Here is a 67897-nt window from a genome sequence, read left to right as displayed (position 1 = left end):
GAAAATTAGTATTCATAGTAAGCAAAAAATACCAGACGGCTCTTGAAAACGCAGCTGTTATACAAACCATGACAGGGGTCTGTCCAGGATTTTTCCCAGAGTCCGTTTTTTTTTGTGAAAAATCAATTATTTTTGAAAAAAATCAAATTTTGCAAAAAAAAAAAAAAAAAAAAAAAACGAAATTTTTGAATTCTGAGATGGCGCAAACTGCATCGACACTTAAAGTTGAGTGTTTTCCCTCTTTTCTGTTGAGGATATCATTCTTGCGTGTTTTTCGAGTATTGGGTTACGGGAGTGCAGCATCGCTCTCTGGGAGATGGGCACCCCTCAAGTATCAATATTTATTTACCATTCTGCATTATGTTACATTTTTCTAGAAATGTTATATGTATAGTATTTAAAATAATTGTAACAAAGAAATTCATGCAGAGGTTTAGCATTTAACTTTTTGAACCAAGACATTGTTAAAGAGCACAGAATTTAGTTTGAAACTTATAAACTCTGTGATTTTTACAAAAATAAAAAAATATTTTATTTGTTTACCGCTTAACAAAGTGTACTAAACATTGAAAATTCGAAAAATCAGATTCCCATAGCGGATGCAAAGAGATTGCAATCCTCAAGTGAAAACATCAAAAGTATGAAAACAGCTCGTAAAATAAATATTTTTGACAAAATTGTTTTAGAATTGCATTTTAGAGTCCTATGATAAACATATCATTAATGTCTGGATTAGTGATGTAAAATACCTGGGTATTTATTTTTAGGGGTAAATACCCAGGGTATATACCCGGGTAAATACCCAAATTGGGTATATACCCGGGTATTTATTTCAAAAATTTATGTTCAACGAAAATACTTTTCTGTACGTATTCCACTATGTATATATATAACCAACCATATACAAAACAGTAAATCTTTGCTCAAAAATTGTATTTCGATCACATATTCAAAGAATGTGAAACAACTTAGCAATCTAATATGATATTCGCATTAAATGTGTTGGCTATGCCTAATCAATGTTGATATCCAAATTTCAGATATAAAAAGCCATTCTACAAAAAGTAAGAAGCTTAACTGGTTACAAAAAAGCAAACATCAATTTTTGGGCAATTCCACGGTTACTCTTGTTACATTTATAATGGTATATTTTTAGTTTTACATTCATTTTTAAGATCCTTTACGTAAAATCATCAACTTTTTTGCAAAATAATAAAGAAAAGGGCCTGCTTTTCCTTTCTATACAAGAAAAACATGATTAAATATTTTCGATTTTTTGAATGATTCATCCGAAGTATGGTTACTCTTGTTACCTAAAAAGGACATGAAGTTTGTAATGTCGTACGAAAATATTTTTTTTATCTAAACTATATAACAAAATTATGAAATTTTATGCTTTTTCAAGAGAGGAAGGATTATTTATTAAATGACAGTAATTTCAAACATTTAAATTTTTATTTAAAATTTACTAGTAGAAAAATTCTCGGTTACTCTTGTTACAAATTATTTGTTACTCTTGTTACCCATACATTATATAATGTGATTAGTAGTTTTAAAGCATATAAAGTACAAATAATATGCTTTTACTGCCGTATTTATTTAATTGCTTGGAAACAAAAATGATTTCTTGAATTAACAACAGTTGGATAACTTAGTTTTTTTACAATTTTCTCCCTTTTGTAAAGAATTTGATCAGGGACTTTAGGCCATTTCCAGTTGTTCCCTGCTGGAATCATCACATTTACAGAGTATGAGTCTTGGACTTATCTGGTTATTTCACCTGGGAAAAATTTGTTTTCATAATCAGCCAGTACCCATTCTCCGATCTTGTAATCATCATCTTCTTTTGCCTTTAGATCATAATGAGGAGTCACTATTCGGTCCTCAGGTTTTCCATTCACTACTAAAAAATAGTGTTTTTTTTATCCCCATTATTGGAAAACTATCAGCAAAAATTGATTTTAAGTCTAAAAGGTTATTCCTTTCAATAATTTGTTTGGGCTCCAGGTTTATTATGCCAATTTTTGTTGACAGACTTGCTTTGATAAAATCTGAAGCATTGCGTATCATATAACGTCGATTTTTAGTGTTAAGGTTAACACCTCATTTTGCAGCAGCTCCTATTCCACCTACTGGGCCCTTGCCATGTGATGTGGGGAAAAAGTTCCATGCAATAATAATATTTATGTTTTTCTTGGATGTTTGTAAGAAAAAATGTTTTAAGAGGACATCACATACTGGTTTTTGAATTGAGATGCAGGCTCATCAGACCACACATATGGCTTGGAAGTTTTTCCAAGATAAAGTCCACATAGGCAATCACAGTTTCTTTACTATGTGTCAAGTCATCTGACACTAGGACTAGTGGATGTATATTGCCATCATAATAAAGAGCTGATGTAAAAAGGCTAATTTGTGACTGGTCCCAGTGCGCAGCTTGGATTTTGTCCTGAAACATACACTTTGTAGTTTTCGGAAAAATCAATTTTGTATGAGTGACATACCAAATATCTTGTTTAGCTTGCTGTCTTGTGGACTTAATGACTTATAGAAACTTAATGTAGAATGCATATAGAACATATGAGGAGAATTACTATGATCTGCAAGAACATGTGTTATAGTTTGCTAGAGAGATTCTGATCTTAACTAATACTGAGTATAGTTGTTAGCATACAGAATAAGAGTTAAGATGTTTTATTGAGACTTTCTAGCATCTTGCTGTCATTGTAGTTAATAAAAGTTAGAAAAAAGTAACAAATGTAATCAATTAATTTAAATGCTTGTGGTTACTCTTGTTACAAATTTAAGTTTTAAATAAGTATTAATATTTTGTACAAAATCAAATTTTTTTATGGGCTATTAGTTGCATGCAAGTAAGCAGCATATCTATATCAGTAGTTTTGATTTTGGAGAAATATTTATTGCTCAGTATAAACTTTTATATATTTTGGTTACTCTTGTTACATTTCAAACAGAAAATTAAAAAATATATATATTTTTTAAATATACATTTTAAATAAATATTTTTTTAATGGTAACCAATAGAGAAATACCTAATTATACTGTAAAAAATAAAATCCTAACAAAACAAATAAAATTGTGTTATAAATTTTAATTTTGAAATTTGCTTTGAAATGTCTTCATTTTCGATACAAAGAAAGGATATTTTGTTCACCATTTTTTAAAAAATATAGCATCCGAATATTTAAAATGTTTCCAGTTTATTTTTCTTTGGACTTTTTACTAAAAAACGATGTATAACACATCCATGTAGTACAAAGAAAAAAAATCACCTATCATGTCCTACTTTCCATGGAATTGCCCTTTTTAAAGTCCTAGTCTTTTATAACCCAGTTTTATGTCCATGCATGACATCAAAATGTAATGAGATGCCGCTCAATTTTTTTATTTTTCTTTATTTACCTACTAGTGGTACCCGCACGGCTTTGCCCGTAATAAAAAAATTAAAAGGTCTTTTGGTTCGCCTGTATATTTATAAATAATGCATGGTGAATTTTCTCGCCAATTGGCTTGTGCCCATGTTACGGTTCCACGCTATGATAATTTCGTAATTTACTCGTCCATCTTATGATATTTTTGTTGTTAAAATTTTAATAGAAAAAGAACCACATCGAATTTTCGAAAAATCGCTTCGAGGTGCACACCCCCTCGCTACAAACTAACTTTGTGCCAAATTTCATGAAAATCGGCCGAACGGTCTAGGCGCTATGCGCGTCACAGAGATCCAGACATCCTCCGGGCAGAGAGACTTTCAGCTTTATTATTAACACCCGCACGGCTTCGCCCGTAATAGAAAAATTAAAGGTCTTTTGGTTCACTTGTATATTTACAAATAATGTATGGTGAATTTTCTCGCCAATTGGCTTGTACCGACGTTACAGTTCCACGTTATGATAATTTCGTATCTCACCCATTGGCTTGCGCCCATGGTACGATTCCACGTTATGATAATTTCGTAATTTATGATAGTTTGTTTTTTCTTAAAATTGGAATAGAAAAAGAACAAAATCGAATTTTCGAAAAATCGCTTCGAGGTGCACACCCCCATGCTATATACTAACTTTGTGCCAAATTTCATGAAAATCGGCCGAACGGTTTAGGCGCTATGCGCGTTACAGACATCCTACAGACATCCTACAGACATCCTCCGGACAGAGAGACTTTCTGCTTTATTATTAGTAACTAGTGGCACCCGCACGGCTTCGCCCGTAATAGAAAAATTAAAGGTCTTTTGGTTCGCTTGTATATTTACAAATGATGTATGGTGAATTTTCTCGCCAATTGGCTTGTACCAACGTTACAGTTCCACGTTATGATAATTTCGTATCTCGCCAATTGGCTTGTGCCCATGTTACGATTCCACGTTATGATAATTTCGTAATTTATGATAGTTTTTTTTTCTTAAAATTTGAATAAAAAAAGAACCACATCGAATTTTCGAAAAATCGCTTCGAGGTGCACACCCCCATGCTACATACTAACTTTGTGCCAAATTTCATGAAAATCGGCCGAACGGTTTAAGCGCTATGCGCGTCACAGACATCCTACGGACATCCTACAGACATCCTACAGACATCCTACAGACATCCTCCGGACAGAGAGACTTACTGCTTTATTATTAGTAAAGATATCCAATATGCAGAAATTTCCTCCAAACCTAGTTCAAGTGTTTGGGTGTATTCTGCAGATAACGTATCAGTCCTTAGTTCGCTTAATTCATTTTGATATTTTGACTTTCACTTCATATTGTATTTCAAGCATATGCATTGAGTGTGAGAAAAAATAGAGACGTTACAGCTAATATGCTTTAATTTAAAGAGCAAAATAATTTTAAAAATAAATGCAATACAACATAAATGTTAGCATAAAAATACTTGATTGTTCCTTTTTCAGTAAAATGTGTTTAAAGATGTTTTACGGTTTATGTTTTTTAAAAAGAAAATCATCACCTTTTGATATCACCTATTTTTTTTTTTTTTTGCAAAATGCCCAGTTACTAGGGAATTTACCCTGCCTTTGGATAAATACCCAAAAAAATATTAACCTTCCCACCCTACATTACTATTTGGGTGTATTAAAAATAATTTGAATAAATTTTCATCATGAAGTACCGAGGAGAAAATGCAAATGAGCAAGGCAACAGAAAACAATATTTTGATTTTTTTTTTGAGCAATCACGATTGCTTATTGTTCTCATTTGACCGTCTTTGGTGTCTGTGCCTTTTTCAGCTCCCACCGTCACCTGCAGGTGCGACTCCGTCCCCCGGTAGCTGCTCCTAGTCGGTGCCGTCCTACACACATGCACGCTCATACACTACGCACTCACATACGCCAACGTGCATACACACAGGTCTACGCACACACAAAAACCTACACATACACAACTAATACACACGTCTCCGTTCAAGAGGAGAGGTAGACTTGGAGGGATAGGAGCCGTGACTAGAAACAAGTGCGTAGGGTAGTAACCAATGGGCAGACTTAGATAAAATGAAAAGCTTTCTGCAAACACAAATCCTAACTGGAAAATTTTCTGCAAATAATTATTTTGCCTAATTCACCCTTGTGAATAAAGAATTAAATTTATATTCAAATATGAAAGAGACAAAAAAAAAAGTGCTTTAAATCATTTAATTTTTTTACAATAACATACAGTTCTTATTTTTCACCAACTGAAGAAAACTGCCAAAATCATTAATTTTTTGACACATGTGCTTTAAAAGGCTTTTGGAGAAAGGTTTTACCAGAAATAAACTAGGATTTTTTTCTTTAAAATTCTCTTTAAAAAAATTATTATTTTTTCATTAACAGTTTGAAAAAAATTCTGCAGACCCAAAAATTTTCTGCAAACGCCGTTCGCGCGTTCGTCTGTATTATGCAAGACTGCCAATGGGTAGGGTCTTGTCGCAACTTGTGATTGCGAAAAACATAATTTGAATTCAAAATTCCAGAATTCAAATTAATTTTTATGTATTATTATTTATTTTTTTTTTTGCTTATTAATGTGAAAACTGTTTCTATATTTGCCTGGTTATCACTTATAAAATAAATAAATAACATCATAGTCTTAATAGATTCTCAGTTTATTCTTTCAAACATCCCTCATGCTTCCTTTTTTTTCCCTTTTGGATATGACTAACCTAGATTGTGATTTTGAAATCCTGAAGTTCATCATTGAATTATTTATACTTCTTCAATTATGACATTGAAAAGAAGATTTCAAATTATGTTTTTCGCAATCACAAGTTGCGACAAGACCCTACCCATTGGTTACTACCCTACTCACTTGTTTCTAGTCACGGCTCCTGTCCCTCCAAGTCGACCTCTCCTCTTGAATGGAGACGTGTGTATTAGTTGTGTATGTGTAGGTTTTTGTGTGTGCGTAGACCTGTGTGTATGTACATTGGCGTGTGTGTATGTGTGTGAGTGCGTAGTGTATGAGCGTGCATGTGTGTTAATGTGAAAACTGTTTCTATATTTGCCTGGTTATCACTTAAACAGCAATAAAATAAATAAATAACATCATAGTCTTAATAATTTCTCAGTTTATTCTTTCAAACATCCCTCATGCTTCCTTTTTTTTCCCTTTTGGATATGACTAACCTAGATTGTGATTTTGAAATCCTGAAGTTCATCATTGAATTATTTATACTTCTTCAATTATAACATTGAAAAGAAAGGTTCTTTGGTTTACGATAGGTTTCTTTCATAATTTCATCAAATCTTTCAATAAAAATTATTATAAACTGTGTTTTACATATATATGTATCCAGTAGCGGATCCATCCGATTGTTTTGGGAGGGGCCATCTGAAATTTTTGAACTCCCCAAGGTCGAATTTAGCTCCATGCAGCCCCTAGGCAAAATTGAAATCTGCCGCCCCCCCCCCCTAAAAGAAGCAAAATATCCTTGACTCAAAAAACGTAAAAAAGTGTTCCTCAGATTCAAACTGTCAAACTTATGAAGGAATGTTGGCGTTTTACATTCTGAGGCGTCACGATGAAATGATCACAGTGATCTCCCACAAAAATTTTTATTCAGCAAGTTTTACTGACGATTCGGCAAATACCATGATTGAAAAGCATTTGACTTTCATAAGATGTGTGAAAGTAATCATTATTAAATTACAAGAAAAAATTGTCTCCGTGGAAAATGAAAGAATGCTAATATTTTACTTTCAAGAATAACAATTTAATTCAAAAAATGTGTATTATAATAGCAAATTTGCCGCCCCTGAAAAGTTTGCCGCCCTAAGCAGCTGCCTACTCTGCCTATTGGGAAATTGGGCCCTGATAACTCAACAGAAATTTTATTAAAATGAAGTTTTAAAAACTCAATTTTCAGGGTATCGAGGCATTAGGTGAGGGGGGTGGATTTAGGAATCTCCCTCGAAAATGTTTCAAAATTTAAATTTCCGAGTAATTTTTGAACATTAGGAAACTAAAAATGCATTTTGTCTATTTTTGATGATGTACGGAGAAAGGTCAGGTTTCGGGCGCTGCCCCCAAAATACTTCTTGAAAATAAAGCTTAGAAACCAAAATATTTCGTCATTATACATTGAGGAGTTAGAAGAGGAGGGGTGCTGTTTTAGCTCTTCAGCTGTCCAGCCTAAAAATGCACCTTTAGGTAATGTTTGCTTCCATTAAAGGAAGTGTGTAGGTGCTTAGAATCCTTCCTTCCTGGAAATATTTTGCCATTGAGGCTCTAAAAATTCGATTTTTAACTATATTTATACATATTTTAGAAAGGGATGGAAGATTCGTCAGCTCCTCCAAAAAAAAAACCTTTTAAAGCTATCATCACGATATAAACTAGGGAGGGAGGGGGGTCCTATCAAAACTTGTTTGTAATTGAAGTCCCCAAAAAATTCATTTAAGTTGCTTTTAAGCAAGTTAAGTGATGAGGGCTGCATAAGCTAGTTTCCATTGACATTTTTTCCAAATAAAAGACTTAAAATGCAATGTTTTGCTACAGATCAAGGCATTTGTGAAAGGGCATGGGAAAAGGGGGGTTCTCCTCCTAGTTTCGAAATTAAAGCCATAAAAACGAAAATTTAGGCCTTCTTTGGTCTTGTGAACAATAGGTATACTCGGAGAAACGCAGCATTTAGAGATCGTCCAAGTGTCTGTATTTGGAATCAAGAAATGATGTAAAAGATGGAGAAACATTTTGGAAAAAAAAGTTTTGTTTTGAGGATAGGGATATAATTTATCCCCCAATTAAGGCCTATACTTCTTTTTCAGTAAAATACATGTGTTAAATTTCGTTATCTTTTCATAATATGTTTTTCTTTTTTTTTCCTTAAAAAGATTCCTACAATCACAAGGCTTTGGGAGGGGCCATGGCCCCCCTCTAGATCCGCCCCTGTATGTATCAGTTTTACCAATTATTTCATATATAGATTTAAAAAAAAAAGAAACCATTCACTTTTTGCATTTTTTGTAAAATACCCAGTTTTTGGGTATTTACCCAGGCCTTGGGTAAATACCTTGGGTAAATACCCAAAAAATATTTACCTACCCACTGGGTATTTACCCGATTCACATCACTAGTCTGGATACAGTTGAATCAAAAAATAAATAAATAAATAAAAATAAATAAATAAAATAAAAAATGAACCTTTGATTCAGCATTTAAATTTTTGACTTATAAAAGGAAATGGAATTCCGCTTTAAAAACTTAAAATAAGCGTTGTTGTAAAAATAAAGAGACTTCATTTATTTGCATCCTAATAAAGCGAAGTTAGCTTGAAAAAAGAATAAAATATGATTCTCATATCCAGTGTAAAAATATTGCGCTTTTCAAAATGTAGACATATAAAGATAAAAACGAGAAATAAAAGAGTTTATTTCAAATTAAATATCCTTTTTAGCATCGAAAAACCAAACCCATATAACTTTCTCTCCAAAATAACAATTAAACATCGCCCCGCCAGACGCTAAGTGGCGATAAACAGTTAAACATTGCTCCCACCAGACGCTAAGTGGCGTTAAGTTTAATAATGGTAACCCTATATGAAGCGATCACATTTACCTCCTATCCCTACTATCCTTTGTTCTAAGTTAATTTTGCTGTATATTATTGTTTATTAAATCATGAGCGGGGAGAAAAGTGCTTACTGAAAGTTAACGTTTTTTTAGAGAAGTTTACAACACCGCTGCATAAAACAAACAAGCAAAATTATAAACCAAACTCACTTTCAGCTGTTAATTTCTTTCAAAGAAACCAACAACAAGCATTTTATTTATTTGGTCTTAGTTGTTATTTATCGCTTGCAGGAGCATCACAAGAGTGCCATTTTTTTTTCTTTTGAAAAATTAGCAGATTTTGTATAAGTTGATCCCTCTAATTTAACTTTAAAAAAGATTCCAAACATTATCTCGTTATTTTGATTTGAGATTTGCTCTTCCAAAAAACAATTTGTGAAAGATCCGTTTTTGTTTATCAGAATTTTGTGAAGGGTCCGTTTTGGTTGGTCGGGATTTTGTGAAAGTTCCGTTTTGGTTGATCGGATTTTTGTGAAGGTCCGTTAACGGACCCAAATTTCCTCTGGCCAAACCCCTGCATGAAGCTAGCAGAAGTGCAGGATAATTCATTTTCTTTTGATTGTGAAACATATTTATTTGTGAATGACTGTTTGTTATATGAGTGCTTTAATATTCATTGCTGATAAAACTCACTCTGAAGTGCTATTTTATAGATATATCCTTAATATTAGTTTCAAAATTTGTGAAATGATCTATATAACGCAAAAACCTGTATAGCACAAAAGGTGTGGTCCCAAGTTGTGCGTTATAACGGTCTTCTACTGTATTACTATTTCATGTGATCCTACTCAAGAAGTAGTTTTTCCTAATTTCCAGGTTAGCCTGAGATTTGAATAGCTTAAAACAATATCCCCTTGTCTTGCATTCCATGAGAAAATTCAACCTGTTAACATCTTTCATTTTGATTAATTTAAACAACTGAATCATGTCCCTCTGGCTCTCCTTTCCTCCAGGCTATACATATTAAGTCTAAATCATCATAGTCTAAATCTGAAAGTTCTTACCCTTCTTCGAACCCTTTCCAATGCAGAAATATCTTTCCTTAGATAAGGAGACCAAAACCGAATAGCAAACTCCAGAGATGAGGTCTTACTAAACTACTATATAACAGCAGAAGAACCTTCTTAGATTTGTTTGAAATAGATCTATTGATAAACCCAAGCATTCTGTTGGCTTTGTTACTTGCAATGCTGCACTGTTGACTGAACTTGAAATCCTGATTTATTAGGATACCCAGATTAATAACGTTTTCTGCATGACTAATGACCGAACCCTGTAAATAATAACTTGTATGCTTGCTACTGATTGTTTGTAAAAATTTTGATAAAAACTAATATATTTGTTATGGACGTAATAAAGAAGTGTTACTGACGTAATGTCTCTGATACACGAATTGCACAAAGAAAATAAAAGCATAATAAGAATTTTTGTAATGACTAACATTGGTAAAGTATTTTTCCCCTAAATCTGTGACAGGCCCTTTAAGTACTTTTATAATTTGAGAATTTTCGATGGTTAGCACATTCTATATCACTGACCAAACTTGCACGCAAAATTTAATGATGATCGGTGGAACAGTTAAAGCGTGAAAGAATTAGAAACAAAGAAAGTCGTTTTCGCATTTATAATATAAGTAAGGATTATTGCTTTTTTCCAATCTTAGGATATTTCACAGCTTGTCTGGTACATGTTAAATAGATAAAGTAGTCTTTCTTGTAGTAAGGTTTCTCCATACTTAAGAAACTTAGCATTTATGCTATCTGAACTTACGACCTTTCTGTTTTTAGCACTTCCTATAGCTCGCTCAATTCGATGTTGTCTATAGAGTTAACAACACTTTGCTAATATCAAATTCCTCAGGTGTGGCAGGATTAAATCAGAAAGCTTTGAAGTGTTCAATCCATTCCTTCCTTTTTATAACATTGATGTTTGCATCATCTTTATTTAATTTTCTAATAAGTTTATTGGCCAATATCTGTCTACTATGTATGTCATTCTCTGTTACTAATGAATCTACTCCAAGATTCTTAATTAGCCTGACGAATTATACTTTTCCTTGAGTTTCTTTTCTCTTTATATACTTCTCTTGTTTCATCTGTATTTTTCTGTAGGTAGTTGTTGAAGGCAATTTGTTTTTTTTAAACAGTTTTTTTAATATTGCTGTTCCAAATACTTGGTCCTTTTTTCCTAAAGCTCAGTTTTTTCTTTCCTGAGGCTTCATATGCAGCCTTTCCTATCATGGATTTTATGCAGTTACATTCATCATTGATCATTTCTTTAACACCTTCGTCTGTTAATAGTTGGTGTAAACGTTCTTGTATAGTTTCCTAATGCTCTCCTGACATTAAATTTTATACCTAACGTAGAAAAACATTTGCTAAAAATGTTAAAGACCACATTGTAAAACTTTAAATAAGATGATAAATCTTGGAAATAAGGATCTGTGCAAAACTTTTTGAGAAGAAAATAGATGTTTTTTGCTCTTTTATGTTGTGTTGGTGTACCTGTGTGTTTAAAAAAAAATTGTTAGTAGTGTCTTGAAGTTCATTTTTCGGTATCTCCTAGGTTCCTAGTTCTTCCTGATATCGTGAGTCAACTGTATAATCAAGTTTCCCTCATGAATACTGTTAACAGATTGCTGTAAGTAGTTTTAAAAAAAAAAATATGCTACTTACTTGTGGTATATAGTTTGTAGTAACTAAAGCACTTTGACTTTTAGCTATTTCATGCATCCTTTTAATGCAGAATTTTCAAAATTTTTAAACTCCTCCCCCCCTCCTTAGTTCATTAAGATATATTAATCTGCCCCCACAATTTATCTTTATCCATTTTATTTCGTACATGCTCTCCTGATGTTACAATTTGGGTTAGAGAAACAATAAGGGAGACTGGGGATACTTGATCCCCACTTTAGTTTTCAATTTTTTTCTCTGCTACAAACTATCATTTTTTTTTTTTTAAAGTACTTGAACAAAGGTAATTTTTTCCTCTATGTGACAATATTTTTTTTTTTTTTGGTTGGAAAAAAACAGATGGTTTTGGTAGAAAAATGTTTTTAATAATTTCATAAAGGGATCATGTATCCCCACATCAAGGGATACATGATCCCTTCATGGGAGATTCTTGATCCCACTGAGAAAATACATAGAATTTCATTAGATCAGTAATTTATTTATGTATTTTAGTTTTTAACATAGTGTTTCTAAAAACTAACACTATTTCTAATTTTCTTTATTAGATTATAATAATGTGAACACAAAATAACATTGTTTTAAATTCCACTAGGACATTTGTAAAAAAAAAAAGTACACAGCTTTAATGAACGTATGATGCTTTTGATCAGTTCCTTATCCTCCAATACAGTTGTGAAAAAAATATATTTTATAAATAAAACTAATAATTTTTTTAAAGTAGTGTAATGAAGCTAAAATTAAACAAATAAAAAATAGAATGACAAGCTCAAAATTCAACTTATTTGCTTCTTGTCTTGCAGTAATAAAATTAAGAGTTTTATCAATTGAATTAAATTTTAAAAAGATGGAAGAAAAATGTAAGTATCATTGTATTTATAAAAAAGAAAGAAAGCCTAGCATATGTTTTCAAAACCGGAAAAGTCAAATGCAAACAATTTGTTGTTGTTCTTAAAGTTCCACTCACCCCAACTGGATGTGTGCAGCTTAACACATTTTGTCAATTTTTCACGAAAATTAGATTGATTAAGCATATTACCTTTTTGCTTTAGAAAACTTATTTCAAACTCTAGAAATCCAACTTTGCATTCTATCTGCTAATGGGTCTACATAATGGGCAACTCACTTTTTTGTTGTAAATCTAACAATAGCAAAATCTTTTTTTTATTCAAACAAGGATTTTACATCTACAGTCGTGTACCGACTTACGCGAGGGATGCGTTCCAAGACTCCTCGCATTAAGTCAAAATTTCGCGTTGTGGAAAAATATATGCATACAAATTTTTTAAAACATACCAAATACTTATTAACACCACTCAAGCCGCTTTAAAGCATTCCTTAACCATACACTACAGTTTCTTGCATAAAGAACTGAACTTTTACTGTATTTAAAAAATAAAAAAACTGTTATCAACATGAAATACTTTAATATAAACAAAATAAATGACCAATGGGAATGAAAGACGTAAAATTAAAATGAAAAACTATAATAGTACAGTAGATACAGTAACAATTTTTAAGAGTTAATGAAGATAGTGATGATTTATGCTCCATGATCAGATCGTTATTATTCTCTCTTATCTAATTCTACATTTTTAAATACGTTTGCTTCACCTTTACAATATTTCAATTTGTTGCAACATCTCCTCTTCCTTGTCCCATTATTAATCCACAATACAAGAGCAGCTTCCATTTTCATAATATTTACTTTGCTAGACTGCTCTGCAAGCTTCAATATTGAAACTAAGTTCTGAACTTTTAGGGATATCTTTTAGTTTTGACTTTTGATTGTACGTATGGAAGATTCACTAATACTTATTGTAGCTCTACTGTCGAAAATTTGTAGTTGTTCAAGCATATGAAGAATTTTAGCGTTTTTTAGAGAAACTCTTTTTCTTCCAATCTTCAAACTTTAAATGAAGGTGACACTAAGGTGCCATTTTATTTCAACAACTTTTATATTTAGAATGAAAAAATAAATAAATGAAAGATGCTAAGAGATTATTTGATACACTAGACTAGGTTGGTTTGGGAACTTTTGCAGTCAGTGATGCTGAAAGAGAGGCAATAACATTCACAAAATCAATTTTTAGTCGTCAATAACGAAGCTGATACTTCCTTCCAAAAAAATTCGTGTTGTGTGGCAAAAAATTCGCGTTAACTCTAAAATTCCTTACTTGTGAAAAATTCGCGTTATAGCCATTTTGCATAAGTTGAATCGCGTTGTAGTGGGAGTGGACTGTATGTCGACTTGTTCAAGCTCATTTGGCTGATCAGAACATAATTCATAAGTGGAATTAGTTTATGTTTAGATGTTTGAGGTGTTATGTGGGTTACAAGTGCGAACTGATATTTTAATTTTTTAGCATATTTACTGCAGTGATTGTTTGAATATATCACTCATACTATCATAAGTTTTATTATGTTAACATGGTTTGAATATTTAATGTTAATGTCAACTAAGTAAACAACAGTTATATTGTTTTCATTGTGTTTATATTGTCATATGGATACTATCCCTAAGATCAAGTATCCCTCTAAACAAAGGGATCATGTATCCTTAATATGTGATTTTTAGAAACATACTTGTTCTATTATTAACAATCGGTGGCAATTCACTAAAAATATGTATCAATTATTAAAGACTGTCTATACTTTAACATTACACTTCGGTATTTTTTTTAAGTTGTATATAACGAATAATGTAAACATCAGAATGCATGCCTAAAAAAAGTTTCCCTTGAAGCATTCAGCCAATCATTTCTTGAGCTAAAACAAGATAGCTGAAAAAAAAACAAAGTGTTACCAGTTTTTATGTACAAGTATAACTTTAACATAATTGTCAGTTTCAAATCTCTATTTAATGAGTTTGGTACATTTTTTGCTATGGGATCATGTATTCCCAGGGATCAAGTATCCCCAGTCTCTCTACTGTATTTTGTATGAGATAGTTTTTATTTACTAAAACATATTTATTTACAACCACAGGCAGCTCATACAAGAGGTAAGGGGGGTAATGCCCTTTCTAAAATAAAAGGGCATTCCCCCCTCCCCACCTTTTCTAAGCTCAAAGTTAAATAATCAATTAGAAATTGAGTCTTTGGATCCTTTGATATGTTTAAAGAACAACAGTTGTTTTAATCTGTGTGTGTTTAATATTGCTCTCCTGTTACTTCATAAAAATTATGATTTTACTTGGAATTAAAGGGGAGGTGCACGGGTGTTTGTGATCTGAAAATTTTGGGTTGCTGTTTCCAAAAATTTTGGACTAACTACACATTCTAAAACTGAAAAATATTTTTTTTTTAAATTGAAGAAAGCATTCAAAATGGTTTTTTCAATGATTTTTGTATGCATATTTAAAGAGTTTTATGGGGAAGGGGGGGGGGGAGTCGAGCTTTGCCATAGTTTCTGAAACATTTTACTTCAATCCACTTGCACCCCTGGGGTGCTGTCTACTGTGGCCGCTCTCTCCCGAATTTTGAAAAAGGTTATTTAATCAATAATCCCGATTAAATCCAAAAGTTCACCCTAATTTTTTGAGAAAAAATAAAAGAGTATGTTAAAGGAATCACCCACCTACCTTCCCCACACGTATTTTGACACTCCCCTCCCATACACACTTTTTTGGTGCACCTGTTGCCTATGTTTACAACTATATTGTATAATGAAAAATAAGTAATTGATAATTTTACTACTTCCAATACATTGTTCAAAATTGTAGAAAGAAGCTGTTAAAAGAAGCTGTTAAACAACTTTAATGCAATGAGTGGGCTTGTTTTAGGGGGAATGCAAATTTTGTCAATCTGTAAAGACATTGAAAAGGTATCAGTTTTTAGTGCAGATTTTCAAGCCTGAATGAAGTTGCGATGACGTTTTGCAGATTCTTCTTTTCCCTCAGCAATTTGTTTTTGTTATATTCAAAAATAATATTTTGGGAACAGCTGTGCCCCCTTGCAATTATTTCATGTTGAATGAACAGCATCTAAAGCTGCATTGCAGGAGGCTTTAGAGAAGGTTGGGAAAAATAGCTTCCATGAGTGCTTCCAAAAGTTATATGAAAGTTGGCAGAAGTGCATAGTTGCTCAAAGTGACTATTTTGAAGGTGGATGTGCTTCGGTAATGTGAGCTATTCAGGGTAAAAGGTTTTATACACATTGTCCCCGAACTTTTGGACCGTACTACTTATATTCAGCTAACTTTTTTATAGCAGAAGAAAAACAACTTGTTTAAAATCTCACATTTTTCCAAAAATAACAATAAAATAAAAAACTGGTTTAGCAATTTATAAAAATGCAGCTAACTTTTTCATAACAAGTGAAAAACAATTTCCTGTTTACTCTTTAAAAAAATTATTTAGCAGTTGATAAAAACTGCACCCTACTCAAAATCAACTGCTTAATAATGATTGGGCTAATCTAGATTCATTATTTACGTTTTGAACTGCAAAATCTACTGACAGTAAAAAATAAACACTTATTTAATATTCTTTTACGCATATTTCTAAGAAAAAAAAACTGCATATTTTTCTAAGTATTTAGCATTTTTTAAATTTTGTAAAAAAATAAAACAATTAAACTTGATTTAATTGATAAAAAATCGATTTTTCCGGAAAGGACCCAGATTTTTTTTTTTTCCCATGGTGTCCAAATTTTTTGAAATTTTACATCTTTACTCTCAACTTAAAATGTTATCTGTTCAAATTTTGCCTGTTAATTTATGTAGAGTGCATGGAACAATTTTCTTTCATAGTAAAACATAAATGAAAAACAGATACAAGTTGAGATTTTTAATTTTCCTATTTACATTTGTATTTTTTCCTCTACAGATGCATTCTACTGCTAGTTGTTCCTGCTGGAATCCTTGAAGGAGGTTGCTGAATTTAGCCCTTCATTAGTTACAATGGACACCATGTTGATACTTAACGATACTTTGAGTAAAAGTGATGTTGATTTCTGTGAAACCAGAACGCACAAATTCATCCTTAGGTTTCCCTTTGCAACTGTGCTGAAAATGATTGGCATTAATCTTTTATCATTTGGTGTAGAGCTTTGCTCAAGTGCAGGCTTTATTTTTATCCCACCAATGCTTTTAAAGAATGGCTTTTCTGATTCAATGCTAACTATATTATTGGGCATTGGACCATTTCTTTCCTTAATGACAGTTCCTCTGATAGGGCATTATAGTGATAAGTGCCAAAGCCGTTTTGGTCGAAGACGTCCATTCATGTTTGCCCTAAGCTCCTTGATGATTATGTCGTTGGTTATGATTGCTTTAAATAGTAAAATCTTCAATAGTTTTTGCTTCTTTGTAACCCCTAACACTACTTTGGCTCTGGGAGTTGTACTTTTAGATTTTTCTAGTCAGGCCCTTTTAAATCCATGTAAGGCTTTAATTCCTGACATATTTCATTCATCAGAAGAACAGAATGCAGCTTTCACAGTGTATTCTGTTATGCTTTCAACAGGTGGCATTGTTGGTTATTTAATTACATCTATTAATTGGGTTACTGAAAAAGGATTTTATTCCAATGATCAAGAGAAGATTATTTTTGGCATATTGTCTTTGTTTCAATTTGTTTTGATGGTGATAAATTTGCATTTTGCGAAAGAGGAAAAGTATGATGTCCAGATATTGTCATGTGCAAGCAACGAAACTGTAGATAAACACTGTAACGGCTCTATGAATGAAGCAGAGAAGCGTATGGGCATTAAAACAAATATCAAATGCTTGGAACCAGTGACAAATGCATTGGAATCTTGCAAGTGCAGTGTGAAAATACCTTGTTGCAGTGCAAATAACATGAATTGGTTTAAGTTTTTGGTTTTATCATGTAAAAGAATTAAGTTTTTGATCAAAAGAATGTTTTATATCTTCCTTGTACTTCCCCTCCATATCATGGTGCAATGTTCTAAAAATTTCTTCAACATGCCACCTATTCTTGTTCGCTTGTTTCTTACTTGTCTGTTAGGCTGGATGGGAATTATGTGCCATGATATGTACTATTCTGATTATGTTGGTCAGGTGAGTAATTTTTTTCCAACTACTCAAATATATTATAGTGAAAATAATGACAAACTACCACACATCCAGCATTTGTATTCTTACTTAACTTACTGATATTGCGATTATGTTTATGATTCTTGTGATATTATACAGTGTGTCTGAGAAGCCCCCAAGCCCCTGTATGTATGTTAATACAGTCAAACCCCGCTATAACGAACCCTCAACGGACCGACTTGAGAGATCGCTATAACCGGGGGTTCGCTACATCCGATTTTCCAAAAAATAGTCGAAATTCGGTAATATTTTACAATAATAATCATCATAATTGCACAATGACTTAATTAGTATAGTTAGGGTAATAAAATGAAGTTTTAGAAATAACTAGTAACTATATTTTACTCAATAATAAGCAAATTAAAATTTTACCTTTTTTTTTATTTATCAGTAGCATAGAAGAAAGACGTTATTTTCGGTTGAAAATTTTTGGATTTTATATACATATCATCAATTTTTTTCTCAACTACTGCAAAAGAATCCGCAATATGTTTGTCAATGTTTTCAGTCGCAAAAAAATTGTTCAAAATATTTGCAGCTGCTTTTGCAGCAGAAATGGACCCCAGATTTTTTGTTTGATTTATAAACTAGAGAGAGTTTTTTCACGTTCTTAAAGCACCTGGATTTATTCGATTTTCCAATAACCATTAACTTTCGTTTTTCAGAGCCAGTCATGTTAGCACAAATAAGGGGTTATCCGTGTGTTGGAGTGTTTTCCGCCGACACATTTTTCACCTTTTAACTTCAATGTTTGATTTGGAGTCAGCTTATAAAATAAGCCCGCTTCGTCGGTTAAAAATATCCTTTTCGTCGTAATCTCGAATGATGTCTGGCCACACATTTTGCATCCAATCCTTCACATCAGAAGAGCACACACTTGCAGCTTCACCCACAACTTTTCCACTCGTTATGTTGTGCCGTTTCTTAAATCTATTCAACCACCCATTAGAACAGACAAACCTTTTTTCATTAAAATGTTCGGCAAATTCATTTGCCTTTGCCTGCAGAATGGCTCCCGTTATCGGTACATTTCTGTTCCTCTGCAGAGTGAACCACTTAAATAACGCTTCGTCTACATTTTCCCTTTCTGCTTTTCGCATTTTTTTACAGCCGTTTATGTTTCTTTCATAGGCAGAAACAATTGCATCGCGGTTCTTCCAAATAGTGGCTACAGTAGATTTTGAGAGCGAAAATTTTTTGCAAAGTGAGGATTGGGTTTCGCCACTTTCTAATTTGCGAATTAATTGCACATTTTCTTCAACAGAAAATGCTTTGCCTTTATTTCCGCTGGCCATGATGATTTCTACCTAGTTCACACGATTATCCGCAGTGGAAATTAAACTAAAAATCAGAGCAAACGCTCGAGTAACCAATAATCTCGTCCTCTGACTAAAACCAGTTGAGAAAATTGAGGGAGCTTGAAAATCGGCTCGCCCCCCCCCCCCCCCCTCCCCGAAGCAGCAGCTGCTCTTGCAAGGAACAATAAAGGAGGAATGTGGTTTGGACTAGAGATTTCCTACAAAAAGGGTTGAGCATTGTAGAAGATGGAGTTTGCTGAGAGCACAATTGCTAATGAATTTCATTGGGGCATGTGCGAAGAAGAACTTGGAAAAATCAGACATTTTAGGATCGTTATAGCCGATTTTTTCGTGTTTCTGGATCGTTATAAGCATATGGAATTGTATTAATGACATAGGGCTTCAGTTCGGACCAACTAAAAGGTTCGCTACAACCGGGAGATCGCTATATCCCGGGTTTGCTATAGAGGGGTTCGACTGTATATTATTATTCAGTACATTCCTGCAGTATTAATTGAAAAGTGGAGTGCTTACAAGAATAAAAAAAATATATTATTGATTTAGTAGATTGGTATGTGCTCCATTCTGTTTTGCACACAGAGCTCTATGCATTTCCATGTCTTCCTTCATATGTTATGGAGCATCACAAAAGTTACGTTTTGAAAAGCACACGAAGCTCTATGCATTTCCATGTCTTCCTTGATATGTTATGGAGCATCACAAAAGTTACGTTTTGAAAGACTTCCCCCACAGTTTTGTTCAATCCTTTATTTGTCCTGTATAGAGATGAAAATAGTTGGAAAAAACGGAAAATTTCCGAAAAAAACGTTTTTTTTCCAAAGGGGATTATTTCCACTCTGGAAAAATTGAAAAAATGATTTTTTTCAACTTTTCATGTAGTTTTAATTGAAATTTTCAGCAAAAAGTAATTAGAAATTTTTCATCCTTGAATTCTGATGCAATTTCCTCCCCCACCCTCTCCTTGTATGTTGAAATACTGTCGAACTTTGATAATGCGAGTTGTTGTATGATAATATAATTTGCATATACAGTAGAAGACCATTATAACGCACACTTTGTGGCCAGAGTTTTTGTGTTATACAGGTTTTGGCGCTATAAGGGTCATTTCACAAATTTTTAAACTAATATTCAAAATATATCTATATATTAGCACTTCAGAATGAGTTTTATCTGTAGTGAGTGTTAAAGCACTAATTATACAATGAGTCATTCACAAACAAATATGTTTCTTCATTACAAGAAAGTGAAATATCCTGCACTTCTGCTAGCTTCATGGTTTGCATAACAGCTGCATTTTCAAGAACCATCTGGTATTTTCATATTACTGTGAATGCTAATTTTCATTTAAAAGCTTTGAATTAAAGATGAAAAACCGATTCAAAATTTAATTTTTCTAACAATTTTTATGTTTGCAAGGCAAAACAGAGGGATTTTTTAAACTTCAAAACTTATTGTTTACTTCTGAAAAGTTGTGCGGTTTATAGAGAATTGCATTATACAGGTCGGCGTTATAAAGGTATTCTACTGTAGATCAAAAAACATTTGATACTTTTTTCAAAAAAAAAAAAAAAATCAAATGAAGAATTTATTTTCTTTTTCTTTTACATAAAATAAACAAGCATAACTTTAATCACAGATCTATGTTTCTGCTGACTGTGCCAACCAAACGTACAGGGTGCGGCTAGCAATTTGCTGTGTAACTTTATTAAAAATAAATAAATTAACAAATCACAAAAAATAATAATATAAGATCATTAGCAATCAATAAATTAAGTGGTTTCAAGCTGGCCGCCTTTTTAACCAACTTCAAAAAAGGAGGTTATGATTTCGTCTTGCGGCTTTTTATGTGTGTTTTCATATTACTTGAAGAATACCGGACCGATTTGAAAAATTCTTTTTTTTGTTTGAAGGGTATGCTTCCCAGATGGTCCCATGTTAATTTTGTCTGGATCTGATGAGGGGTCTCGGAGAAATCTAAGAAACTTTAAATTTCATACGTTGTGACTACGTAGAACTGCTTTCATCACCGCACTATACGTCACTCACAGGTCATGTGGTTTGGCGTGAACGGTGAATTTTTGACGGAGGAATCTTGTCATGAACAATATTTAATTCTCACGCATGTTTGATTTTCACGGAGCCGTCTGTTAATTTTAAGTATAGTCTTACTAATATATTTATTACTTATGTAGCAAATGAGTAAATTAAATGTATTTGCTACGAAAATAGTTGAATTAATTAATTTAATATAAAAAAATTTTGCTAATAAATAACTTCATTTAGTCATTAAAGTTTTTTTTTTTTTTAAATATTTAGTTTGGAAATATATTTAGTGTTCAATTCAAAGGGAATTGAAGACAAAAATTCCCTCCCCCCCCCCCGCTGATTAAACTTATATTCCCTATTTATTACAGTGAAACCTGTGTAAGTTGACCACTTGCGGTGTACTACTTTAGTGGTCAACTTACATAGGTTGATTTACATGATAAGGGCTAATTCCGTGCCTGAAAAAAGCGGTCAACTTTACAGGTTTTCTGTATATCGTAACTGATGTCCAATTTCTGAAGTTTGACAAGTCTAGATTAAATATTTCATGACGCCGTCAGTTTAATTTACTGTTATGGCAGTACTAATTAACAGAATTTTTTTATGTACTATGCTTCCCGATTACTAGAAGACACCTCGACCGATTAGAAAAATTCTTTTTCTGTTCGAAACGGTATACTTCTCCCAGTCGTCTAATAGTCTTCAAGTCCGGGTATAAGGAATACTGGAGAAATCGTGGAAACTCTTCAAATTTCAAACTCGCGCTTTGTTGTGTGTAAATTCAAAGCATCTCACTTAGTTAACCGATTTTTATGGGGTTTTTTTTGTTTGTTTGTTTAATGGATTGGAGTGATCTAACTTATGTCCCAAACCTTTGCTTCACCATATTTGTTCTTTAGAGAAAAGTTATGGGAAAAAACAATAAACTTCATTTATTTTCAATATTAAACGATTAAATATAAAATCCATTGTTAAAGAAAGTGCCATAAAACAAAGGTACTTTCTTTACTCAATGTAAAAGAAAGTACCAAATAAAATATTAATCAGGGTAGCCCGTTAAAGGGGGGGGTGTTAGAGGGATATTTTTCCTTTTTAGAAGGGTTCTTGCTTTGGGGGAATACCCCACCCCTAAATATTACCCTGTATTAGACAGTAGTAGTCATATCGCAAATTTTGCATAAAGACTTCTGAAACAAACAAGAAATTCATTTAGTATCATTGCTTTAGTAGTATTTTGATCTTTATATATACAACATCGCAGTAGATACTCTGTTTCTAGTGTGATGTTGAACGTGGCCAAGCAAGAAGAAATGCTACTTTTTTCACGAGTTACGTGACACGTATTATTGTGAAATATAAAATAGTTAGGAAAACCATTGACATTTAAATGGTTCTAATTAAACTAGCGCACAAATAAATCTTGGAAAGGAACAAAGATCAGTTTTTAGTGCCAATCGCATAAAATGTTATGCGCATTAAGATTTTTTCTTTTTTTAATCGACTTCAAAAACGGCGGTCTCAATTCGTCGGAATCTTTTTATGTATGTCCCCCGTAAACTCAAACACGCATAGACCAATATGGAAAATTCTTTTTTTTTTTCTCGTTTAAAAAGTTATATACTTCCTAGGTGATCACATGGTCATCAGGTCAGTATCTGAAGATGGGATTCTTGAAAAATCAAGAAAACTCTTCAAATTATATGGGCAAAGTTAAGCGATTTCTGTTGTTTTATAGTGACACGTGATTTTTTTTCGGAAAGCATACTTTGATAAAGTCAAACTGATGATGAAGACAATTTTCTTTGTAAATAATTGCGCATTTGAAAAAGCCTTTCTTCAGTCTTCGGAAATCTCGGAGACGTTGTGCTCTATTTCTCTATTTTGCTCATCTTAGCTGTTTTCAGACTCCTGTGTTAAACACTTTCCGACTCGAGATATACGTAAGGAGTGTACCATATACTGTACCCTACATACTTATATTTACAGCACTAAAAAGCAAAAAATAAATTATTTTCAAATAAAAAAAGAACCGCCTTCAAAAAACAAAGAGGAACTAAAAAGTAAAAAAATAATTGTTCATACTTGCATACGATTTCCTACCCAAACGTATAAATCAAATTTATTTTACAATTCCTGTACAAAAATCAACTAAACTAAACACCCAACTATAAAATCAACACTGATTCTAATTACTATACGATGAATTATTTTAATACCTAACTAATTATATATGATCTTTTAATTTTTAATAACCATTTGAAGTGGGGGCCTCCTATAAACTACTACCTAACGTAACTGACAACCCACCAAATGCTGAGTTAAATACTAATTTAACAAAACGCGAAAGTCTTTAAAATGGAACCTACAAAAGTTCTAGGAAGATCTGAAATGGTTACAAGTATCCCATAATATGCCAGTTTGAATCGTCAAAATAAAAGTACTCTTATTATAGTTAATACAGTCAGCTCTTGATAACTCAAATTACCCACTAAAACCTTTGAGTAATCTGTATTTCTAGTTATCATAAGATCCTTTCCTAGCCTTCTCAAGAATTTTTCTTTCAGGAATAGTGCATAATGAATTAGATAAACTTATATTTTATACCAAATTAGTTCTTTTTACTACGAAAAATATCTTTAAAATTTTTTATGACACTTTATTTTATGATACTTTGAAAATGAAAGTTACTTTTGACTGCTTACATTTTTTATCTCATCTAAAATCGTCATTAATTTTGTACCCAATTTCTTTTTGCTTAATTTCAGTTCATATTGCTTTTAAACGTTTTTTTTTTTTTTTTCTTAAAGCAGATCATTTGATTCATCCAGAAATAAAGGCTACTTTTTTCAATTTTTGCCAAAACTTTAAGCCTCTCAAAGATTAGCCAGCTATAAAATTTAGGTCTTCTGCCATGGCAAACATAGCCCAATCGGGTAATTCTTATGTAATCTTGCTACACTGTGTGCATTAAACAGCATTATTGCCAATAAATTATCCACCTCGCACAAGCTGATAAATAGCAATGTATTTGAAAAAAAAAAACTTATTCGGCTATATTTTTATGCATAAAACGAAAACAAATCTCTTGTAAAAAGTTTGATTTAAAAGGAGTACATTCGAGATATAGAGAACTTTGTATTGAAAACGCTAAATTATTTCTGAACCGAATGAAAACTTCGAGGTGAAATAATAATAGTTATTTGGCTTTGAGTTATCGAGAGTCGACTGTATCTGGTTTGTTTCAAAACAGTGTCTACTCTTGAATTACTAAATTGGGTTTTCTCATAGGACAATGCTTAAGCAGATTTTGTTATCTAGTAATTGAACAAATAAACTAGATGCTGAAAAGGTGTACTTTTTAGGATAAAACAGTTTGATGGCGACTTTGTTGGAAAAATTCTTTTTGCAATCAGGTCAACAAAGAGTTATATATTTTATTTTTAAATTCTTGTCCATGTGCTTATTTTGCAAGTATTTGCTTGACTGTTAAATTTTAAAAGATTGTTTTGTTTCAGGTAATTTATCATGGAAATCCATACACTTTAAATGAAACACTATCATTGAAACTTTATGATAAAGGTGTTCGTATGGGTTCATATGGATTACTGCTTCATTGTATTACATGTATGTATTCATTCTTGCATTGTGTTTGTTAATACAGGGTGTCCCAAAAGGTCGTTTACAAACTTAACATGCTGGTCTGTCATATCATGATGAACAAGATTTACATAGGAACATGTGTTCAATGCTGGCGCACTACATGCACACAAAGTCAGACACTAACAGATGCACAACATGTCGCATATCTATTACAAAAAGACAGTTTTGCGCAACATTTTAATTTTTAAGGAAAGCTTAAAGTAGTTGATAAAATTTCCGTCCTGTCAGCTCTCATAATCACGTTACAACGACAACGCAGCGATCGGTGAAATCTTGTCCGAATGGATCGTTATTACAACGGTCGGTACTTTGTCGTTGCGACGCGTGTATGACGCTAAAGGCAGCTAATTTCTAATGAGCAAGAGAATGCTCAAGACTAATAACCTCTAAATGCAATAACCTAATTGAATGTATGACTAGAAATGCATGATTAAAAATAGTTGAAGACAACTTAAAAATAAAAACCAAATTTATTTGGTAAATTTAGTAAAGTTAGTTAAATAAAATTAAAAACATTTGAAACAACGCGAACTAGAGCTGAGCTATATCAATCTATTATATATCTATTAAAGAAATAACCCCGCATCGTTGCTTAAAAGCAAACAAACGCTCAAGTCAACTTGCCAGAGAGAAAACACCGAAGAAGTCTCCTTTCTACTCGAAACATTTCCTTTTATCGTAAGTGAACTCATTTGCATGCGGACGCCAAATCACTTGATACACGCCAGCATAGCACCTGGCCAATGAGCATCAGGCACGTGCCGATCTGTTACGATGCATCACCGATTACGTGAAGGTCGTGATGTCATAGATCGGCGACTGCACGTGCGAGATACGTCATCAGGCGTCCGCATTAGAAGAAAGAAAAACATCGTTGAAAATTTCTCAATGATTAGGCAAGTGACTGATATTATGGTGGGGTAAGTGGTGAGATGAATTCGTTAATTATTATATAAGGGGCGCTAGGCCAACAATGCCCCCCCTCTCACCATCTTATGAACATTATTTTCTTATACATTTAAAGATAATTCATTTCCTAACAAATCTCAATACCAGCTCTAGTTTTACAAAAAGATTTTGAATAAATATAAACATGATTAGTAGATTAGTTAAATACAACAACAAGCAAATTCTTTTATAACAAAATATCACTCAATCCGATTCCAGTCCGTTCAAACTGTTCCATTTTCCAAGTCAGTAAAAAGTCAATCAGTCCAATGTCATATAAACACATTCAATCTGCAAAAATTGAAAAACCTTGGCGAGTATACAAATACTTGGTATAAACACATTTGAACAGTACAAATATAAACTGTAAAACGCAAAAAATATACATATAACTTTAACCCGTTCCCAATAGTTAAAAATAGTTTACTTTTCCCACATTACTACATTTTCAAAAAAATTAAATTACTAAAAATATCACAAAAGCAATTACATTACAAAAACATTTTCATTGAACTTTATTAGTTCAGATCGAGACAAAGGCTTAGTAAATACATCAGACATGTTATTTTTACTTCTAACAAATTCAACATCAAATATATCTTTATAAATTAAATCGCGTATATAAAAAAGCTTTACATCAATATGTTTTGTCCTATAATTTTCGATCGGTGATCTCACAAAATCTATTGTAGCTTGATTATCAACTTTTAATACAGATTTAATTTTGTGTTCCTTGTTAATTACCCCCTTATTAACACATTCATCAATGATTCTATCAAACCAAAGAAGTTCTTTGCCGGCCTCTGTCATTGCAATAAACTCTGATTCCATCGTTGATAAACTAATGCACTTTTGTTTAAATGTTCGCCATGAAATCGGCGATTTGTTAATGAAAACAATCTGACCTCCGAGTGAAGTTCTATCGTCTCTGTTAGATGCGAAATCTGCATCAGAATATGTTACAACTTGAATATGATTGCATTATAATTTAAGTTTGTAATTTCTAGTTTTAGAAACATAGCCTAATAATTTTAATAAACCATCCCAATGCTTTATACCGGGGTTATTTTGGAATTGGCTGAAAATGTTTGTAGCGTAACTAATGTCTGGTCTTGTTCTGTTTGCTAGAAACGAAAGACAACCTAACAAATTCCTGTACGGTATTTTTGACATATCTTGTACATCTTGCTCGTTATTTGGACAATCTAGTTTAGTGTAAATAATACCTTTACTTATCGGCAATGAGGAGATAGGGATATTGAATTTCTCAAAACGTTCATAAATTTCTTCAATATAGCCAATTTGACTTAATGAAAAACAATTCAAATCCTCCTCAAATTCCACGCCTAGTAATTTTTTAGTTTTACCTAAAATTTTTAAATCAAAGTATTTTTGTAACATTTCTAAAACAGTTTGTATATCATTCTGACTCTTTCCAAATAAAACAATGTCATCTACATACAAAAGTAAAATTACAGAAGATTTATAAATATAGACACAGTTACACCATTCAAATTTACAAAAACCTATTGAAATCAATTTTTCTTCTATTTCGTAAAACCACAATCGTCCACTTTGGTGGAGTCCGTAAATTGCTTTATTTAGTTTACAATATAAATTTTCCATCCCCTTTTCTACAAAACCAGGTGGTTGTTTCATATATATAGGTTCTGAAATAGGTGCATAAAAGGTAAGCATTTTTCACATCACATTGGATGTTTACCCAGTTTAATTTTACCACCAAAAGAGAAAAGAAAAATCTTATAATGCTGAAATTTACAACTGGCGAGTACGTAAGATCATAACTCTCATATTTCAATTGAGAACTCCCTAAAGCTACTAGGCGACTTTTGTATCTCAAAATTTCCCCATTTTCATTTCTTTTGACTGTAAAAACCCAGCGAGAACCAATTGGAGTAGAATCATGCGGTAATTCGACAAGATTCCACACTTTGCGATCTTGCTTCACTTTTAATTCTTCCCGCATTGAACTTATCCAATTGTCTTTTTCCCGCGATTTAAGGGCTTGTTTGTAAGTGTTAGGAATAATGATTTGATGTCCTAGTCATGCTTGAGAAAATTCATTAATTACGTTGCTGTTTACAGAGTTATCAATCTCTCCTTCAGTAGTATTTTTACCTTTAAAGCAAAATATATCTGGCTGATAAACAATATTATTTTTTCTGCAATATTTCTTTATATCATAAATTGATCTCAATCGTTTGTTGCTTCCTTTTTCAAAATAATAGATATCGTTACGAGACCCATCGGGTCTTGGTACGACTTTTCTTTCCCATTTTGCTAATTTTAAACATTTATCACTTTCATCATCTGATGATTCAGTTTCCCCCCGATCTGATTCTTCTGTTTCTGAATGAACTGGTGGTAGTTCGGGAATTTTTAAGATTTCCTCATCAGGAATTTCATCTTCATCTGATTTTGGTACATTTAACCATTCTATGGTGCCCATCACGACTCCACTGCGTTTAGACTCAAATTCGTCTTTGAAAAATTTTCCCTCATTAAATCTGACATTTATGGTCTCTATAATTTTATCATTTTCTGGAATCCAGATTCGATACCCTTTTGTCCGAAATGCATACCCAATTAAAATCCCTTTTTGGGCTTTAAGATCAAGCTTTTGCCGACGTTGCTTCGGCACACCAACGTAGGCTACGCATCCAAATGGTTTCAAATGTCTGATTGAGGGTGATTTTCCCCCATATAGCTCAAAAGGAGTTAGTTTTTGATCTCTATGACATACGCGGTTCCAGGTGTACGTGAAATACAACATGGCTTCAGGCCAAAAGTTTTTACCTATACCACTCTCTTCTAAAATTACCCTAGTACCATCTGCCACAGTTCTGTTAAATACTTCAGCCGCCCCGTTTTGCTCAGGGGTATAACTATTAGTGAATTCATGTTTTATTCCTTCATTTTGACAAAATTTACTTAAAATTGTATTTGAAAATTCCCCTCCATTGTCAGTTCTTATTGCTTTCAGCTTTGTTCCCAGAAATCTCTCTGCCCTTTTAATATGATTAATGAGAATTTCTGCTGCCTGATTTTTATTTTTCAATGGGTACAATGACGTTCTACGGGAATAATCGTCAACAACTGAAAGAAAGTATCGTTCACCTCTTCTACCTTCAATACTCGATGGCCCCCAAATGTCACTATAAATTAATTCTAAAGGTTTCTTTGATCGAATTTCGTCCATTGGTTTGAAAGATACGCGTCTGAACTTTCCTAATTTACAATCTTCACAATTTACTTTATCATTTTTAAAAACTGGTAGACCCCTAGTACATTTATATTCAGCAGTTTTCTTTATATTATCGACATTTACATGAGCAAATCTTTTGTGCCATAATTCTAAGCTTTCAGTACTACTAGCTTCATAATTAACATTTTTATGTACATTTTCTGAAATTACCTTTGGGTTAACAAAATAAATGCCATTAGATAGTTTAGCTTTAAAAATTGTTTCACCATTATCTGATACAGTTACCAAACCTTTTCCCCCTTTAAAACATGCTCCCGCTTGGTCAAATCTGGGACCAGACAGTAAATTTCTTCGCAAATGCGGCGAATACATCACATTTACTAAATTAATGGTCTTAGGACCGAACTTTAACTTTATCTCTCCAACCCCCTCAATTGGAAAAACATGATTTTGGACTGCTACGGCCATCTTTCGATCATTTACAGGTTCATATTTATGGAAAAAGTTCTTATTATTTGCAAAGTGATGGCTGGCCGCCGAATCAAATGCCCATGATGAAGGATTACAGGCTATCTCGTTAAAGTTCGCTTCCGAAATAAAAAATGTTTTGGAAGGGTACTCACACTTTTTCGGCGATGAGGAGCTGCCTCTTCTGGTATACTGGTTCCTGTTTCTTCCTCTTGACCTCCTCTGGCCATAACTTGACTTCTTGGAGCTTGTGGATGGACTTCCTCCGCGGTTCCTCTCTGGAAAACTACAATCTTTGCGGATGTGGCCTGTACGTCCGCAATTATAACACGATCTTTTTTCTTTTGGAGCAACGTAGTTGGCGCTAATATTATCCTCGTCCTTCAGCTTTAATCTGCTCTCTTCAGAAATTAAGTCCTGTACTATCGCATCAAAAGAAAAATCCTCGGGTTTCTTTCTCAAAATTGATTGGCAAATGCTGTCATATTCCGATGGAAGATATCTCAGAACTTGAAAATTTAAGTATGACTCAGAAAAATTCTTGTCGATTCCCTTTATTCTGTCATAAATTCGACGAATTCTTGATGCGAAGAGATTTATGGATTCGCCTTGCTCAATTCGACAGTTTGTTAACTCAGTAAAAGTTCTCATATGCACACACCTGTTATCAGGATAAAAGTGTGCTTTTAGACATTCCCATGATTTTTCTGGCGACTCACAATGCTCTATTATTCTTTTGAATTCGTTGTCTACAAACAAATATATTAAAGATAATGTCGCTCGTTCTCTGGCCAAAAACTCACGAACGTCTCTCTCAGTAAATCCTGAATCTTTAGAGACTACTGGCACTGTTTCCTTACCAGTTACAATGTCCCAGGCGTTTTTCTCCATCAGGACAAATTTCATATCTGCTGCCCATGACACATAATTTGTGCCATTTAATTTCTCAATAGTTATCTGGGGATTCGCCATTATTTCGACAGAAAGTCGGAAGACAATATCAATGAGCACTAATAATCTAATATTTATCATCAGTATGCTCTTGTCGAAAAAAATCTTCTATACGGCCCCCCCATCGAAAATTATCACAGACGTCAAAAACATCATTTCCATCTCCAGTCCTACTGAAAATATAGGCTATCGAAAACAGAGTCCAGGTTGCCCATAACCTTTTAATGAGCAAGAGAATGCTCAAGACTAATAACCTCTAAATGCAATAACCTAATTGAATGTATGACTAGAAATGCATGATTAAAAATAGTTGAAGACAACTTAAAAATAAAAACCAAATTTATTTGGTAAATTTAGTAAAGTTAGTTAAATAAAATTAAAAACATTTGAAACAACGCGAACTAGAGCTGAGCTATATCAATCTATTATATATCTATTAAAGAAATAACCCCGCATCGTTGCTTAAAAGCAAACAAACGCTCAAGTCAACTTGCCAGAGAGAAAACACCGAAGAAGTCTCCTTTCTACTCGAAACATTTCCTTTTATCATAAGTGAACTCATTTGCATGCGGACGCCAAATCACTTGATACACGCCAGCATAGCACCTGGCCAATGAGCATCAGGCACGTGCCGATCTGTTACGATGCATCACCGATTACGTGAAGGTCGTGATGTCATAGATCGGCGACTGACGTGCGAGATACGTCATCAGGCGTCCGCATTAGAAGAAAGAAAAACATCGTTGAAAATTTCTCAATGATTAGGCAAGTGACTGATATTATGGTGGGGTAAGTGGTGAGATGAATTCGTTAATTATTATATAAGGGGCGCTAGGCCAACAATTTCAACAACAGCTATAAGCCTTCCTTGAAAACTAAAATGTTGCGTAACATCGTCTTTGTGTAATAAATATGCGACATGTTGTGCATCCTTTAGTGTCTGACTTTGTGTGTATGTAGTGTGCCAGCATTGTATTTTCGAACTTATGTTACTACGTAAATCTTGTTCATCATGATATGACAGACCAGCATGTTAAGTTTGTAAACGACCTTTTGGGACACCCTGTAGAATTAAAAATTTTTAGATATGCTCTTTTTCATAACAGCCAATATATGTCCAAAAGCGCTTAATCCCAGTTTTAAGGAGCGGTCGCTCCTGAGATCAATAAATTTTTCTTATGAAGAAAGCTCCTTGCTGATGCGTCAATGGATCACGAACCCAGTCTTATTGTTCCATGCCTGTCAAGTAGAAGTAGTGTTTAAACTTTGTTCTGAATCATACTCTACCACCATTTTAAGCTTTTCTTTCAATGTTTATATCTAGTTGTGGCAATCCTAACCTGGCAGCATCGTAATGCTGTAATTTGAATCTGCTTTGCCTACATAATGCTACCAGACTAGGTTTGCCCCTACTATGGTTGGTCCGTTTAAACATGTCCAGTGGACCACGATCGAATTCCTCTCTCCACTGCTGAATTTTTGGTTTGAATCCATTTATTTGTGCAAACACATGAATACAATACTCGCCATGTCCATGAATTCTTCAATTCAGTTCGTTAAGATTCTAAAAAAATATCAGTCGCCTACGCTTGTTTTCTCAGAAAATATTAGTATTGTAATAAACTGGTTTGTTTCGTTTCATCGTGAAACATCAGAAATTTGTGTCTCATCCCCGAACTCAAAAAATCTTGACTGGACCTTGCTTTTCAAAAACAGCAAACTACCAAGTGAAGAAGCAGGGAGTGATGATCTGCTTTCATGTCTTCCGAAAGTACAATGAAAATATGAGAATTAATTGGTCTTAATTGTATGATGTTGGCTGTTCTTACTGCCTCAACCATGGCTAACTTCAGCTCTTATGTCATATTTTTTGCCAGGAGAGTTACACGATGCAGGAAACCGATTTGAACATCTGGATTTTGATTTTTCGCATTCGACATGAACCCTTCGATATTTCGCATCTTTGCATCTGATCCATCACTGCATGCGCATGTGAATCCCGTTGCTTTTTATTAATTTAGCTGTATCGCTGAATATTTCATCACCCATGATGAGAAAGTTCTTTTCAGAAAATAAAATGATCTTGAATGCCATTAACATCATCAAGAATAGTGCACCTTTTATATCAGTTGATTCATCCACTTGAAATTAAAAAAAAAATTGACTAGGAGAAGTTTATCAACCATTGTTTTTAATTTCCTCCGTCATGTCATTAATTAGTCGCCTGATAACATCATTTGGAATTGGCACTTTTCATTCACTGCATCGGAACCTATTGTTCCCCGTACGATTTCTTGACATGTTGGTAAAAAAATGTTCACACATTGGTATTAATTTAATAAAACTAGCAACAATGTGGTTGTTTCCAAAATTTTAAAATTATTTTTTTCTGTAAAGAGCATGCTTAAAAACATAGGGTTTGACCATTTTTTAAATAATTTGACAAAGCTTAATATTTTTTTAAAATTATTTTAACCAGTCCGCAGATTCAATTTCATTTTTTATGATTCTCTGCTTGACATCAAGTGAGGAAATGCCATTCACTGTCGCCATTAGCGCAGAGCACAATATTTAATTCACTTCTTTATGCACATATACTGGCAATGATATAGTTGATAGCAAGCGTAAGCATTCAGCATGCTAGTGGAGTCAAGGGCCAAAGTTCATCACTTGTGACATCATAAAGGTCACGCCTTTTTTGAAAAATCGGAAATGTAAAAAACTTAATAAAGAATTTAAACATTTTGAAAATAAAAGATTTTCCTCGCTCCATGTATTTTTTTTTTGCTCATTCTATCAACTTCAGTGACTAAAAGTAGTACTTCTGACCAATGGAAACAACCCCATTGATGAAACTAGAAACATTATATGTGGTTTCTTGTGCAGGTAAAATGGGTATTCTTCCTTGTTTTACAACTCTGAAAATAACATGGCACACTAAGGACCTTGTCGCGGCACACCGGTGGAGAAGCACTGCCTTAGATGACCATACCTCCCGTTTTCAGGTAGCCTGTTTCATTGTCCCCACACATTGGATCAGGACTCAGAAATGTCCCGTTTTCTGAAAGTTTGCTAACGACTCTAGAAAGTTGAAGGAAGAAAGTAAGAAAAGTGTAAGAAACTGAGCACTGATGATAAAATGTAGAGCTGCGATTGGGTTAGTCACATAATTGAAAAAATAGCAATAACTAATCGAGCTAAGTAAGTACAATTGCGCAATTAGTAGATCAGTATGTAGAAAATGGTGACCGTATTTGGCAAATATTAGCCAATTTGCTATTTTTTACACATGGCAAATTGAAAGAGTATCAAAGTTGCAATTATTGTGTCACTTTAAACATTTTGTGGGTAAAAATAGGGGGAATGTGGTATACATATTGAAAAGTAGTTACACAATTGAAGCTTTTAAAATTACCGAGGACGGAAAATGAAAGCAAAAAGTGCTTTAAAATTTTAAAATGAAAGTTATCAGATTAGATTTAATCATTGATGGTGATTGAAGAAGTATATTATGTGCATGTCAATGGAAATCAGATGTACCATTCTTCTTTTTAATCTGCTCATTTCGGTTCTTTGTAATGAGCACAAACCAGTATTATTATTTTTTTTAATTTTAGGCATATCATTGCCTAGAATTCTATCTTTCTTGATTTCAGAATTCTTTCAGCCCTGAACATTTATGTATTTATTGTCATCTTGAGTCATGGCTAAACAGTAAGTTTTCTGGGTGAGCTAAAAAACCATTCAGTTTGATCGCAGAGTTGACAACATAAGCGATGGTTTTAGCAAGTACCTAATATATTGTATTGCTTGGTAAGCAAGTTTTGGGCAGTCTTAAAATGGTTTGATGGAAAATCACATTGGCATGAATGATTTCAATGTAAACTATACTAATTTTTGAAGTTCAGATGTGAGGCTTTCTTCTCTTATATTCACAATCTGAGAGTTCTATTTGCCTTTGTCAACCACTTCGAATGTGATAAACGCGGAGGATTTCGTGCAGCCAAATCTCCTTTGCAGGTTCCTGATTCAATTGCCTTTGAAATATTAAATTGATGCTGATCTTTGCTGAACACGTTTTGGTCCATCTCTGGGACTTGGCAATCAATACTCTGAAAGTTAACTACCGGAAGATTCTGGCAGTCAACTAACTTTTCCCCAATTGATCCTTTAGAGGTACTACACCCCATTGTCTTGCCATCCAAAAGCTGAAACATGTGGTGGAATGGCAACACATTGAAATGGAAGAGACAAGCTGCTTATTGCATAGTCATATATCATGACACACAACTACAAGAGTTGCAGAACTAAAACAGCTAGATTGAACTAAATAATAATTACTGAGATCCCTACTGAAAGATGCAGAATGAAAAAACAATGTTGGGAGACAGCTAACGTGGTTCTAGGATGGCGGGGATGGCTGGAGTGCAGCGCCCCAGCCAGGCGAGTGACGTTGTCTGGGTTGCTGTACGACGTCTGCTCATGAGAGTTTTTAAGGCTTTGCGCTACCGGAAAACATTGACTGAAGCTGAGAGTATTTTTTCTCTATCGCATTTTCAGTTCGACTGAAAAAAATACTTTGTCTATTATATTTAAATACTGATTATTCATCAAAAACCGAAAACCCATAAAAATGTAACTTTTTCATTATTTTGGAAAATTTTGGGGACCATGTGCGACCAAAAGGTAGTCGCTGATCGAAACCAAATTTAAACACTATGTTTTGAGGCTCTGTTTAAAGATGTTACAAACTATTATATTAAGAAAACATCTAATTAAAAAATTGAAAAAAAAATCTCAAAATGACATTTTTTTCTTATTTTGTCAAATTTTAGGCCCCATGCACAAACGGAAGAGGTCAGTCGATTTCCATAATTCTTTTTTTCCTTTGTTTGTCTTTACAATTCACAACTTTTCCATGCTATTACAACTTTGAAATAAAAAAATGGGTTTTTTCGGCCCACCCTAGTGATGATACCTAAATTAACCGATAGACGGTTTTTTTAAGTACACCTACTCAAAGGTAAATAGTAACAGCTTCAACCCTTTATTTCTTACAATAGCAATAGGAGGAGAAATGCCTTGGCTCTCACCAAAGCCCAGCCCAGTGCAATCCAGAAAAGGAATGCCCAGGGGGCTACATTGACTGTCATTTCATTGTCAGTTAAAATATTTAATGCCATGTGAAAAAGGTAGAATAGCTATCACCACTGGACAACTAAAAGATGGGTTGAAAATTACTCAAGATTGTTTGATTGTTTTGTCAAGATTGTTAGTAGATGTTAATGTAAACTGCATCAGTATGAGTTTCAACCCTTTCATTCTCAGAATAGCAATAGGGGGAGAAATGTCGTGGCTCAAGCAATTGCCCTGCTCAATGCAGTTCACAGCACCTTCCCACCCCCTTGAGAGCTAACAAGCTTGAACTCGGGGGACAATGATAAAGGAATACGTAGGGGGCTGCATTGACTGCAGTTATTGTCGGTTACAATTTTCAGTGCCATGTGGAAATGGGAGAATAACTGTCACCACTTGATAACTAAAAGATAGGTTGAAAATTACTCAAAGGATTGGGAATACATGACGAACTTTCTGCAATGACACAAAGTATCAGAAAAAAAGAAAAATATATTCAATCAGAAAATTTTTCCATCAAGAGGTAAAAAGTTTCGTTCGTCTCAACCGAAACTGATTTTATTTTACGTAATGTCTGTGACATTTTTCATATTCAATACTAAACCAAACTTATTAACAAACTGTTCGTATTAACCATGGTCCTATTAACAGAGTTCAACTGTATAAAAATTCTAACTTGATGTAGTGCAAAGGAATGTATTTGATCCTTTTTTATGAATAAAATTTTAATCTTTCAAATCATAGTGTATATTTTTGCAATTCAGTACAATCCTTTGCATTAATCTTGAAAGCATATTCTTCAATTATTATTTGCTTAATTTAGATCTTTTACTTTTTTTTGTGTTGTCTAAAGGAATTTTTCTATTATCATTCATGAATGTTGTAATAATTCCATAAAAAGGTTTTAAAAGGTTTGAAATGTGTAAAGTATATCTTAATTTCTTTTTTTTTTTTTTTAGCTGCCATTTATGCTGGAATTTTTCAAGGTTTTATGGAGGACCATTTTGGAGAAAAAATAACTTTCATTATTGGAATGCTTTCTTTTTCTGTAAGCATGTTGGGCACAATACTCACAAAGAACATAAACCTGTTGAATTCTTTTGCTGTTCTGTCTGGTTTAGGTTCAGCTGCAATGACAACAACTCCTTATACTTTAGTAACAGAGTATAACAGCAAGAAAAAGGTAAATAAAAACCTCACAGATTTCATGAATTCTAAATGCTTAGTTGCCTCAACTTATTTTTTTGTTCATATATGTGAATCTTCACTAAGTCTAATTGCTTATTTCATTGCAAATAATGCTGGATATTTAGTTGCAAGTACAACTTGCTGCATCTTTAAAAATTTTGTAAATTCCATGAATTTTTTTTTGAGAAAATTCGTTTTACACAAAATATTTCTGAAGATCAAAACTAGCAGTAGAAAACATATACAGGCCTGTGTCCAGGATTTCATAAAGAGAGGGGTTTTGGCTTCAATGTTTTTCAAAGGGTTTTAAGGTAATGCAGGCTATTATAGACCTGTAAGTCTGACTTCAGTGGTTTGTAAGATTTTTGAAACTTAGATCAAAATTAAGATGATGAATTTCTTAGAGACTAATAGTCTGTTGACTAGTTTGCAGTATGGTTTCAGGAAAGGTAAATCGTGTGCTACTAATTTATTGCATTTCTATGACAAGGCTACCTTGGCTTTAGATAACAAAAAGTGTGGATGTTATATATGGATGTGGATGTATTGATTTTCATAAAGCTTTTGATGAGGTACTGCATGTTGCTCTTCACAGCAAACCAGCTGATATAGGAATAGGAAGAAAAACTTTACTTTGGGTTAAGAATTGGCTTACTGGAAGGAAAGAAAGAGTAGTTGTGAGGGGTAATCATTCTAAATGGAGTGATGCTTTAGCAGGGTTCCTCAGGGTTATGTTTTAGGGCCTCTTCTGTTTATTATTTTTATGAATGACACTGATGAAAATATTTCTGGAAACATAAATTGTTTTGCTGATGATGTAAAAATTATGGGGATTGTAGAGAATGAGAAACGTGAAAAACAGCTTCAAGAGGATTTAGATCATATTACTAAGTAGGTGGATAGGTGGGGTATGGCAGTTAATGTAGGGAAATGTCAAGTGCTACACTTAGGTCATGGAAATAAGTGTAGGAGTTATTATTTACAAGGTTCGGTCATTAATCAGGCAGAAAAGGTTATTGACCTGGGTATTTTAATAAATCAGGATTTTCAAATTTAGTTAACAAAGCTAACAGAATGCTTTGGTTTATCAGTAGATCTATTTCAAACAAATCAAAGAAGGTTCTTCTGCTTTTATATAGGAGTTTAGTAAGACCTCATTTAGAGTATGCTGTTCAGTTTTGGTCGCCTTATCTGAAGAAAGATATTTCTGTATTGGAAAGGGGTCAAAGAAGGGTAACTAGACTAGTAAGGGGACTTTCAGATTTAGATTATGATACTAGACGTAATAGGGTTAATATGTATAGCCTGGAGCAAAGGAGGGTCAGAGGGGACATGATTCAGTTGTTTAAATTTATCAAAATGAATGATGTTAATGAATTAAATTTTTTCACGGAAAGCAGGACTTAAGGTCATTGTTTAAAGCTATTTAAATCTCAGGCTAACCTGAAAATAAGGAAAAACTACTACTTTAGTAGGGTTGTGGGCACTTGGAACAGCTTACCGGAAGAGGCGGTAATGAGCAAGGAGGTAGATAGCTTTAAGAGGGCCAGTGATCTTCATTGGGGACTTATAAACTGACTGGGATCAGCCTAGCTGGGCACACAGCCTGTTGCTGGTCATCCTATTTGTATTTGTATTCTTAGCTGCATTGTCAGTAAAACACAACACTGTCAAACAGTTCTCTGTTAAATGGTCACAATATGGGGTGCAGTAGTAGTTGGGGGAGGGGATGTTTGAAATTCCCAAAAAAATGGTTTTAAGAAAAAAATTAATAATCCCTCTCCCCCCCCCCCCCCATTTGAAAAATTTTGAGAAGACAGGGATGCTTCTAAGGATACTCTTCCTCCAGGCTTTTCTCTAGCAAACTGGTATCATGTTTCTTTGTATTAAGAAAACTTTATACTTTTCCTAAATTTTAGTTTTCTGGTAAAAATATTTCATTATAATGAATAATTTGAAAACAGCATAGCATTTGAATGGGAAAAAGACTGCTCTGAATATATAACTTGTTTGTCATTTTGTTCTGTTGATTGCAAGCATAGTTATAAACTTTAAAACAAGGGGCATCAACTGTTCTCAACCTCCCCTAATATCTACCATTTTCTATTAAAGGCTTACTAATGTTCGATTTTATTGTTCTTTCAGAAGTATTATGAAGGTGAACCTCATAGGGGACTTGGAGAAGATATGGCAGTGATAGATGCATCACTTTTTTTATCTCAGATAATTCCATCAATATTCTTAGGTTATATTGTAGAGCTTACTGGGTCCACAACAATGTACATGATAACAGCAGCATTTTGTGGTTGTCTTGCCACTTTATTGGCAACTTTTATTGTATTTACTTCTTAATATTTTGGCATTTACTATTAATTTTAATAGAGTGCATTTAACGTTGTTGGATTACGAAAGTTCTTGTTATATGCCTGATGCAAGATATTTTTTAGAGGTTTAAAATTTTCTATGTAAGATATTTTACATATATAAGATGGATGTACATAGTATTATATTTTTTATACAGAAATGGAGATTTTGCTACTTTGTATGTTCGAAAGAAAGTAAAATTGTAATAAGAATTACCTTCAACTTATGTGTATTAAGTTGAGGATATAATGTAATTTTTGATGGATAATTGTTGTACCAATTTCAATATAACTTTTTTGCTATTATTGCTCATAAACAGCAGTAACTTGTTGCTGTTTGTCTCTTGCTACAGCCACTCTGGGGTGACGATAGCCAAGTGCAAGAAACAAAACTAATGCCTCAGCAGTAAAAAAGTTAAATGAATTACATATTGAAGCTGGTTCCACAATTAAAAGAGTGTCAAGTTTTTACAGTAGTTTGCAAAATAGCTGATTTTTATAATATGTGACAATGGGAAAAATGATAACAATATGATTGTTGAAACATTCCTGCTAATACCTATTCAATCATATCAGCAAATTTGTTGCCGTTATCCAATTTCAGTTGAAAATTGTTATTGCCCTAAATGCATAGCTATGGAATTTCCATAATAGACAAAAAACTACAGCCTTTGGTCTACCGTATATTTGTTTATGCGTATTTTCAATAGAATATATTAAATTCTTTATCATTTAGATTTTTATCATTCCTCAAATTCAGTTAAATATATGTTTATATATGAGGTGTTTATTATCAAAATCAGCTCAATCCATACTTTTACCATGCCGCCCTTGTAAAAACGGACAGGTAACAGCTACAACATCCACACTACAGGATTTCAATTGAACTTTGAATGAAAATTTACAAATAAAAATAAAATAAGGCCAATTTACTTTGAATCCAACTTATTCCAAATAATTTTATCTGTAAGTGATTAGACAATACTGCTAATTTTAGGCAGAAAACAAAAATGAAGTTGCACACTGATTTTTTTTCAAAGGAAAAAAGACTTTTGGAAAATGAAGTTTATAAAGTGTGATTTTTTTTTTTTTTTTGCTGTAAAATTTTAAGATACAGATTGAGCTAGTTTTGTTACTAAACGCGTCATATATATATATATCTATACGTATTTATAAAAGAAGTCAGAGTAAAACAGAATGTTGCTATTTTATTAACTAATTGCTACATTACATGGCAAATTATTAGAATACCCTTATAGCTAAGAGTAAACAAAAACAAATATTTATTTTTTAACACTTGCTGTGGTTTCTGAAGCTGTTTGTTCATTTCCATCCCCTTTCTGTGTAGTCTTCAAGAATGTCTATGTCGCTGTTGTTTGACGATCTTTCTGATACAAAATTTTTTCAGAATATTCAGTAAAAGTGCTAGCACATAACAAATGGATAAAACTCTCCTCTCCTCGCCCACCAAATATGTTGTGTTTTTGTTTAAGAATATATATTTTTTGTTACTTAATATTCTGCAGAATTATGCGAGAAAAAGAGATGTTTGCTACAGTTGGCTGTAAGCTATAATTTTGCATGAAATGAGAACTCTTTAAAGCATCTCAAGATATTTGTTTTAAAATGAACTCGCAAATTCTTTTAAAAAGAGATAAGAGTAAAAAGGAAAGGAAGTAGGGTGACTCTGGGTCACCCCCTTGATATGAGTCCTATTGATATTAGTAGTTTATTTTTATATTCATTGAAAATTAAACAAGGTTGCTGTTTTAAATATTTTAATATAAAACTGGTGAAATTTTCATGAATTTTTACTATGTATAGTTGTATTTTATGTACACTAAACTTTTAACCTTTTTTTAAAAATTATGTTTGAAGCAATTTAAGATCTGTTGCTAATTTCTGAGAAATGAATTCGATTTTTTTTTCTTTAATTAATTTGTAGACCTGCTTATTTTCAAAATATGCTATAAATCAGTTCCCTATAGCTATGCATTCATTTGTATCCCTCTTTATATAAATGCTTCTTAATTTATTTATTATATTTTTCTTTTTCTAGAGCTTTCACTAGAAAGAAGCCTTTGTTATCTTTCATTGATTCGAAATTTAATAGAGTTTTATGGAAAGTTACAAGAGTTCTTTCTTTGTTTTTAGTATTACTATTATTTTTACTATTATTTTCCTCTTTTATGAATTTTATGAAGCAGTTGTTAAAATGCTGCTCTACTTATGTATTTTACTCTAGTCTTTTTCCCCCCCACTTTTTTATTTTTGAGTAAAGTTTGAGACAATGAAGTGCTCTCAAATCTTGTTTTAAATTTAACTAAAATTCCTAATTTGTGAAGAAAATTTGAAAAAAAAAAAAGTATAGATCTTGCTCAAATTGTGCCTTATATAAGTTTGTATAGGTAGAACAATTTCATTAATGTTACATTCTCATTTTATAGATTAGAATAACTACTAAATGGTCTTGTTTGACAATACATATGTTTTGTGTGTGAAGGCTGAGTATGTAACTTGTTTGCTTTTATTGTTAACATGTTCTGTGCAATATAATGTATGATCTCTGCTTCTTATTCCTTATACTTATTTCTCCACTCGTTTAAAACGTGATATATTTTGTATAATTTTAAAACAAAATCAAAAGTTGGTTTTCAAGTTCAAATTTGTTCAACAGATTTCAGTAGTTTTTTTGAATGCAAACATATATTTTAAACTTCAGGTTAGATTTGATAAATATAATGTAGTCTTTTCTAAAGTATTAGTTTCCAAAATGAAACGTTATTTAATGAAAGGTATTTCTCATTGAGTTTATCATTATTATTTATTTTTAAGTTGAATTTATCAATAACTTGTTTCAAAACTCTTTAATATTGTGGCAACCCCTCACCATTTAACACTCTTCAGAAAATGTTTAAAATATAGTTTAAGCAGCCAATCTCTAGAAATTTTCATGATATTGAACTGTCCCTTTGTCTTAGGTTGCTAAATATGGTTGCCTGTTTTGTCACTATTTTTATCTTTTTAAATATCTTTTGCGCACATGCTAGGAAATTATATTTTCTTCACCAACTCATATCCTACTTTCTACTTAGTATTTTCTTTTCACATTTTAACTTGTAATTTTAATCAAGTATCAAAATTATTCCAGAAAATTTCATGAATTTAAACTGAAAACCTTTGAAATAAAGGTGAGAAATGGTATAAACAATTGATTTTTCAAAATATTGCTTAGTCCTAAATAGCAAATTTATGGCAATACCATAATAGCTTCAGTTCCCTAAAACAATAAAAAAATTATGGCTATAATGAAATTTTAATCAGTCCCTTCATTTTGCTATAAACAGACTTAACTATATTCTAAAAGCTATCCTGTATAACAAGAAATATTTTTTAGTGTATGAAACTGAAAACAGCAAATTTAAGTTAAATGCATTGATTTTTGTATGGGGTTTTAGCTAATTCCCTATTTATTTACTGATGATTTATTGAGATTGATTAAAAAATTAACTGCACCTTAAGTTAATAAAGTAGAGCCTTTAAGTGTGTTCAATGAAAGCATATCGTATGCTCTTATCTAGAGTGGATACACAGATTAAGAACATTATAGAGCTTATTTACATTTTTTTTCTCATATCAATTTTAAGAATTGTGCACTAGTGTTTAACTTATTACTTAAGCTTGTTGATTTTATGTCTAAATACACAATATAACTGAATGAAATGCTTCTTCTTGTAAATTATGCAACAACAGATGCATATATTAATGTATTATGCATGAAGAGAGAGCTTGTTTTTTTTTAAATACATATTAAATTGTTATTTTTATGAAATTATATCCGTATGCAGTATTTTTCATCATGGTTGGATATTGATCTGTATTGTGTGCAAACACTTCTGTATAAGATAACTAGAAAGTTAATTATAAAAAAGAATGTTTTAGTATTTTCAAGTAGTTATGTGCTTTACTTGATGTTCATGGGTATGAAAAGTAAAAGTAGTATAACTTATCATATACAGTCAGAATCACTCTCCATTTTGAGAAAAAATAGTGTATAAGAAGGTGACACAGGGAAGTGTCAACATTGTTTTGCATAAACAACCAGAATTTTGTAAATAATTATTCCTGAAAAGTACTGAAAACAGTTGTTTATGCCTTTGTTTGTCAAGTACTGTTTGTCGGAACAAACACATGCTTGGAATGAAAACTATTTAAAGCTTATGGAAATATCAGATAATTTTTATTTAATTTTTTTTACAATGCAAATGTTCCACTTTTTAAAAATTTGTTCTGCCATTCCAGGAAAAGAGCATTTGTTTTAATATCTTTTATGCTGTTTGAATGAACAAGTCAATTTTTTTTTTCACTCTACTGTATTTAAGTAAAGTGTTTATTTCAAAGTTTTTAGGTTGTCATCATACGCTCTGGCTACTGACTTAACCCATCAGACATAATTCTTTTCTCTCAACTCAGAATTACATTGCCCTGAAGTCCTTTATTCAAAAATTTCAATTTTCATTTTGTCATTGAGTTATAGTTAAACAGTTTAAAGTAAGCAAATTTTCTGATACAAGATGATACCTGTTGCTTACAGAAGAAGGTTGCCTAATTTCTTCTGGTAAGCTTTTAACATTTAGTAGATTGAGGGTGGGGGAAGAAATTCAGTGCCTTAAAACAGTTGCTGTTAAGGGTTTTACCGTACAACAGTATTTATGCATAATCCTATCTGAGGGCAAATGCTGATTAAAAGACAAGTACTTTTTCTAAATACTTTTATTATACTGAATAATATATATTCAAATATTGTCTTAAATTCATTATAATGATCATTTGTACTTAGGATTAGAATAATTGCTTAAATTTCTGCTGTGCCATATAGTGCCATATTAATTTACTGTACCGTTGAAGGTTTGGATTTCAAATAGTTGCAAGTGTACTTAAATTTTATGGTATCCATTACTGCTCTTTCGCCTTGAAACTGTGATATTCGGAATGATCAAGTGCATTTTTTATACATTGAACTATTTATTACCAAACTGCTTGTATGTGTGCTTTTTTTTTTTTTTTAAGAAAATCATTTGTTTTGCAAAGCAAATGCAGCATAGAAATTTTTGAGAATATTATATACTTCACTTAAAATCTGAAGAGAATATTTTAAATATATTTTTATGCAGTGTAAAACTTAAAAATTGTTAATTGTTGAATTTACAGAAATATTGCTTTTCTCATCATTTTATGCAATGTGGATTTTTTGCATAATTTTCATCATAATATTAAGTAGTTACTGTGGTTTCTCTTTCGTTTTTATTTTATAATCTTCATGTTTTTGTTGACATTTGCAAGAGGTGATTTTGAAATCAAATTATTTATTTCATTATATATATATATATATATGTGTGTGTGTGCGTATACATACACAATAGCATCATTACAGGGGTGACAGACCCCCCCCCCGGATTCACCCATCTGGGTTCAAGTTCTAAATTTTCTGGATCTTGTATTGCTCATTATCCGATTAAAGCGTCACCTGTTGGTCTTTGTTGCTACTATTTTTTTTAATATTATTCTATTCCTCTTTCCTCTTCCTGATTAGTAAGTGCACCAATTTTTATTTCATTTCGATTCTTCCTCCAAGCTACAGATAGCTCCAAATAGAGATACTTTTTCTATAACCACCTGGTATATGTGGAAAAGTGTCTCATTAGTGCAAATGGATTAAGCAAACTATACTTCTCTCTTATTTTTGTGCACATGAGCTTTAGTCTCTTAATAACTATTTCCTGCTAAATATACCTAATTAGATCTCAGCATATGAAAGTATCTTTTCCCTTGAATTGAAATTGAATGAACAGAAAATCCTTAGCAAAAAAGGTCTTCTTTATTTTTCAGGAAAAGCATTTAGTCCGTGTAGTTAAAGCTTCTGGCATCTATAACCAAATGTATGCATTTCAAAATGTTTCGAAAGTTCAACCACAGTAGTGTTAAATCTCATTCACAATATTCATCAATATTTTTCACGGAGCACTAGAGCAAAGATGCCTAAATAACAAACTACATATATTTTGCTACCACACTTCAACATTTCTCAATTGTATTTTGTGCTGTTATATAGGTACTTTGATGAACTGTTGTGTTCTATTATGTCAAAAAACAAATGCTATTACATTGAAAAAATTAAACAGCATTTATATATCATTATATTGTACAATGTTTCATATTTAACTCTGAAAAAATAACTAATAATGTTCGGTTATTAATTTAAACATGCAATCACAATTTGTGTTTTACTTTTGTACAAAATCAATGTAAGATAACTATTTTTGCTACAATTAAATATGTAAGAGTTGTCTGCTATATAAACTATTTTTAGCAGTTCACTTTGGTCTCAACCATATAGTTATTCAATGATTTATTATTATCATCAATGTGGCTAGTCAAACAATGTTCCTCAATTTAAGCCACAAATTTTAAGAAGTTGAAGCTGCCTAAGTTTCAGCATAAAGTTCTTCATTAAATTTGAAAAACTAATATAAATCTTATACTACTTAATTTTATGTACTGAGGCTGCATCCAGAGAAGGGTTGTGGGTTAGACTTAACTTCTGTTCATAATCAAAGTTATTTTGACAATTTTTAGTACAGTTGAACTCGGTTAATATGAATGGTTACGGAAAATCCACGAATTTGTTCGTATTAGCCATTATTGGTAACCACTGTGAACACCTAAAATGGGAAAGAAAAATGCATATGTATAATTTACTCTGTATAGATTTGTTATATAACATAATACATTGCCAGTCCTTTATATGTCTTACGTTTCATGAGCTGATAGTGCTTTTCTTTTTATGCCACCCACCATTGGTTTGTAATGGATTACCAGGAAAAGCAGCATTTAATTTATAAGAAATATAGACTGTCAGCTTAAATACTACTTATTTTTTTCTTTCAGGAACCAGAAAAGATAAGCTAAGTTACAACATGAAATAACCTGCCTTAGCGATGTTCTAGGGGAGAATGAAATGGGTACAGGCAGAGAGTGGGACAGGCATTTTTATTGTCAACTGAAGAACCTATTCGAAGAAAGGTGATGATGGAGCGGGGGAAAGGTACAGGTGGTAATACCCAAATAAAAAGTAGGACTCGACCGATGCATCGGCGCCGATGGTTCAACAATTTAGCCATCGGCATCGGCGGCCGATGCTAACTTGCAGGAAACATCGGCCCATCGGCCTTAAAAAACATCGAAAAGCCGATGGAATTGGCCGATGTTTTCGGAAAAAAAGGACCATTGGTGTTTTACTTTTTATTACGAAGTAAAGGGAGTTATTTTTTTCATATAAAATTGGTTACTTAAATTTCAGTATGAATTTCTATTTTAGTCCCATTTGAAAGAGTTTTTAATACTGCATTCAGGTACCAAACAAGTTAATTATTGCTTTGTTTCTTGCAGCTGGATGTACGTATGCATCTCTCATAAGTCATAACTCACAAATGCTAAGCTGTAGAAGGATAAATTTCCGCATGTGGGTTGTGCGTACGTTCCCAGTTGTGCACTCTCCTTTTTGTTTTCGATCGGGTATTCTGAAAAGCCTCTTTACTCATTTTTTGTGGCTAAACTAATATAGCGTCTCAGACTGACGATCATTTGGTGGTATATTGCCGAATTGGAGACTATGGAAACAAATATGAGATGGCGAAACCGGTTTTTGTGTCATTTTTTTAGATTCCCGTTGAGCCGACGGTAATTTTTAATTTTTCGATATTTGTAATATAAATCACAGTAATGCAGTCTTTTCTGTATCGCTTCGGCGGAGTTATAAGTTTGTGGCCCATCGAAATACATTATGGGGCCCTATTTCTCTATCACACAAGTTGTAAAACATTTATCATAAGCAGTTTTGTAACTCCTACGGTGCCCCTATGGTTATGGGTCCTCTCGCGCAATTGCAACATTTGCTATATTTTAAATCCGCCACTGCACGTCAAAACAAACTCTGGTGCAAGTTTTGAAAGGGTTTTTCCGCTCAATGTTTATGATTATTTTGAACTCTTATTTTTTACGACTATTTTTTGAATTTCCGAGAATACTTGCGTGCTCCTCCTCCTACTCCCTCAATTTCTGAAATTAAACTCTAGTTGTACTTCTGAGTCGTTTAAAAGTAACACCATTCATAAAATTAGAGATTTTTCTTTCAAACTTTATCTATTGTTTAGAAAGAATTTAGAGCATTAATGTAAGAAATTGATTAAAGACGTTTTGAATGGTGACATAATTCGGAAATCGAAGGAACTTTTGAATTTTTTCTTCGGAAGTGCTGAAATAGATTCAGAAACTCTTCCGAGGCGTTGGTTTTAGCGGTTCTTTACTAAAAAATTTAAGTCGAGGTTGGGGCCAAAGTGTGAATTACTCCAAAATCAGAGAGTGACCCCCCCCCCCCAACCCTCTCTCGAGGTTTCAAGCATTTCTTAAATATTTAGCAATTATTTATTTTGGTCAAGAAATGTCATTTTGCATATTTCTCATACTTGTTTCACCTATATTTCGTAATGCGCCATCTTTTCATCATTAATAGTGATCGATTTTTTTTTGTTGTCAGTAACTATTTTTCTGTATTTATATAAAATCAATGAATAAGTTATTTTCGTTTTTAATAGAAAAGTTTCAAGGATTTTCTATTATGCAATTTTTTAAATTTCAGAAAATTATTGTTAAATTGAAAAGTTTAATTTGAACTTATTTGTAAAGCTTCATAAAAGTTTAAACAATCAAATTGTTCAATATTATGTGTGCAAACATCAGATTAAGTAGTATATGTATTCAGTTATTAACTTGGTGTAAATATTGAGTTTGTTTATTGTAGCTGCGTTTTAAAAACATCGCTCTCTTCATAGCTATTTTTTCAGCAAAATTTATGTCACTGTTATAGCTTTTATGAAAAATGCAAACTTTTCTATTCATAAATTTTAAATAAGTATAAAAATATTCCCATTATAATTTAATATTGTAATTTATCTGTTACATTTTTTGTTTAATTTGATGAGTAAAAAATGTCTACGTGCAATCTTTCCACTTTAATTGCGTAATTTCTTGACAGTTTCATAGTTTTATTCTTATTTTTTTTAATGATTAATCAACATAATTTAATGTTTTTTAACTATGTTTAATGTACCTAAATCCATACATTAGTACGATATTACTGAAATCTTAGTAAATATTCAATTAAAAAACAAACAAACAAATCAATTGGTTATTAAACAACCTCTTTGTTTTTCTTCCTTCCTTTCTTTTCTTTTTCTTTTTTTTTTTTTGGCTGTTGTTCTTTCTCTTTCATCATACAGCAGTCAAAAAAAGGAGAAGCATAGCTACACCCTATAAAGATTGTACGTAGTACGATCCAAAAGCTCGGGGACAAGCTACATAAAACCTTACCCAGAATAGTTCACATTACCGAAGCACATCCACCTTCAAAGGGTTACCTTGAGGGACTATGTACTTCTGCCAGTGTTCATATAACTTTTGGAAACACTCCTGGAAGCCATTTTTCGATCAGCCTTCTATAATGCTGCTTTATCTTCTGACGGAAGAAAGCGGCGTCCATGCATTTTTTTTTTTTTTTTTTGCTGGGAACAGGTAAAAGTCATACGGAGCTAAGTTCGACGAAACGTTATGTTATTTGTTTGTCATATCAGAGTATTGACCAATCGAACCGTGCATCCTCAACATGAAAGTTGCCTTCTTTCCCACGATGAAGTTAAAGCAGCAGCACAAGAGGCCTTACAGGAGGTTGCGAAAAATGTTTTTCAGGAGTGCTTCTAAAAGCTATATGAACATTGGCAGAAGTGCATAGTCGTTCGAGGTGACTATTTTGTAGATAGATGTGCTTCGGTAATGTGAACTATTCAGGGTAAGGTTTTATACAACTTGTGCTCGAACTTTTAGATCATACTACGTACGTATGAGTTTCACAACTTACTATTTCATAACGTTTTTTAGTGACGCAAGTTTACGCGCATGAAGAGATCACAAGAGAATTTGCGATAATTAACTGAGGAGACGTTCAAAATGGATATTTCGATCATCTATATGTTCTTAGGTACATATGCATGTACAAATGTGCCGAAAAATCCTATGAAGTTTAAATTGGGTGATCGTAAAATAGAAATTTAGGTCAAAATCTGTTTTTTTTTTTTTTTGTGATTACAATTCCTTATTCGTAGAAAGGAAGTAAAGTGAAATGAATCAAAGATTCTTTAAATCCCTGATAATTTTATCAATTTATTTCTGTTTTATTGTTTTTTTTTTGCCATCGGCCAAAGGCATCGGCAATCGGCCATTTGGAGGAAAACTATCGGCCATCCTTGAACAATCGGCCAACAATCGGCATCGGCCCATCGGCCAAAAAATGCCATCGGTCGAGCCCTAATAAAAAGATATGATTGTTTTACTCCTAAGTAGATGTAAATGTAAACAGCAAAAGTATGAGTTTCAACCCTTTCATTCTCAGAATAGCAATAGGGGGAGAAGTGCCGCGGCTCTAGCAATTGCCCTGCCCAATGCAGTCCAGAGCACCTTCCCAACCCCTTGAGAGCTAACAAGCTTGAACTCGGGGGGGACAATGATAAAGGAATACGTAGGGGGCTGCACTGACTGCAGTTATTGTCAGTTACAACTTTCAGTGCCATGTAGAAATTGGAGAATAACTGTCACCACTCGATAACTAAAAGATGGGCAGGAACTTACTCAAAGAATTAGGAATGCATGGTGAGCTTTCTGCAATGATACAAAGTATCAGAAGTAAAAGAAGTATTCAATCCGGAATTTTTCCCTGAAGAGGTTAGAAGTTTTGTTCATCTGAACTGAAACTTTCTTTTTGTTCTACATAATATCAGTGTTATTATTAATGCAGTTCAATAGTAAACCAAACTTAATAAACAAAATGTTCGTTTCAGCGATGATTTCGTATTAACCGTAGTCGTATTAACAGAGTTTAACTGTCTTTCAATCATTTGGAAATTTTTCAATAATTTAAGTATGTTAAGATCTGAATGTTCACACATGTCATGTTGATCTTAATTTACTTGTTCCTACAATATCAATCTGATGTGAAAGTAATGTATGTGAAAGTAATAAAAGTGTAATTATATTGCTATTATTTCATAAACACTTACAGCATGTTCAGTTTAGTGTGTAAGACCTTAATTTTCGCAACTGTTAGTCCTAGATGAATAATTTCAATTGCAAAATGGTCAAAATAAGATGCAGAGTTAAGATATTGAAAGTCTGAAGCGAAAAAAAGTTAATGAAAAACTATGAAGTCTAATTTTTTATAAAACTCTTATTTATCCCATTCATATTTAGGAAAATCACAAGCATGAAAAAATAATTGAAAAGCAAAAAATTTGTCAGTACAAGCATTATTCATGCAGAAATTCTTGTGCGAAATTCTATGGAACTGTGCTGAAAATGAGTGAGAAACCTATCACCCTACAAAAAAAAAAAAAAAAAAAAAACTGATTAGGATACCTATTGAAGCAAAACACTTTTTATTTATCTTTTTCATTGTTAGTGAGAAATGAATGGAAATGTTTATACTATGCTATGATATGTAAAAACATGCTGCAAATGCTCCTACAATTTGAAGTATGTATCTAATCTAGGACTAGCAGTTGCAAAAATAGAGGTCTTGCAGGTCCTGCAGGTGCATGCTGTGTATGTATATATATATATATATATATATATATATATATGTATGTATGTATATACAGTACTGGTGCAAATTAATTGGGACAAGCTCAAAAATTTCCACAATTGTAACCCTTGGCAGAAATTTCTGGCTGCACCAATATTTGATACATATAGATTTTTCTAGTTCTAAAATTTTCTTACAAGAACAGAAAACTTTTTGTTACTATTTGTGTTTATTTATTGTTACATTGAAGGAAGTAAACAAGGGTTAGCCAAAATGGATGTACTATTGATCTCTATTTTAAATAACATTTGATTTTATTTCAGGAATAAATTTAATACCAATTCTTATGCAGTGCCAAGGATTCAACTAAATTTTGTTATTTGTTTTGTTTTTATGTATATATATTTTTATTTCATTTACATTCAAATCATTTCGAAATTACTAAAAAATAATTTACGCATGTATGTATTTTATTTATGTTGATTAATAATGCCTAATTTGTTACTTTTGGTGAGCTAATTGAACTCCCTTTTTGTTTCACTATATTTATTGTATTTACATTCATATAGTGTACAAAATTGTATGCCAAATTACCTAAAATTTATGCATTTTGTTATTTCTAAATCAAAACTTCAAAGGTTTAATTTTGTTATTACTTCACAATCAAAGAAATTTCAGTTAATGCTTTGTGCCAATATTTAGCTGCAATTGCGCAGCAAAGATTGTTCTGTTACATAATGAATTTGTTTTAGTTATTTTTAAAATTCATGTCAATAACCCACCAAAAATGTAGTCTTTTTTTTATTGTAATAAAATATTTGATTGTCTCAAAGAGTGCTATCTGCCCATTTTGACATTAGTATATCAACTATAAAAAGAAATTAAGAGGTCTACACAAAACTAGCCTGGGTCATATTTAGTAGTGAGGAAAAGCAGGCATTAAATATTATCACAGAAAATAAATCCACCCAAGCTATTAAAGAGAGGAGTTTACATTCTTTCTATTGTTTTAATAATGGGCATTTCAATTGGTTTTTGTTGTAGATTATATTCCTATTAGAGAAATTATGTTTGCTTATTTTTTTTTACTTTCTTTTACAAAAAAGGAAGTATTGTATTCACGAAAAAAAGTCACTCAAAAATCGGCCTTAATTTCCATTTTGCTCACACCGGAATGGATGTTGAGTTTTTTTCGACCCGACCACACGTGGATATACGCCTTGGAATGTACAGAAACCTGAAATATCCATTTTGACGATCCCCGAATTAATTACAACGAATTTTCCCGTGACGTCCGTATGTATGTGCGTATGTGTGTATGTATCTCGCATAACTCAAAAACAGTACGAGGCCTGTCTAAAAAGTATCCGACCTTTGGCTATAAAAAATATTTTGAATACTGGACGGGGTTGGGACCCTAATCCCCTTCAAAGTAGGCCCCTTGTACTTGCATACACTTAGCCCACCGATCCTTCCACTGCCGGAAACACCTCTGGAAGTCTTCTTTTGGAATGGTGTTCATCTCCCCCATCGTCGCGTTCCGCATTATCTCTTCTCTACTTTCAAAACGGGATCCTTTCAGTGGGGTCTTCAATTTGTGAAACAACCAGAAGTCGCAAGGAGCCATGTCTGGAGAGTAGGGAGGTTGGCGAACGGTTGAAATTCCATGTTTGGCCAAGAAATTTTGGATCAAGTGGGATGAATGTGCGGGGGCGTTGTCGTGATGCAGTTGCCAGTTTTTCGCCGTCCACATGTCTGGTCTTTTGTGCCGAACTGCGTCACGGAGTCGCCGGAGAACATCCTGATAGTACTCCTTTGTCACTGTTTGTCCTTGCGGTGCGTATTCGTGATGCACAATTCCACGGACATCAAAGAAGACAGTCAGCAGCACCTTGATTTTGCTTCACACCTGTCGCGCTTTCTTCGGTCTTGGAGACTCGGGATGCTTCCATTGCGACGACTGTCTTTTTGTTTCTGGGTCGTACCCATACACCCATGACTCATCTCCAGTTATCACGGTGTTCAGAAACCCAGGATCAGCGTTGGCGGTGTCCAGAAGGTCCTGTGCAACTTCAAGGCGGAGGTCTTTTTGTTCCGGTGACAGCAACTTGGGCACGAATTTTGCAGCCACTCTGTGCATGTTCAAATCATCACGCAAAATTGCATGTGCCAAATCTTTACTCACTCCAACCTCTTGGGCAATCTCCCGCACGGTCAAACGACGATCTGTCATTACCAAATTTCGCACCCTCTCAACAACAGCTGCACTCCGAGCAGTTTGGGGCCTGCCAGAACGCTCGTCACTCTCCGCTGATGTGCGGCCATTTTTGAATCGGTTGAACCACTCCTTAATTTGGGTTACACCCATCGCATCTTCTCCAAACACCTGCTGAATCTTACAAATTGTTTCGCATTGAGAATCACCAAGTTTTTGACAAAATTTGATGCAGTATCTTTGCTCAACACGTTCAGTCATCTTGAAAGAATTAGTAATCCGACGAACACTTTGTGTAGCACCTCACTCAGCGACCGACAGGCAGCGACTGACGCGCTGGAAGGCGGGGATAAAATTCACACATGCGCATGAAGGTCTCTTCCTTTACTGTGTACAGTGGCGCCTCGCTATCGTCTCTATTTTGCGCGGGAAAATCAAAGGTCGGATACTTTTTAGACAGGCCTCGTATGTCCTAGAAAGGTGCAATTTCGTACGTAGATTCCTAGTGGGGTCTAGTTGTGCACCTTCCCTTTTGGTTGCATTCAGATGTTTTTAAGGGGGTCTTTTACACCTTTTTGAGGGGAAATCATTGTTAATTTCAATGTCAACTCAAGTGGTGTCATAATTTGTCAAACACTTGGCGATTTATCGCCAAGATTAGTCGCCAACTTGACGAAAAATGTGGCGGTTTTTTTTTTTAATTAAGTCTGGTTTTAATTTGGCCAATGTTGGTGATATTTAAAGAGTTAACCACTGAATCAATTGAAAATTGCCAATAATGGGGAAATAAATCTGTGTAAAACTTTTTTTGCCTCGATTTGCAAGAAACTAGAGGTGAAAATATGTAGTGTTTCCTTGCTTACTCCAAGGCGCTATTATCATTAAATTGGCGTAAAAGGAAGTAATGCGATGCAAACATCAGCTAGTTTTTTTTAAATGTATATGGGTGATTCTCTAAAATCGCAACAATATTATGTCCCAGGAGCGTAACACAAGGATTGTTTGACCTAAAATTTTCTTTCTTTTTTTTAATAGTTAGAAAAAACTTTTCTGATGTTATTCCATTCTTATTTAAACAATAACTGATTTATTTTTTCCAGCAAAAATTTTTTAATAGCCAGAAGGTTGCTCTTTTGGCGTGTCCCCATTTGTTTCTCAAATATACTCAAATTATTTAAAAATTTTCTGTTTAAATTCCACAGATTTCATTTGTTGTACTAAATTACACATACTTAAAGGTGTAAAATTAGTCTTAAAATACATTAAACTATCTAAATAATCAACTTACTTCATTTTAAAGTTTGTCTTCAGGTTTTCATGTCATTCTCCTTTCCTAGGAATGAGTTCCCATTATTATAGACAAAAAAAAAAGGAATTTTTAATTTTTTGCACTACAACACTTTATTATCACCATTTTGTTGGATTCCTTGAGTATTTTGTTAATATGATTTGCCTGTTGTTCTTACTAAAACTTTGAAGTTCAAAATGAATATGTAACTTTGATAATGGATATGTAACATTCTTGCTGTCATTCTCCTGAACAGCATTTTTTTTTTAAATTTAAAAAAATAATAAATTTTGCTCAGTGTGTAGTTGAGTTAAGAGGTTAGAATAGAAAAATAAGATTATTTACCTTAATTATAATCCTGGGCTTATGTTAGGCTTTCCAAATGTTCCGGTTTGATCAGGACAGTCCCGTATTTCATAGAAGATACCGGTGTCGGGCCGGCTTACTTCCCATCCTGGAAAAAGATAAATCGGAGAAAAGATGTTAAAAGAAGTTTTAAAATTATTAACAGAAGAATATTTAGGGTAATTACTTTATCCTTTGTAACATTAATATATAAAACTAGTACATGAAATACATCGCCAGCTCAGTCATTCCAGCCGAGGACTACAGTTTCGTGCTTATTAGCATTCATCATCCCGGCATAGGAAGTGACTGAGCTAGAGGTGGAAAACCATTTGTTTGGCACTCTTGGCTTCTTTTACCTCCAGCTCATTAACTTCCTATTCCGTTCTGATGAGTGCTAATGAGCACGAAACTGCAGTCCTCGGCTAGAATGACTGAGCTGGCGGTGTATTTCATGTGCAGGGATGTACCAGCTGCGCCAATGGCGCCAAACTGCTCCAATCGCCGATCCTGTCCCAAACTGCTCCAAAAGACCGCCAAATGGACGTTTTTGCACCAAAATCGGACAAACTTGCGCCAAAACTGCAATTTCGCATTTAATGTTGCAGTTCCTTTAGTATATTTGGCAGTTTTGGAAGAATATCATCAAGTTTATGCATTTGGAGCTTGTTCTTACGATTTTCGGGCTTAGTCCTGATTTTTTGCGCATTTCAAAATCCGATTGCATCTGCTTTTGAAAAAAATCGATCGTTTTAATTTTTTATGTGATTCTGTTCCTTTGACTAGAAAAATTTTGCACTGATCATTACTTTCAGCCTTCCTTTGTTATCTTTTGTTTTCAGTATATGAGGATTGGTAAATTCGTCTTCTTGTCACGCCCACTCGAAAATGTCAATCCAGTTGCATCCAAATTGATTTAAGCGAATGCCATCTGTAAAAATTATATTGTTCACCAGTTTTGAATCTTGGGTTTCTAAAGATTTTAGGAGAGAAAATTTATCACTAGTTTTGGTTGGAGACACTTAAGATAGCAAAAATCTGGGAATTCTAATGCTCTGCTTATGAATATGCAAACATTTCAAGTTTCTCAGATTCAGGCATTTTTTCCGTAGTCATAGTCTGTCTTAAAATTTTCATTTATTTTTTTCTTTTTTCAAATTTTTCATATTTTTTTCACGTGTATTTAAAAATTCCTTTTCTGTGACATCATTTCTCAAAATCTTTTTTTTTTCATTGTAATTTCATTATTAATTTTGTGATCCAATATCAAACAGTTAAAAATAAAAGGTTTTAATGTTGCCTTGCTTGATCTTCAGATTTGTTAATAAAACAGTTCGCTGTATAAACATATATATGCCAAAAAATAATAATAATAACAATAATAAGGTTAAATATAAGTGAATAACTTAAACATCCAAAAAAAAAAATCTAACAGTTCTTTAAAACTCACTTGTAACTTTTGTTGAGGTAAAATTTTTAAATTCAACTATTAGAGATTGAGGCTAACCATTACGATTGTCCTCTTTGTCATCATTTTATTTCATTTTTACGTCTATCATTGAAGGTAGAGGTACAGATTTATTACAATGACTTGTAAAATTAATATTAGATTAGCTTGTGAGGATTTTTACAACAAATTTTAAAACAAAAAAGACTTTCTAAAAAAGTACTACAGAATTGCAAAGAACATGTAAATAATGTTCAAATTTTTATTTCTCACTAGCCGCCTGCGGCGACCAGCTGGTTCGCCTCTTACGCCATTCGCCTTTATGCAAGCAGAAAACCTACGCCTTCTGTTTGGCTAACTTGTCATTCACTTTTTTACGTCTATTTTGCCGCCTTCGGCGGCTGTTTAAATTCGGCAGCGGTATTAATCAATCTTTTTTCGTGCCATTCACCTTTTTACGCCAAGATTGCCCCCTTCGGCGGCTATCTACCTTTACGATCTATCTCTAAATTTTCTTATCCATCTCTATTTATTTTGACCTCTCTGCCCATTTCCTAATAAAAACAAAGATCACTCAAAAAAAAAACACTTTTTTTTTCATTTAAGTAGAGCAAAAAAATAAAAGTTACATCCAAAATTCCCCGTAGTATGCAAAAAAGTAGCGTTTGCAAAAGGAAAAAAAATCTCGCTATTGCTTTTGAATTAAATGCGCACAACTTGAAACGTAACGTAATAAGATACAGCAAAATGTCCAGCGTGGGGGGAGGGAGTTGCTGAACATGGCTATTAAAAACAAACGGAAACACACAGCTTAGCATAGTACAAAAAAAAAAAAAAAAATCGTTATTTTTACTTATCTAAACTGAGAATTAAAAAAAAAAAGAACTTCAAACCTAAAATTTTTAGGAGAAACGGGTTGTGTAAAAAAAAGAGAACAGAAGGATTACTTTGAAATAGGGAAAAAAATCTATGTTTTTTATAGCAGAAAATACAAATGATAAGTAAATAGTAAGCAATAGTAAAAAATCAAGATATACTACGATGTAGCGATTATGATTCGATGCTTCATATCGAATCGAAATCCGAGTAGTGACGCCAGAAGCATAAAAGATTGAAGAACGCTTTTTTCGACCGATGCGTGGAAAGACATGATGTGTTCAGCATTAAAAAAGTTGTAAAAAGAAAGAAAAAAAAATATTGTGTATTTTTAAAAACTTTTTTCTTCTGAAGAGTGCGAAATGTGTTTACTATTACCAACTTGAATTTTAGAAATGAGGCTTTTATGCTTCTCGCAGGATGATATTAGAAAAAAAATAAAACTCAGGAAGAAATGCAAATTAAAGGTTTTTTCAAAAATTCATAAAAAATACAAAAATTTTTCTATCTTCAAATTTTTTTTGGTTCATAATATTTAATATTAAATTTCCTACGATATAGTACAAAAAATATGTGTCTAGCGCAATTAGTTCGGGGTCTGTGAGGTAAAAAGTGCTAAAAATCACATAAAACATTAAATAACTTTTTTTCTAATCAAAAATTGAAGCCCTTGGTGCACATCTTCGGCAAAAATTGCACCTGTATGCCAAATTTCATCTTTTTAGGCCTTGTCATTTTCCCGGGATGCGCGCCACAAATATGTTATTTTATTATATGTATAAATTCAAAGTTTTTCTTCTTACTAAAGTAGCTTAAAATTATTAACCTGTAGGAAACAAAATGTTTAAATGTATCTGCTTGCGTCTTGTATTATTTATGACCCCTGGTTTAGACTGTTTAGACTACTAAGTAGTTACCGTTTATTCATAGCATTGAGAATGAAGTACCCGTCTAAAACACACTAAAAACCAACCAGTGGTGTGTGTACCCTTTTGAACACTCGCTACGCTGGGGGGAGGGGGATGAGTATTACGGTGTCCCGGTTGAATATTTTGAAAATCTGGCAAACCTTCCTTTTGCAGGCAAATTGCAAGGAAAATGTCATCATTCCTCTGGCGCAAAAATGCCATCTCCTGGTACAAAAAAAAAATCACTCTCCTAGCATTATTTATAACGCACTTGTAATAATTTATTTAGCAGAATAGAATTTTTCAAAACATTAGTTAGAAAATAAGATTATGATTAAAAAAAAAAACCTGTTTGGCAAACGATAAATAAAAAATGTAGTAGTAGAGAAATTCTATTTATTTATTTATTTTCTTGTTCAGACAAATTTTTCAAAAAGAGATTTAATGGTTATACATTTTTTAAATTTTAATGTTTGAATAGGTAAATTTTAATTTCTAACTTTGATAAATTAGAGCACAACTTTCTAGAATTAGGTAAATACTTTTCTAAATTAAGAGAATTCGAAATAACAAACAACTTAATTTGAGAATTGTTATTAATTTGCTGGTTTAGAATTTTAGTAAAGCAATTGAAAAAAAAAATTGTTAAAATAACTGTTCGTTATTCGAAGTGTAAGATATTCAGAGTGAATAAATGGAAGAACTTATATAAAGGGTTATTAAGGGTTAAATTGTGATTGGAAAATGTCAGGTTTTTGGGGAATCACCCATATGTTGGTTTTATATTAATTAAAATAAATAAATTGACTATTTTAGAAAAGGCATAAGCCCAACTAATGAGACTTTTCCGAACTCAATAAAATGTTCATTTCATTCCTTAATAAACTAAATTCTACAAGAATTTTTATGAATAATCTAGCCACAGTAGGATCATTACCTCACCTTAAACTACGTTTCATTTCGTAACTGAAATTAATTAAAAATTTTAAAACTATTTGGACTTATGCCCTTTCTGCAGTCAATAACCTGAAAGGCTAGTTTAGAGTGATTAAAATGTAAATCAAGTGAAACAGATTTATGATAATTAGAAATAATATACCAAAGTAACAAAAATAATTAGTGAAGTCCGTATGCATAAATGCATTGTCTGAAGAAAATAAATTTCTTATATTTTCCTCTTTCTCTCGTCTTGTTTTTGTGAAATGATAAAGTCTGGTGAAAAATCATAAATAGACAACTAACAAACTGAGAAAAAAGCTGTAGTATCACATGTATATAACACTATTCATATTCATCAAATACATCCTCCATGGAAATCTTTTTCTATCCTTCTCTTGTCTAGTTTTGCGTACCAAGTTCGATGTACATGTTAATATGATTATATTCAAAATTGCTCTGAATTATAATCTTAATATAAGTGTTATTTCTTCCTACATTATGAAAATTTTCCTTTTGTACTCAATATATTGGCAAAGGTAGTTCGGCTGACAAGCGTTACTTTGCAATATGCTCTTGAAAATCGTTGATAAAATACATTGCTCAAAACAATTAGGGGAGCAAGCAAAAAAGTGAAGAAAACCGCGCGAGACAGCCACGTATTGGCCTACAATGGATAGTACACGCGTATCAGTACGCGATACAGAATAAAAGACGTAAAAAATTTGGAATTAAGGTTTAATTATTTAAAAATATGGGGAAAAGATGATTTGGGGCAACAATTAGGTTACTTGTAAATGATAAAAAAAAAGGTACTGTTTAGACATGATGCATGAATTTTAATAGGACGTGTGGTCTCCTCGAACAACTAAGACTGCTGCACACCTGTTTGCCATGGATGCGATGAGGTTATCGATCTGACTTTGGGGATTACTGTTTCCCAACTCAAGAAGTGCAATCTCCAAGTCTCGAACAGTAACAGGCGGCCTTGTTCGCGCAGCAGTGTGTCGTCCGAGCATGTCCCAAACATGCTCGATTGGATTCAGGTCAGGAGAGCACGCTGGCCGTTCCATACGCTGTAATGCTTCAGCTTCAAACATGTTCTCTAACAGACGAGCTCTATATGGTCGGGCATAATCATGCTAGAAAACAAAGAAATCTCCAATGTCTCCAGCTTAAGGGATGACATGAGGTTGCAGTATCTCGTCGGCATACCTTCGGCCCGCCAAAGTGCCATTCCGAATGATATGCAGACCCGTACGTCCGCCTCTGCTGATTCCACCACATACCATCCAACTAGTTCGTCGGTTTTGTGACCTTTCACGAACGATTGCGGTGTTATTTCGAGTGCCCCTGTCCCTCCATACCAGAACACGTCGGGTGTCACACTCCAGACTGAATCGGGACTCGTCTGTATACAGCACTTGGCTCCAATCATGTTGCTCTCAATCTCAATCTTCAGGAGCCCATCGTCTTCAGGCAGCACGGTAGCGTGGGGAATGCAGACCTTTGGCCTACGTGCATAGAGCCCCCCCCCCCCCCTCATGAAGCCGATTACCTACTGTTTGGCTGGCCAGTGGCCACCCTTTGACCTGTAGCCAAGCGCAACTGCTTTTGCAGCTGCATAGCATTCTCTGTTTTGTTTCGACGGGCTGTAAACCGTATATACCGGTCATCAGTTGCTGTAGTGGAGCATGCCGACCTTGCCCTGATCGACGTCTAACATTTCCTGTTTCTTGGAATCGATTCCACAGCCTTGTAACGACACTTCTGGCGACTCCAACAGCGTTCGCGACACTACGTTGTGTTTGCTCGGATTCCAGTCTGCCTATAACACGCCATGCCATGGATTCCGGTATATCACGTTGTTGAGACATTCTCAAGTAACCTTGAGACCTTGAGTTTCACAGTTATAGCAATAAAACAGACGTTTTTGCATTGTCCCGATTTCTGCCCTTATCTCCTTTTTCTGGTTTTTGACGTCATGAACTTTGATTTACATATAAAGTTTTCTTGATCCGTTTCCTGGTAAGCTTTAAATTATGGATGATTCATATTATGTTACTTACTGGTATACATCATTGCGTAATTTTGTTAAAACCATGTGCTCCCCTAATTGTTTTGAGCAGTGTAGTTAGCCTGAAACCGTTCCTTTGGCGTGCGGTTCGACTCGTGAATTGAAGGTAATAGGCAAAGCTTGGGTATCTTTTACCATACCAAGCAACTATTTTGGTTCGTACTATTGTCTAGATTCTATTGTTAGTACACTTGTTTTTAACGGGTTACAGTTGCAGAGCTTAAATATCTATTTTCTAACAGATATTGTTATCCAAAGTAGCTATCAAACTTGTTCCAGTGAAAAATAGCCTGTTTTCAAAGCGCTGTAGCTTATATATAAGTTTGTCACCATGCATCTTCTTTTCGTTAATACCATTAGAAAGAACAGGTTTTTTTTTCCTATCAAAGTAAGTTTTTTTTTCCCGATGGTGTTCTTTCAGCTAAGAATAAAAAAAATGAGTTCGAAATTGTGTCTGTCGTAACGAATTGTCACGTTTAAGCTAAGGTTCCTGAGAATTTTATCACACTGGATGCCTGAAATCTTAGAAGCTTATTTAGTTTTCAGTACGTTCAAGTATTTTTGTGAGTTTGAGTCAAGTGATGTAAAGGACACTAAGACTTTTTTGCACATTAAAATGCACGCCCAAGTTAAGGGGGCCTGGTTTTATCTCTTTTAGAAGCGCGTGGATTGCTTGCCGATCACCCCCGCGTAAAATGGAACTCTGCGTTCGAAGAAGTGTGGCGAAGTGCCTTCTCGTAAAAAACGGACAATACCTGAATTCTTTACACCTTCAGGGGTTCCATCCCTCCCCAGAGAGCAAGGGCACCCCCCCCCCCCTGAATACCACAAAGACCCCACAAAAGCGAGACCCCTCAAAAAGAGAAAAATACTCTTCAAAACATCATTCCCTAAAAATTTCATTAGCAGAATCTGCGCCATGACCCCCCCCCCCCAAAGGTGGGCACCCCTGACTTCTTTCTAATTGAGGTTATATAAGATTTCATTTGGAAGTTTTGTGTTTTATTTGGTTAGAAGTCGGCCTGTTCTCGGGGCCGGAGCATTTGAGGGATGCCTCGTTTTAATGAGGCAAGTGGGGTATGTCCGGGACAGCTGCTTCATGAAGTGGAACGCACAGATCGATAATGAGTGGGAAGGACTTTCACTCGGAACTAAAACCCGGGGATTTCGAAAGAGTCATTTGGAAAGCAAAACAAGAATCCTTTTTTTATTTCCGTTGGTTAAAGAACTATATGTTCTGAAGCTGAAATATTAATCAAATTAATTATGGTCATTCACGACAATTTAGATCACAGTTTCTTTGTTTTAAGCTGCCCCACTCATTCTTCAACAGTTTTATTGTATCTACTGACAACAAACTGAAGAAAAGCTCTTAAAGTATGAGGTGTTAGAAAAGTCCTCGACACATCTTAAAAATCCATTATAGAAAAGTAAAAAATTGTCGTATGATTATGCGGTTTGTGCCATAATGCTTCACAGGTTCAAGAATTTTTTTATGGCAATCTTGAGGGGAAAAAAAGTAAAGTAAGAAAAATGTGTAATTATAAGTAATTTGCATAGACGGCTGTATCGTCAGTAAGAAAAAGAAACTTAATGTGAGGTGTCAACCTATTTGTGAGGAGCTAAACGATTTAACTATTTTTTTTTTTTTTTTTTTTTTTTTTTGCACTAATGTTGACTGGAACAAGATGAGGCTCGGTTTAGTTTTTTCCCACAGCTGTGGATAAGGGTTAATAAGCTTCACTCGGGCTGACTCTTAAACGTATTGCTTAAAAGTAATCCTTGAACTTGGATGTAAAACCCAGCCTGGAATTTCTAACTTGGACAAGTCTTTAAGCCTTGATTTCAACATTTCTAAGTCAGTTTTTAACTGCTCAAGGTGATCGATAAAAATTGGGGTTTTGTCTTCAGGAAATTCAGAAATATCGTTATATGTCATTGAATATTTTTTAAATCTTCGGAATTTGAGCTTTTTACGAATCTGTTTGCTTTGTGAATGTGAAACTTGGCGATGAATAATTAAAAAAATACCCTACAGCTTTGAAAAGGTTTAACAGAGGTGTAATGAAGGAAGCTCCTGAACTTTAACTTGTTTCATTTTTTAACTTTTGGTTCGTTTTCGTAACTATTTTCAATCTCGTATACGTTTTCAATTTTGACATTCACTGATTTTTATTGTTATTTTTGTTTTAAATACTCATCACCCCTCATAAACTTTTGGCCACTTGAGGAAACAGATCGCTCCTTTGGGGCACTATTTCGTTTTCAAAATTCATAACAATGTTAAAAACCAGCATTTAGACCGAGACATATGTAATTGTTAAAAAAAAAAAAAAAAAAAAAAAAAAAAAAAACGGAGAACTTTAATGGATTTGTGTGTGTGGGGGGGGGCGGGGGGTGTAGGTGAAATGAAAACAAATATTCACCAACACGGCGTATCAACACCTCTATCCAGCGGACAAACACAGTATTTTATAAGCTTTTTTTGGGGGGGGGGGGGAATGTTTAAAAGAAAGTTGTTACTGTCTGAGAAAAAAACTTTTAAAACCTTATTATTATTATTTTTAAGAGCTGTTCTTTCACAGTTGATCTACCCAATTTCATGTGTGTCTGGTGTAAATATTATTTTAATATGGAGTGCTTCTCCATATTAATAATATTATAATATGGGCTCCCGTCCTAGACGGCCTAAATATAGACGATATAATATTATAATATAGTTGCCCCCGCCTCCATGATGGCACACACTGGATCGTACCGTTATTTAAACCCCTGTGAGATCAAGATTAGCAATCGCCACTCTCCACAAGGGACTAAATAAAAAAAAAAGTTGCTACTATATAATTTAGTAACATTCGCCATCGGGCCTCTGCTTTCTCCAACCCCTCCTGCGCTATCAATTACCTTCAATGCCATTAGTTATATTAACCTCTATTTAAACGGATAATTTTAATATTTTAGCAGTAATTTAAAAGTCAATTTGTTGTCTGGCTGCTTTTTAGTTTACAAATAAAGTGGTGACTAGAAAAGAAAGAGTGACGTCTCCTGAAGTTTCTTCTTCTCGCCACTAGTGACCAGAAAATTTTTCCAATCTTGATCTTTGCCGTGAAAGAGGAAAATCCAAAGGCACTCTCGAACGAACCGGTCCATAAAAGTCTGTGTCGAAGATCTTTGCATTTGCATGGTGAATAGAGTTTGTCGGGAGTAGTAAATACTAAAAAGCCGTCTCTTGATTTTAATTCCACCATCAAAGAGCTCTGTCCTATCTGGTGGAATGACGGAGGCAACAGCCGCCCCGAATGTAACCCTTTGCTTTTGAGTGCGGGTCATTAAAGGCAGCCTGGGTGACTGCCGGGCTCGAAGCGTTCGTTATTATTCACCGTTATTACACGGTCCCCCCCTCTTCCCCACATCCATCAGGGGGGCCGCTTGTCAGCACCAGCTGACGACACCCCGCTCCGAAAAGCCAGCCGCGTTGCCACAATCGGACGCACTTCACACACCGCGCTCTTGGCCAGGAGTGTGCAGAGGGAAAGTCCCTTTTTCAGGTCACTTTCGTTAGATTTCAGAAATTGAAATGGCATTTTACTTTCCGCGGAAAACTCGGCACCATTCTCACAATCAGGGCTGATTAGCCAAAAGGCTCGGGAAGCTTGAGCTTCCTCTCGGGATTTTTCGAGGGCCTGAAATTGACTGAAAAACGGTGCTTTAAAGTTTCAGTTTCAGCTTTAAAGTGCAGTTTTAAAGAGATTGCAAACTTAGTACTTTTTTAGTAAAATTTGGCTCAACTATTTTACAATTTACTTTGACAGCATCGATAAATTTCACAGCTTTATCAACGTGATAAATCTGTTTTAACAGCTGACCACCCTTCTTCGCTGAAAATTTCTGTAAGTATTTGCAATGGACAAAAATTCTATGTGTCGCGTTGGAGGAAGGGGGGGGGGGAATATTGTTCTGAATTATACAGTATCACGTTTGAAAATATCATTTGTAGTATCAGCGGATTTTATTTTAATGTGCGATGTGTGTAGAATTAAAAAAAAAAAATCCCTAAGCAAAATTTGGGGGTTCCTCAAATGAGATGGAGTTTTCCTCAACTTCAGACGTTAATCAGGCCCTGCTCACAATCACAAGCATGAGTAGCACTTTTCAGTACTGAAGACGGAAATTCGTCTTTAAAAAAATTGGCACATGGCAAAGATCAAGATTCGAGGTCGCCACTCGTCACGTAGCGACTAAATAATAATTACCGAATTAAAATATTAATATTTGCTACCCAGTTGCCCCTCTCCACCTGTGCTGTAAACAATTTTAAGTTGGCAGAAAACATTCCTCTTAAAAATGAAATAATTTCCTGCTCGCATAATTAACACTTGATTATACAATTACCGTTAATATCACTAAAATGAGTTTCTTTATCATTCATTTAAAGTGATAAGATTTTTTCTGCTTCAGTAATAGTCCGGAAAAGTAAAAACTAATTTGTCGTTTGTTTACTTTTTTTTGTTTTGTTTACAAGACAAGAAATGTAGCGACTAATAAAATTGCTTCTACTTGCCACTGTCAACCAGAAAAATTTCCCAATCTTGACTTTTAATCCTTGAGCAAAATGGCCGCTTAGCATTTTTTAAAATTTTATTTATTAATTATTGTTAATATAAAAGAAATGTCAAATATATATGTTTTTTTGTGAATTTCAAGAGTTTATCTACCTTCTAGTACATTTTATTTAGGTATTTTTACTATTTCTACTGGGTCAAAAAAATAAAATAATAAATAAATAAAATTATCCTGATCATTGAACAGGCTAACTAGACAGTGGTTGAGGGCCACTGTCTAGTTAGCCTGTGCTTGAGCGCCCCCTTCTTTTAGGGGCGTCCAGTTGTATAAAGCTGCTTTAGCCAATGGCTAAAACTGTAAGGTTTAACTAGGGGAAGGGGGGCGAAAAAGTGTCTCGCCTAGGGCCTCCTTATATCTTAATCGCACCCTGCCTCTGTTTTTAAAGACTGCGATTTCTATGCGAGTAAAATCTCTGTTTTATCATCATGTAGGTAATCTTCACGCAAGCTCTCCCCTTACCGCGGGGATTTTTGCAAAACTGATTGGGCTCTAAAAATTCTAGGCAAGAAAACCCAAAACCATGTAACTATTTACTGTTAAAATGTATTCACTTTAAAATTCTTCGATTGTAGTTAGTCAATTATGATTCTAAAAGTGAAAAGATAGAAACGTATATAATAAGAGTACTAAGATTGATCTCTCAACAATTATTTCTTTATTAGTTTTTTTTTTAAAGGTGTAGAAAATAATTTGCTGCTAAAGAAGGGGGGGGGGTGATTAATGATTTGATACTATTATATAGATTTTACAAGACGAACTGTCGGCAAAAAATTACGACAAAAAGAGACTAATTTCATCTAGGGTTAGAGCAGGGATTTTTTTTTTTCCAACACACTCTTTTTATAAAGTCACAGCTTGTGCTTGGAATCTCTGTTCAAGATTGTTTAGCCAAAACATTGTATTTTAGAGAAAGTATAAATTTTCTTTCAAATATTTAATAAATAATGTAAAAGCCTAAAACCGAAGAGTTTCAAACAGAATCCCAAGAACCTAAAATCTCTAATGAGAAACCAAGATTTTGGGAGAAAAAACGAGCTGATGTGTGCATCACATGACTTCCTTTTGCTCCAATTTAATGTCATTTTCTCATTATTCGAAGTTTTAATATGATTCAATAGTTTACTCTCTAAATATCACCAACAGTGGCCAAATTAAAACCAGATTAAAAAAAAAAAAAATTTAAAAATCGCCAAATTTGTCGACAAGTTGGCGACAAAACTTGGCGACCAAAAGACTGGCGATATATCGCCAAGTGTCCGCCAAATTATAACATCACTTGAGTTTACATCGAAATTAACAATGATTTCTCCCCAAAAAAGGGCAAAAAACCCCCTTTGGAGCATACGAATGCAACCAAAAAGGAAGGTGCACAACTAGACCCCACTAGGAGTCTACGTACCAAATTCCAACTTTCTAGGACATTCCATTCTTGAGTTATGCGACATACATACGTACATACAGACGTCACGAGAAAACTCGTTGTAATTAACTCGGGGATCGTCAAAATGGATATTTCGGGTATCTGTACGTTCCTAGGCACATATCCACGTGTGGTGGGGTTGAAAAAAAACTCAACATTCATGTGGGGGTGAGCAAAATGGAAATTAAGGCCGATTTTTGGGTGAAATTTTGTTCGCGAATACAATACTTCCTTTTTTGTAAAAGGAAGTAACAAGCGACACGCGTGTGCTCTGCACGAAAGCTAACTTTCAACTGAAGGGCACAAGCGTAGGTATGAGGATAGACCCTTCTCCTTTTGAAATTTAACCAGCAGTTTGTACCTCTATCCATCCCACAAGTCAAAATTTCCCGAATCAAATTTTCATTTTTTGAGGTTTTGGCCAGCTTTCCAAAATTTTGCGTCGGCAGCTTGCACTCAGCTAAACATTATCGTCCCTTCCTCCAAATATTTTTTGTATGATATATACAGGGTGATTATAATTAAAGTAACACTTTCAAAATGTTGCATACAAAGATCTGCTTGTCTTTTTCTTGGAACTGAATAGGGGAATGTGGGACACAGTAAAATAGTTAAGATAACTATAGATAACTTACTTTTTCAAAATGAACAAGTTAGAAATTCGTTCTGAAAATTATGGTACAAAAAGGAAGAACAATATATTTTATAACAAAAATTGCATTAAAGCATTATTTTTTATTTTTGGCAGTGAATTTGCACCTCGAAAAACAAAAGAAAAAAGATGGAAATGTTTGATATCTTTTTTTCATGGAGCAAAGTGTAAAATAAAGTATTTTTCTAATGAAATATTTTCTATTCGATTATTAAAGATATTTTTGATCAAATAAATGAGTAAATAAAGGAATGAAGGAATAAATGAAAAGGAAATGAAACAATTAGCGAATAAATC

At 33.5% G+C, this 67897-nt stretch overlaps 2 protein-coding genes across 2 annotated transcripts; one reads left to right on the top strand and one right to left on the bottom strand.

The window, feature by feature from the left end:
- Positions 1-16661: 16661 nt before the first annotated feature.
- Positions 16662-39113, top strand: LOC129234030 (solute carrier family 45 member 3-like). Its single transcript, XM_054867935.1, has 4 exons — positions 16662-17783; positions 24700-24808; positions 36533-36756; positions 38907-39113. The coding sequence occupies exons 1-4, from the start codon at positions 16662-16664 to the stop codon at positions 39111-39113; spliced, it is 1662 nt and encodes a 553-aa protein (XP_054723910.1).
- A 13603-nt stretch (positions 39114-52716) lies between these two features.
- On the bottom strand, positions 52717-53289 carry LOC129234029 (protein GVQW3-like). Its single transcript, XM_054867934.1, has one exon. It carries the CDS (start codon positions 53287-53289, stop codon positions 52717-52719), a length of 573 nt encoding a protein of 190 aa, XP_054723909.1.
- Positions 53290-67897: the final 14608 nt, after the last annotated feature.

Source organism: Uloborus diversus, unplaced genomic scaffold (genome assembly GCF_026930045.1).
Source record: "Uloborus diversus isolate 005 unplaced genomic scaffold, Udiv.v.3.1 scaffold_931, whole genome shotgun sequence".
NCBI lineage: Eukaryota > Metazoa > Arthropoda > Arachnida > Araneae > Uloboridae > Uloborus > Uloborus diversus.
Note: the sequence above shows the minus strand (reverse complement) of the source record. Positions and strands in the feature narration are given on the sequence as shown.

Bases quoted from the DNA above. Each gene is read 5' to 3' on its own strand.
- LOC129234029 (XM_054867934.1), bottom strand. From the start codon at position 53,289: ATGACTGAACGTGTTGAGCAAAGATACTGCATCAAATTTTGTCAAAAA.
- LOC129234030 (XM_054867935.1), top strand. From the start codon at position 16,662: ATGGACACCATGTTGATACTTAACGATACTTTGAGTAAAAGTGATGTT. The intron at 24,809-36,532 runs GTATGTATTCAT...TTTTTTTTTTAG, and splicing joins ACTGCTTCATTGTATTACAT to CTGCCATTTATGCTGGAATT. The intron at 36,757-38,906 runs GTAAATAAAAAC...TTGTTCTTTCAG, and splicing joins AGTATAACAGCAAGAAAAAG to AAGTATTATGAAGGTGAACC.